This window comes from Thalia democratica, chromosome 5, assembly GCF_965202585.1.
Source record: "Thalia democratica chromosome 5, ktThaDemo2.hap1.1, whole genome shotgun sequence".
NCBI lineage: Eukaryota > Metazoa > Chordata > Thaliacea > Salpida > Salpidae > Thalia > Thalia democratica.
Window position 1 is genome coordinate 58,975,115 of NC_139169.1, and position 72,089 is coordinate 59,047,203.

The window sequence follows — 72,089 nt, forward strand, 5'->3', positions numbered from 1 at the left end:
AAGCTTTATTACGTAACCTATTTATATGATGTAACTTAAATTCAAACCGATAAAAAACCTATCTTACAAATTTCAGTCAATTTAATAAGATTTTGTTCAGTTACTGCAGAGCCTCAAATTAGGCTTGTATTAGAGAAGTTAGACTAGCTCAAGGCTTTTGTAATGAAACAGACGAAAATAATTGTATGTTTTTCTTAAAATAGTTAAAACAAACATTTTTGTAATATTTTTATTTTTACATTGGCATTTTTTTTACATAAAACTTGTTTCAAAACTACTGGCTGGCTTCATCAACAAATGAGATAAAGCTTTAAGCTACTGTACACTTCTCGGAACTATCTTTTAAAACATAATGAATTATAATAATAATTTTTGTTGATTAAGTAGTTTAATTCACTTTTAGCTTTGTAGCCTTACTTATCTCTATCTTTTTTATAGTTTAGTTTTCAGACTTATCTTTTAAAAGTGATTTTTTTTAAATAGTTATATTGCTAGTTTATTACTTATTCATATACATAGTTTTAAAATTATAACTTTCAAGTAATCTTACAAGTTATATGTAAAATCATTTATTTTGCTGCTTTTACGCAGTTAAAAATTATTTTCAAACTTAAAATATTGTTCTAAGGTTATTTTAATTATTAGACCTTTTAAAAAATCAAAACTTAAAAGTCGAGGGTAAAAATAGAGGAAACAGTAGAAAGAAACAAATTACAAGTCACACCAGTTTTAGTAACACCGTGTAATAGAGTGACACTTAGTTGGTGTTTCAAGCAATTAACTGATTATAGACCTTCCGAAAAAGAATTTTAATCGTTGTAAGCCAAGATGGTGATCGTTTAGAAATTTCAAAACAAATTGACAACTTTACAGATCAGGTAAACACAGGTTAAAATATACTAAGTCTTTTAAAATTACAAATAAAACGTTCAATCAATAGTTGACAAAACCAATAGTATTATGCAAAGTTGTTTTGTAGTTTGATAAATAAAAAGCTAGACTATTTCTGTATCACTTTTTTCTAAGTCATTTGTATTTTTTATTTTAAGTTGGCCAACACTCTCTTTTTGTTGTTTATTAAATAAAGCTGTTTGTAACAATTCAGCATTGCTTTTCTCAGTCGAAAGCGGTGTTCTTCTTTCTTTCTTTTCTCTCAAACTATTCAAACCACTTCAATTCAGTAACGTGCTTGTTTTGGGGAATTAGTGTTTAGCGTCTGAGTTGATAACACGTTTATTGCTTGCAAGTGTTGTGTTCGCATCGTACTTTTGTACGATGGCGACTGTTTTTTATATGAACTTTTGAATTAAAGTAGCTTATTTTGTCTTTTAGTCAGCAGTTGTTGTATTTTATCGCAGTTTTTATACATTGTAAATATACCTTTGTTTCTAAGACTCGATTTCTTTATATACAATTAGTTTAAGCATTTGAACAATCTAACTACTTAATTAGGCTAAGCTTAAATGATAGTCTAAATTAGCTCGCATTTCATAATCGACTTAGCTAAATAACTTAGCTAAGGCAATTTTAAACATTCAATTAACCGTCACCGATATTGTTATAACGCGTAAAGTCAGTTAATATCCAGGTTCGCATAAACGTAAGTAACAATCTACATCGATCGATCGGCAAATGTTGTTGTTTTTCCTTTTAGAAAATTAATAGCAGTTAGTGATTTTTCTATTAGTCTATTAGTGTAGCAAATATTTTTTAACGTATTGTAAAAATTACTTGTTTTAAGATTTTTAGACTTTTGGTTGAAAATAAAGCATTTATTAATGGTAAAATTATTTAGCTTGGTAATTTGACGTTAAAAAATAATGTATAACTAACAAATTTGCTAGTCTTTCCTAAATTTCCTAAAAATGTTAAAAGATGTTTTTGAAAATAAAAATTTAAAACTGAATTCTTAAAGTTCGATTACTCAAATATTACTCGAAAATAACGTAATTTTCCTTGAAACTTCAAGTAAAATGAAAGTGTTTTTAATCTTCAATTCTTAATTTTAAGATTTTATGGTTTAATCTATAATATATTCTGTTTTTTTGAAAAATTAAGTGAAAAAAAAAGTAAATAAAATTTATGATTTTAGTTTTTTATGTTAAAATTTATAGATAAAATATAATTACTTACGAAAATATTTAAATTCTCTTAAATTGTCTTAATGTTGTTAAAAACCATTGCCATAATGTTTTACTGTACTTAATGTTAGTTTCTATTTTGCTTTTTTGAAGTCTTGAAATATTTTTTTGGGCCAAAAGGAGTTGATATTTTAGCTATTACAATGACAACAACTAGTAATAAAAAGTTCTACAAGATAGACTTAAAAGTATCAATTCTTTTCTTCACGTGTTTCTTAAACAAGTTTTAACTTAAATATAGAAAAATATTATTTTTTAAAACTTCAATTTTCTCTATGTTTTACAATTTAGATGAAATAAAAACTTTGCGTAGTTAATAACTAAAACGTATTATTTCAATTGATATAACACAAATACCTATGGAATAATTTTTTAGATTTAATTACGTTTGTTTAACATTTTTTAAGTTTTAAATACCTTGAAAATGTTATTTACATTTACAAACAGCTGCTTCACATTCACCACCAACCAGTTGAAGTGACACCATCAAAAAATATAAATGATTTTTGTAGTACTACAAGCTGACAGGCCATTATTAATGGACTCTCCCTCAATCAAAGTTTAATTTTCTACCCTCAGTTACAAACGGCGATTATCGTAGAGACGATCTTAACATTTCACCAGACTCCTTTTAGTATTTTCAGTCGAAGAGGCATCTTTTGTTTAACGACACTGTTCTGCATTTCTGCTCGGAACGACAACGGGAAATCTTCTCAGATCGATGTAAATGCCGCTTCTCTTCTTACAGAACCGACTTTTTTCCTGGACTAGGCTAGATGCTAACAAGAAATTTTTGGCATGAGTTAGAAGATAAATGGCCAAAGTCTTTTTTAGAACGACCGACCAAGAGAAGCCGATCAACGAAAAGGCAGGTTTTGCACTCGACCTGAAGTTTCAAAGACGAAAACTTTTGGAAAGAATGGTGTTTCCGACAAGCAGTTTTACAAAAAAAAATAAAGTTTATTGAACTCAACAAGAGACCTGGAAACTTCAGCTGAACAAACTACTTGCTAAAACAAAACTAAGACGACAATTCCATAAAAGAAGTGAAAGTAGTTAATTTTTTCTGTAATCGACATTATAAATTTGAAGTCGAAAGAACCAATCAGAATCGAGTACACGACCGCGCAGCTCTTCTAGCTGCACGCTTCACTGCTCGGCACCATGCAAGATTTCGAAGCTGGGGCCTCGAAGACTGCGTGCTTGCATTAAAAACGGGGTCCGGGTCTACCTCGCCCCTGATAGAACTAAGCTGAGGTTATACGATAAGTCGTGGACTTTTTTTTTTGGCAGTAGTAACATTTATGAATTGCTTTTAAATGTCATTTAGTATTTTTTATTGAAACTTCTTAACTTGTATTAAGTTAATTATTGCTGTTTTTATATTAAAAAATTATTTGTTTCAAATATTTGTATTAGACAAATGAATTTAAGATGCAACTTTTGTTCATTCTAAACAATATAATTAAAATACAATCATTTTCAATACGCCTTAGCAATTTAAACAAGTTAATAAATAACGTTCTCTTAACTATTTTAGGAAATATAGAGGTGCTAAAGTTTACAATTAATTGTATACTTGTTTAGTTTTAATTCTATACTTAAGTTAACAATTCCCTAAAAGTTTTCATAACACCATATAATTTTTTAATTTTTTTTTTAATCATCACAGCATTAAATATCCATTGGTTATAACGATCAGACCAATCTTACATAGAAATTTTTTTATGATGCTCGTTGAAAAGTCATAAAAGTTATGCACATAATTTTATTTATATTTATACGTCTTTTTTATTATTTGTGTTAGTTGAGTAAAAAGTGTATAAATTTCAAAATTTTATGTTTTTGTTTGCTTGCTTATTTTTTTAGTGTTTTGCATACGCTTTTCAAATACTTATTAAATAACTGTCTTGACTTTTTCACTACAACTACTTCTTACAAACAATTATCAAAAAATACAAATTAAGCTAAATTATAGCAATAAATTATAGTTCTTTGAGGTACTTTTTAACGTTTATTTTGTTCTAAGTAGTTTAGAAACATTAAAAAATAGCTCTACTTTATCATTAAAGTTTTAAGTTTCATTTTCATTATTTTTCAGTGATGCCTTTTTTTAAATCAAAAATAGTATTGTTAGTTATAGTAGCCTGCTTGTTCGTTGTTTATTTTGTGGTGTCTGAGAAATTGAATCTAGCTGCGAATTTTAAATATCGATATGACTACGGTTAGTATTACAAATTAACGAGTTTATATTTAAAAGTACTGAAACATAACATAAAATCTTATTTTAAACAACATTTTAGCAATGTCTGTAATTTTTTTTTTAATATTTATAAGGTAGCGTACTAGGTTTTTAAAGTTTTTGTTAGATTAAATGTTGCAAAGCTTTGATTTTTATAAAAAATAAATTCGAATTGATCTTTTTTTCAAGAATCTTCTGCATCTAAAGAAAATTCTTTGCCAGTCGCCAAAGATCCCCAATTTAGGCTTCTTATAGAGAAAGTAGACAAACTTTCGGCTATTTTAGAGAAACTGGAGATTATGAACGTAAATTTGTTTTCAGAGTTTAAACATATACTTATAAATTTTAAAAATTTCATTTTTACAATGGCAATTTAAAAATACAAACTAAAAACAGCTAAATATTTTTGTAATGCTGTTTTTGATTACAGGCTTGGTTTATAAAACAAAAGACGAAACTAAATTGACTGTAAAACTTTCTTGACTATATTTTAGCATTTCAAACTCTTTTTTTTAACTTATTGTCTACTCTTAAACCTATTTTTTCGGATTTTTTAAACAAGCAATATAGTTATTAAATATATTTTGTTTTCTTTTTTTAGAGTTCCTGACTTAAAAAATTGTAAATGCGAAACTTGTTAAATTTCATGATTGTTTTATTTTTGCAACAAATAACGAACACTTTCAGGTCAACACTGAAAATATTAAAATTGACAGTTCTGTTGATAGCGAGTATGTAGAGCCTTTACAAACAGCTGGAACTCATGACTTTAACAGAAGAACTTCTACTGATCCGGATGTTTTAGAAAAGAGAAACACAATAAAAGAAGTAAAACTGTTTGTACAATGCTATATAAAATAAGTTGTGTAATTAGTGTTATATTTTTAGAATAAAGTTGAATTACAACTATTGATCAAGTTTTTTAAGTTAAACTTGTTTACATCAAAAAAAAATTTAACAAAATAAAATTTATACTTAATAATTAAAACATCACTAAAAAATAAACATAATCAAAAAAAATAAACAAAATCTTTAACAAAACTTTAGAAAAAAGCAGAACATAAAATTGTAGTTATTGATGTTAATTTATAAGAGCTCCAAAACTTGATACATTGCTTATAAGATTTCAGAAAAAAATTGTTATATATACTATAAAATTTATAATTATTTTTTTAATTTATATTTTTGTCTACTAAATATTTTTCACAATGTTTTTAAGTTTTTCTAGAAATTCGGTGTTTAAAAAAAATCTATGAAGTTTTTATCAGATGAAAATGATTATTATTATTATTATTGTAAGTTTATTATCATACGAAGGAGCCAGGCATCAAAACCTAGGCCACTTATACAGAAAGACATACAACAAAAAGACAAAAATAAACCAAAATTGTACATTAATAATTAAAAAAACTGAGTTTAACTAATTAAAGTTTAAAATTAACATAAAAACACAAAATTTATAATTCCGGTGCTTCCGAAAAGAGAACAACAATATCCTACTTCAACTTCACCCGAACAAATGGTTTCACTCCTAAACTGGTTTCACTTTCATTCGAAGAACTGGCTTCACATTATTTGAACAACTGGTTCAGCCTTCATTTGAGTAACTGGTTTAACTTTTATCCATACAACTTGTTTCACTTTTATTTGTATAACTAGAACCGCTTTTATCTGATGTGTTTCACTTTTGTTAGGAGAGCCTGCTTCATATTTACTTTCAAATCTTTAATACTCAGATAACTCAGCGTTTGTTGGACTTTCGTAGTAGCTGATAAATGTTGAGAACACTGACTATAAACAAAACTCAAAAACCCAAGGCCCCAAGCACTTTAACAGGCCAATTAACTATGTATTAAGGAACAGGTTTTGTTATACACAAAGGAAAGGCGCCGCTAATACAATAAAGCTATAGGTTAAACCAAATTAGACATATACAACCAGTGGTTAATGAAGAAATAACAAAAAAGAAATTACTTATGAATTTTGCTGACAAAATATTTATTTAAATCAAACTTTTTTAACCTTAACCGAAAATGCTCAACTTTTTTACAAGAAACTAATTCGTTTGGAAGCTTGTTCCATAATTCAACTGAACGATAAAAAAAGAATTATGCCAAACATTATAATTGAAATTATGTCTGCATGTAAATTTTCTGTTGTTACCTCTCAGTAAATAAGTACATTTATGAGGTTCTAAAATAGACTGTAAATTAATTGTAGTTTCACTATTAATTAGTTTGAAAAAAGTAATTAAGTCAAACTCAATCCTTCTATACTCGAAAGACTTAATACCAAGTTTTGAGAGTCTATCAAAATAAGATGTGTATGAAATGTTGCAACGGTTGAAGACTATTCTTTTATATTTTCTTTGAATGGATTCAAGATGGTTAATATCTTTCTTCAAGTATGGAGACCAAATTGGTGTGCTGTATTCTAACTTAGGACGAATGTAAACGAGATAAATTTTTTTTAGAATGTTTATATCTGTAGATTTAAAACTCTTTAAAACTTGAAAAGAAATAGTTGATGCAATTTGATAAACGTAATTGATATGGTGGTTCCATTTTAGGTTTTCAGCAATAAAAATTCCCAGATCTTTAAACACTTTAGTTGAAGGTAACCTTATGTTAATTATTCTAAATTCAGAAGTGATACTAGATGTATTTTTTTGAATGTTTAGCACCTGAAATTTACTAGGATTTAAAACTAGTTTTCTTTCTTTTAGCCAATGATAAATTTTATCCAAAGATTTTTGTAGAATTGTGTTAGAATGGCTAAAAATTTTTGTATCGTCTGCAAAGAGATTTATGTTGCTATCAACATCTACTTCTAAAGCTATATCATTGATATAAATTATAAATAAAAGTGGGCCAATATTCAGTAAATAAAAGGGTAGTTTTTTATCAGATGAAAATGATTATGATAAAGATTTTAATTTTTTAATCATAAAAATATGTTATTAAACTAAAAACTATAGTTGAAACAAAAATTTCTCTCAAGTTGTATTCATTTCATTACACTTGAGACTTTTTTTTAAATAATACTATTTATTATTTTATGTTGTTATGTTATTATGTTGTAACCAAATATTTTTAAATGTTATTTAGAAGTTAATGTTGAAAATATAAAGCTTAGTTTAATTGCAAACTTCTTGATTTTTTTATAGCTCTTTAAACTAGTATTATTCGTTTTCTATGTTTAAAGTTTTACCTTTTTGGATAAATTCCTAAGCACTTAATAAATTTAATTAGTTTCTTTTGTTTTCTATATGTTTTAGTAAGCCTCAAATAAAATATATGTATACAACTTGTTGTAATCTTTGATGCTTCTGTTTTGATATAATAAATAAAGAAAAAATAATAAAGTTATAAAGTAATAATAAACTTTAAGGTCGAAATTTTAAGTAATGAACTTGAAAATTCTATTGACATCGAGCCTGTAGAGCCTTCACAAACAGCTGGAACTTATGACTTTAACAGAGGAACTCCTACTGATCCGGATGTTTTAGAAAAGAGAAACACGATAAAAGAAGTAAAGTTTTATGCATTATATCATATAAATCACTTGTTTGACAACTATTTTGCTTTAGCTGAAGTTGATCATTTTTTAACTTGTTTTTTTTTTTATAAATAAATGAATTTTTAAGAGAAATATATTTATTAAATGAGAGTAAAAACGTTGTACAAAATAAGTAAAAAGTCTATATTTGTAAACTAAAACAGGAAGCGAGAACAAAAATAAACAAACTTACCATTACTTTTGCTAGTTTTAAAAGAATGTCTTATAAATTGTTTAAATTTACTTTATGAAGTAAAAAAAAAGTTCAGTTTTATTGAAAATCTTTTAAAGCTTGTATCGAGTGAAAGTGTTTTGTTAAAAGTTTTAACTATAAACGAAAAAATAATAACATACTATCCTTTGAAGACTAGTTAACTCAAACAGCTATAGAAAATTCAAAACGATTTGCTTTTATGCTTATTTTTTTTATACTTATTGTTTTGTTTTTCTTAATATTGAGTCCTTGGAAAGTTAAAGATACATTGCATTGTCTTTTAGTTTTACTAAACACATATACTGTTTGATTGAAAATTGAAAATTTGGTTTAACTATTTAATATTCATGTTTTTAAATATCAACTTATCTGTTGAAATTTAGTAACCACAATGTAAAATCCTTAGAAAATGGTTTTATTTTTTACCTAATATTATGATCTTTCACTTAACTTTTATAGTTCTAAATTTGAAATAAGTATATGTTATGCAAGTTACGTTTATTATAAACTGTATTAATTAAATTTTCATTATTTTCACTTTTTTCACTTGACTTATTTTTTTATAAAGATGATGCAATTTGCATGGGATGGTTACAAAAAATACGCTTGGGGAGCAAGTGAGGTCAGACCTGTTTCAAAACAGAGACGCAACCCTGGTTTCTTCGGAGAGTAAGCCTTTTTTTCATTTCTTTATTTTCTAAGTTGATAACATCAATCAATTTTTTTTTCAGTATAACAAAGTAAAATAAACAAATCTGTTTAGAACAGCAATACTTTATAAATTTTTAATACATACTTGTTATAAAAAAATGTAAAGTGAAGTTTGAATGGTTTCTGTTTACACAATAAATATGCAGGTCAGACATAGGTGCTACTATAATAGATTCGCTTGACACATTGTATTTGATGGGAATGATAAAAGAATTTGATGAAGGTAGAGCTTGGGCAAGGAGCCTACAATTTAATGATGTGAGTATTTTATTATACATTTTTTTATTCACAATTTTCAAAAATTATTTAAACTTTTCTAAAAATAATTAATGGAAATAAAGATCTGTATTAACAACTGCAAAAATTTTTATCTCAGTTTTTTTTAATATTAACTAAAACATAGTATTAGAATATAAAAAAGCTATTTACAAAAAAAGTAGCATAAGTTGTTTTAAAAATTTAAGTCCTGATTCAGCTAATTCTTAATGATCTGGATCCGGTTGATCACTCGTTATTGACTTACAATTATTGACCTACAAAGCAAAAAGAATCGTTTTGTACCGTTTTTATCAATGTAAAATAAAATTTTGATAAATTTTTAGTTTTAAGAAAGGCATCTACTTTTATAAAAAGAAACGAATAAAAAATTAGCTTGCCTTTGAAAAAAAAAACCTAACTTTATTTTTTAAGTAATAATATACCGAATCTGGACGAAAAATTTTTGTAAAATCCGGTTTAATCTCAATTTCTTAAAAACGATCCGGATCCAACTGTTTAGGTAGAGCTCGATAAAAGTATACTTTTTAAAATTCAAAGGGCTTAGTTAAAATTACTTAACAATAAATAAATAATGATAAAATGTGTGTTGCTATATATTTTTTTTTCTCGGAAAAACATAAGCTTTAAGCAAAACATCAAATGCTATCCATTTTAATTGCAATTTTTTTTTTATAAATTACCTTTTTAGCTTTGTTGTAAAAAATTCTTAACAGTTATAGACGTTTTATATTTGTTATAGACCTTACAAAAGCATTTGATGAAAATAATTCAATAAACATATCTTCAACCTTTACATTAAAAGCGATTTTTTTAATAAGTTTAATAAAAGCAAACTTCCCGGCGATTTCTTTTTATCTTGACACATTAAAACTTATTTGTGTCTTTATTTTGCAATGTTTTATATTCAAACATAACTTTTTACTCTTAAGATATTTAACCTTAATTAACTTGTTTTAAAGACAAAAATAGTAGTAGCAATCATCTAAAAACTATTATACCGAAGATGAGATAAAATGGGCAGTAATAAAGTACTATATTGATAATTACTAAATTTAGCACTTTATTATAAGTTTTACCACAAATTATTTTTTTAAGAAAACATGTTTGTATTGCAGCTGAAAAGTACATAGCGGGCCGTATATTTTTGCTATGGTAAACGTACTTAACCCGCGGGCCGCAGTTTGCCAGCTTCTGTTTAGACTTGCAACTTTTTAGTCTTCAGTCATTTTTCAGTAAAAAAAATTTTCCAGGATCATGACCTATCGGTATTTGAAACCAACATCAGATTTATTGGAGGGCTTTTGGCCGCTTACGCCCTCTCTAATGACGTCACATTGTTAAACAAGGCAAGAGAAATTGCTGATCTAATAATTCCGGTTTTTGACACACCGACTGGAATACCTTATCCAAGTTTTAATCCTTTCACGTTAGTTTTGTGAAATATAGTTATTTATAGAAACTCTAAATATATTAAAATTTTTTACTACTTTTTTTCCGAGAATTTTCTAAGATTCTAGACTAAAAAATACTGTTAATACTCTTTTTAGTAACTTAACTAAACCTTTTACAACGTATGTAAATATCTTGGATAAGTTCAAATAAGTTTTATATTCACTTTTAATTAAAATATAAAAAAGTTTTATTTTGAATTAAGGCACATCAGTGTTTATTAAATACTAATACTAAACTTGTATTAAAAATACATAAAAACATTAAATTCCTAACAAGCTCATCTTTTAAATAGTTTTTAATGTTTCTTTAAAAAAACAAAAATTCTGTTATAAAATTAAATTGTATCTTTATTAGATTAGTGTTTGTCAACAAAAGTACCGGCAATCGAGAAAACCTATTGACTATTTTTTTTTATAATAAGTGCTTATTATAAGTTACGAAATAATTCAGTATCTTAAACATTTAACAGTAAAAAAGCGTCAGGACCAACAAAAACAAATTTGGCTGAATTAGGAACTCTTCATTTAGAGTTTGCCACGTTAACTAAATTTACAGGTTATTTTAAGTTTTTGATAGTTATTGTTGGACACAAGTTTTTAGCTTATAAATAGCATAAAGTTTTTACAAATTAACTAACCTGTTGGTTACAACCAACGATTATGTGAAGCAAATAATCATACGTGAAATATTTTGTTTAGTTTTTATAAAAATAGTATATGTATCAAAACAACATAAAAAAGAAAGGTCTTCAAACAATAATGGTCATTAGACCTTGTGTAAAAAAAGACCTTTCGGTCATCGATCTACAATCAAAGGGAAATTTTTAATGTACAGAACTAATGTCATATGACTGAATTTATTCATTTTAGTCAATAACGAGTAGCTTAAATATAAAATAATTAAAAGCATTTCCCTAAAAAAATGACAATACCATTCCCAAAATAACCAAATGTAAGCAGTGATTATACTTTATTTGTTCAAAATCATTTTAATAAGATATCCCTCAGTTCCATTTTGAACCTATTTGAAATATATTCAAGATGGCTTTGGTGTTTTACGTCTTAAAGTTTTTTAGTCCCTTGTTACTGCCTTGATGAATTACAGATTAATTCACATGTCAACTTAAGAAAGAAGAAGCTTGTTCTAAACTCTAAAGGATATTCAAAAATAGTTACGAGTTTTATTAAAAATGTTATTCTTTAACAACATTTAAAATAATTAGTAAGAACTTAATTTAAAACTAATACGTAAAACTACCCTGCTTATTTTTAACAAATTTTCAAAGTTTAGTACACTTTTTGTTAATTTTAAGTTTCATAAACATATAATACATTTTTTATCATAAATACATTTAAACACCCTATCAATAAGTATATCATCTTCATCAGATTACCCAACAAATTTTATCTAACGATTTTAATAAATGTTAAATCAAAGACAAATTACAAAATTTTCTTATAGAAAAAAAAAAACATTGTCTTATTTAAAGCACCAGTTGGTTTTAGTAGGTTTTTTTTTTTTTTTGTTTTTTCATGTTTAGAAAATTAAGAATAGTCTTGATTATTACGCAATAATACTTAACATATATACTTATTTTTATTTATTCTACATTTCTTAATATCTAAAATAATTGATCGTACTGGTTGAAAAAAAAATGGTCTAACTCAAGGTTTCCTAAACTCATTTACTAAATCGCCCCCTTTTCAAAAATTTGAAAAAAAATCGCCCCCCATGATTTTAAAAAGTATTTTTTCTCTTGAGTACGCACTTTTGAGCCAAAAAAGTTGTATTCGAAATTTATTTAGTCTGGAACTTCTTATGCACGCACTTTTGGGCTGTTTTCAAAGTAATTTAGAGGGCTTAAAAAAATAATTTACAGTTATTTTTTTATAAGCCCAGTAAAGCGTATTAAAATACTTAATTATTAAAATGCCTTGTGTAATGTGTAATCAATTCTGTTCAAACATGAATTGTTTTGAAACTAATTAAACCTTTTGGTTAGTGTTAGACAACTTTTGTAATCAGCAAGTCATTTTTACTAAATAATCTATTCTAGTGTCGACTTGTTAAAAAAATGTACTTGCAGGCTGCATAATTAAAAAAAACTAACATATAAGAAATTTAAAAAACTCGAGCAAAATTGTAATAAATCTATTTAGTATTATTGTGATCCAGGAAGTACTATTGTGAACTGAAAACCAAATTGAAAACGTATTTCAAAATATTAAGTATCAAAAAACTAAATTTTATTTTTTTTTGCACAAGTAGTTTTCAAGTTACTTAGAGGGCCGAAATTTGACTGGATCTGGACCGTACGTTACCCATATAAAATCTTAACTGAAAGCTACATTATAATAATCTATTATATAACGAATTGCGGACATTTAGAGTTGAATGCTAAGTAACTTATTTAAGTCGCACAATATACTCAAATTGTTTTATAAATAGGAATATTCTAAAATTACTATACATAGATTAAAAAGCTACATAAGAATGAACAGCTTATTTTACACATAATGAAATAAAAGTTAAAACATCATTGCTGGTCTAGTTTAAGGAAGTTTGACCGACTAGCTGATTATCTCACTTGAAAAGTCGTTTGATCAATAGCTTCTGTTAATTCATTAAAACTTTTAATATCAATGCTAAAATATATTATAAGCAAATAAGCAAGTTATTTGTAAAATTAAAATTTTAGTTTTAAACTTTTTAAACTATACGTTTTGTAGTAGAATACCATGAAATAGTATTTGACTTGGAATAACCTTTAAAAAACTAAACCTTGATCCTAACAGTTTTTTTCTTTATTTAAATTAGATAAAATATATATAGGTTTTACAGTAAATTTTGTGAACAGAAAGAAATCAATTACAAAAACTTTTATTAGATTAAATATTTTATTGTAACTGTAGCAGTCTTTTTGATGGCTTATTTAATTCTGATCAAAAATGAATTTCTTTTCTAGCTATTAACCTATAATAGTTTAACAAAGGTAAATAGTGAAAAAATGAAACTAGGGTTGAACTATTAAAATAAACAACACATTTTAATTGTCAAAATATTTTGAATTAAGATAAAACAAAAAACAGTTGACTAATTGTTTAAAATTCTTAATATGTAGAATTTTTAACAATAATAAATCAAGTTAGAAAAAAAAACTGATTTTAAGAATCTTTTAAGTGAAATAGTTAAAGTCATTTCAAATAGAGACCTAAAATCTATACTCTTTTAAAGTCAAAAAATCGTTTTTAAAATAAAAACTTGAATGGTTATCAAGATTTTTTTTATTTATACCGATTAAACAAGTAATAACAAAATCTGTTAAATAAATATCTTTCAAACAAATATTTTATTCACTATGCAGTGAAAACTTTTAGTGTAATGTAAAACGACAAATATAAACTACAAAATAAACCAAGTGAAAACATAAACCACTCAATAAATACAGTAGACTTCGGCTTGAGTTCACACTTTAAACAAAATAAAAAAGTGCAAACTCAAAAATGCAGTATCATTTTTTTACAAAATGGCAAACTTTAATATGTTATATTATAATGCAATAATGTTATGAATAAACGTAAAATCCACTAAAATATAAAATAAACATTCATTAATAAAGATAGATCTATATAAGCTACTAAGTATAATAAAATTTTTGCTTTATTAATACTTAGTTAGTTATATACTTCATTTAAGTTAAATTTAAGAAAACATATACATGTACTTTTTTTTGGATAAAAAGTGCGAACTCAAGAGGAAGTCTACCGTAATTAATATTAATTAGGCATTAAGCAAACCTGTTGTAGAATAAATAACTTAATAAAACTGTTATTATAAAAAGAATACTTATATACATTACAAACCAGGTTAAATAAGAAATATTTTTAAAATAGAAAAAAAGAAACTTACATAAGATAATGTCTGCTACTGAAGTCTAATCTAATGTTAAGGATGAGCTTCATGACCGTGCGAGTTTTTCTATACTTGGTACTAAATCATTCAAATAAAGCCTCATGCCACCTCTTTTACAAATATCTAGATTAGATCTTTTGCTCAAGATGTTGATAACTGAACTGAAAGCTTTCTCAACAACATAGCTAAAATAAAAAGCTATAAACAACAATCTAACTTCCTCCCAAATGATAGGATACTTTTGCCTTAGTTTTTGTTAAGTCCAAAAGCTTTCATAACGTTCTTTTGTAAATTTTACTTTAAGTTCAAGGTCAGTTTTCAAGTTAGAAAAGTTTCCTGTAAGTCAACGTTTACTTCAAAAATATCCGCTACGAAGGGATCCATAATCTACTTCGGGAAGTTTAATTGAAAAACGTCAGTAAATTGTTTATCAATATCACAATTTAGCTGTTCTAAATGAGATGAAAACACTTCTACTTCACCTTCACTTATTCGAAGTTTTTAGTTTTTCAAATTTGTAAATTGAGAAAACTCATTATTTTTGAAATTTTTCCATACAACTCAAGTTTGCTTCTGAAACTGGTTATCTTACTTTTGACTTTCACAAGATTCAATTTTTACCTTGTAAAGTTTTGTTCAGATTATTGATCTTACCATATAAGTCTGAATGTAAGCAATGTCAATTTTTATTTTAACAAGATTGTCTAACAATACCTTATCCTTTTCAAAAAAAATAATCAATAACTTAAATAAAAACAGCCAAAAACTTTTTAAACAGTTTCCTTTTGATAACCATCTCACTTCTGCATGCATTATCAAATTTTCAAAAACATCATCATTGTCATTTCACAGCTGTTTAAACAAACGACTTTGTAAAGCATGCCTTTTTATTCTGTTGACACCTTTTATCACAAAGTTTAATGAGTCGTTTAAACGGACGCTCAAATTTTTTGCAACTAAATGTTGGCGATGTATAACGCAATGGTTAGTAAAAATATCAGGGTTTAACTCTTTGTAATATTTGATTAATCCACGATACTTTCCTATCATAGACAAAGCACCATCTGTTGCAATTCCTATAAGATGTTTTGAAGGTGTTTTATCTACTTCAAAATATTTTTTATTTTTCCAAACACAAGCCTTCATGTGCTATGTGTTTCCATTAGTTGGGAGAACGCTAGTTCTTCGTATGTTGTATCATCAACTATTAAGGCACGCAAACAACAAAAAGACATTTGTTCTCCGGTATCTCACTCGTCAACCTGCATTGAAAAATAATTATTGCACATCATTCGAACTAACTTTTTTTCAACACATTTTGAAATTTCATCTATAAGTCTTTTCACAGTGTTGTTGTTTAAATGATTAAAAGGTAAAACATTACTGGTGTTTTTATAATGAATGACTTTTTCCAGAACTGTTTTTAAGACAGGAATAAACATTTTTCCCCAATGGTGTGAGGCAGTCCTTGTTTAGTAACTATGAGAGACAGATAATAAGAAGCTTATTGTCCATCTTTAATACTTTTTGTAGATTTCTTGAACATGTTTGTGATTTTACACTATTTTGTTTTCTCATCTAGACGTTTTCTGAAAAACTCTACATTCTTATCTTCATGTTCTGAATGAAATATATATTTTACGTAAACAGAATGACTTTTTTTGTTTAAGTTTTACCTCAGGGTCTAATATTTAATGGCAAGCTAAAAGTAGTAAATTAGCAAGATAGAAAGTAAAAAATTTATGACTTCCTAAATTCTAAAATAGCCCCCCTTTCGCCCCTTTACTAAAATTCGCCCCCCGACTTACTAAAATCGCCCCCAGGGGGGCGATATCGCCCACTTTGGGAAACCCTCTAACTAATTCTATCAATCTTTAATTTAAGTTTGTTTTCTCTAAGCCAATCTAAAACTTGTAAATGTGATGTAGTTAATTTTTTTAATTTTGTTTATAATTATATGTCAACTGCGAATCTCAGAACCCTTAAAATAGAGCACTTCTGAAAATCAATGTTTCAAAATCAATAAAGGTCCTTAGACTGAAGTTTGCTATGCTTATACATAAAACTTTCACAGGTTGGTTCAAATTCCTTAGAACTTACACACTGTTAAATTTAAGCTAGTTATGTTTTTAACAATAAGAATGTTTTCTTATTACAATAATACCTTTTAAATTATTCTGATTTATTCATTAAAGTTCCTCTGTCTTTTCTGAAACTTTACTTAGGTCTAGTAACACTGTTCATACCACATCACTTTTATCAAATTCAGATAAACATTATCAACAACCTCAGACAAAGCCAAGTTGATAGAATAACAATCAATAAATCCAGTTTAAGAGATGTTAAAATATTTTTTAAGTAAAAAAAGCTAAACAAGCAGTTCTATATAACTTTTCGAAAAATATATTCAAAACAGATCTTAAATTGGCTTAAAGTTTCCTAAGTATGTTTTAAACTTTGTATTGAACATCGGTGCTACTTTTGCTAAGTTCAACAACTTTGGTACTTACGTATAATTGTTTTTTTTTCAAATCTACTCCCTCTCCATTTAACATAGATTTAAGGAAACCAGAATTGTAACCTGTTAGTCATTAAAAATAACTACCCTAACTTTTAATAAGTTTTGGTTTTTAATAAAACAAAGCATAAATAAATTTCTGACAAAAGGAAAATTTATACACAGTTTTTTTAAGAAATATGAATACTTTAACTTTAAAAGCATTTATTTTAAACTCTATACAAACCATCTCCTCATTTTTTATTAGAATAATGAAAAATAAAACAAGAAGGCTTTTTTAAACAGGAGATCCAAAGTACCTTGAAAAAGTCATGAAGACCAGAGACTACATTGAGAAAACAGACAAAACAAACGGACTCTACTCTAACATCATCAACCTCAACACTGGTTCCTGGGGATTTCCGCGTTAGTTCAGCGCATTGTTGATTAATTTTCAGTTTTTTGAGTTTAACGTTTTTCTGAAGCATATTAAAAAAATAGTTTTGTCTTTGAACTTTTTAACCGTTGAGCTATGAAATAGAAGTGATTTTGTCTTTAATTGAGTACTTTGTTACAAATGTAAATACATTGAAATAAATACGAAAACTACTTTTTTTATGTTGATTAGCTCGACCCTTTATGTCCACTGTAACGATTTATTTTTTGTTGAAAAACAAAAAGTCTTACTGTGTTTTTTTTCTATTCATAAATATTCATTTAGAAAAATTCAAAATATTTTTTTTTTCTGGGTCTTTTAAACATAAATCCGTTAACAACACTTTGTATATCTACAACCGTTTAGTTTAAACTTGGTCAAAATTTTTATAACAGCCGAATCGTCGCTAGGAGCTCAAGCCGACAGTTTTTACGAATATTTGCTGAAATCCTGGATATTATCTGGTAAAAAAGATACAACTGCCCGTCTTATGTATGATGAAGCTGTAAAAGTTTGTTTGATCACTTGAATACTACTAAAGTTTTTGAAACTTTGAAAATAAAAGTGATTATTTTTACGTCGTTGCTGTTAAAAAACTGTTATGAATTTGTTTATCAATAATATTTTTTATAATTTTTATCATTATACTAATTAACTCAAAGTATAAATTTTTTGTTTAGGCTTTTAGTTTTGTTTTTATTAGCTAAAAACTAGTTTAAGTATCAATTAACATCAGAAATAAAAATTATAATTGGAAAGTTGAACACATATTTAATAATCGTTTGCCACACTACGTTTTCATGAATAGTACATGACTATTATAAAACAAAAGTACACTAAACTCACTTAACTACTAACTTTTTGTTAGCTATATTTTTTTTTTTAAGATGGTAACTAAAATTTAAAATCCATTCTATAAATGTAAATTTTCGCTTAATAGAAGAAGTATTTGTTGATTAAAAAAAATCATACAAAAAGGTGCTAGAAGAGAACATAATAACCACTTCGCCTGGTGGACTGGTTTACGCGGGAGATATGAAATACGGCATTTTAATGCCAAGAATGCAGCATTTGGCCTGCTTCAGTGGAGGAATGTTCGCATTGGGATCCGAGGGTAGTTCAGATCCCGAACATTATATGGAGTTAGGAGCTGATATCACCAAAACATGCCACGAATCATATGATAGATCACGTCAGTTTGTATATATCATAATTAATTAAATTTATTTTAAGTAGAGTTTAGTTCTTATAGTGGCTTGTGTTGAATAAATTACTTTTCTATTAAGGTAATTTTTAAATACTACCCAATAAATGTTTAACTAAAATAAAAAAGTTTTTATTTATAAAAAATAGATAAGAGTTTCAATTTTATTTAAAAAGTTAAGTTTTAATTAAAATAATTTTAATTCTTATTTACAGCATCTAAGTTGGGACCGGAAGTTTTCGGATTTACAATGGGAGAGGAAGCATCTTATAAGTATCAACGAGCCGGACATTACATACTACGACCTGAAGTTATTGAGAGCTACTTCTACATGTGGAGACTGACTAAAGAACAAAAATATAGAGATTGGGGATGGGAAGCTACCCAAGTAAACATTTGCAGTAGTTGTTTTTTTATTGATAATATAATAATTAATTTATTTATGTTTTTTTATTTAATAATAAAATTTCAAATAATTTTACTTAGCACTAATTAACCACAAAAATTTTTGAAACTTATTTTCGTTAGCATAAAAACTTGTAAATAGACACGAATTATTATAGTTGCGGCCAGGCATTGAGCTTACCTACCTCTTTTTTTTTTTACTTCCTTTTAATTTCTCATTGAAAACAATTTTTCTTTCTTGAACAAATTATTTCAATAAACACAAGAAATTTTGTTTCATATACTTTACTAATTTTCAGATCTTTACACTTATATGCTAAACCAGTTTTTTTGAATATTTATTGGTTATTTTGATAATCAATTTATCTTTTTAAAGTTGATTTTCATAACAGGCACTAATAAAGCATTGTAAATCAGAAGCAGGATTTAGTGGGTTGAAAGATGTAGGCACTGGAGAAAAAGATGATAAACAAGAAAGCTTCTTCTTTGCTGAAACTTTAAAGTATTTTTTATATCTATTTTATAAATTAAAAAGCTAAGTTTTATATCAATTTTAATCAAATGTTTAAAAGGATTTTAAATTCATAAACACTTTTGTATCAGTTTTTTGTGAAATTTAATATACAGACACCTCTCGCGAATCTACGCACATTGTTTCCACATCAAAAGAGCGTAACTATACGAAAGAACAAAACTAGTAGAGAGGAAGCAAATATACCTACTATTTCGGCTGTTTTCTTATATTTTATTAACATACACTATTTTGTATAATTGACAATTGTTTTTGACTTTATTTTACTGTTTTGCTTGTTATTTGCAGTGTGAGGTCACGACTTGCTAAAGTTAAAAATATTTTAGTCAAAAGCGTATGTTTTTTAAATTAAAATACTTCTAAAACTTTTTGCTAAGCTTTTTTGCTTACTATAAGACAATTATGCAATGTAACAAATTATTTACCCACTCAAATTAAGATGAGAACTTTTATACAACTTTAACTAATAGATATTAGGCTGTTTTGCCCTTAAAAAAATAAAATTTGTATCTTGTAGTTTTAAGAATTTTAATCTGCACTAAATTAACAATATTTTTTAAAATTCAATTTTTTTATATCTTTCAAGAATTCTAAAATGCGTAACCAAACGAAAGCGTAGATTCGCGAGAGGTGACTGTATTTCTAAATACTTACTTTATTTTATTTATCATTTAAGTCTTTTTTTTTATAAACCATTTTTGCAAAGTCAGTAATCTTTATTTTTTATAACAAACTGTTTAAATCCGTGCTGATTTTTTACAGTTATTTTTACAGGTAGGTTTCAGATTTGCACGAGCGGACAAAATTGCACGAGGGGACTAAATTGCACGAAGACACTTTTGCTTGAGAGAAAATCTTTGCACCAAGGGTCATTTTTGCACGGGTTGAAATTTTTTTTTTTTTTAATATTATTTTTTGTTAGCTTAAATTTTATTTTACTATCGCTGTTACCAATAACCTTTACTCTCGGTCGGAAGTTTTTTTTTTCTAATAGTTATTTTTTATTAGTTTTATTTTTTATTTTACTATCACTGTTACCCCTAACCCTTACCTTCGGTCGGTAACTTTTTTTCTCTTTGTTTTTTTTTACTAGTTTATCTTTTAGTTTTTGTTTCTGTATTTTTTATAACTTTTTTTTCTCGTGCAAAAATGACTCTCCGTGCCAAACTATCACTCCTGCAAAATAGTCACTCGTACAAAATTGACCCTTCGTGCAAATTTTTCTTTGTACAATTTAGTCCCTTTCTGCAATTTTGTCTTCGTGCAAAAGTATCTTCGTGCAAATTTGACCCTTCGTGCAAATTTGTCTTCGTGCAGTTTAGCCCCCTCGTGCAATTTAGTCTTTGTGCAATTTTGACCCGTTCTCATTTTTACAATATCTTGAAAATTAAAAAACAATAGTACATGCAGTTTTTTATTCACTTGTTCAAAAGAAAATGTAGTTTTACTGAAATCTTATACTAAAAAATGAGTTAAACTTGAACTGATGTTTAAAAAAAATAATTAATTAATGCACAAAAGCAACTTTTATACACAAACTTATTTTTTTTCACTCAGTTATTGCTATACCTTACACCGCTTTTCAGTAAGATTGTTACTAAATATATAATCATTCTAGCATATAATTAGATTAAGTTATGTACAACTATGAATCCATTTTTAAAAACATATAAACTTACATATTCTTTTTTTTATCACAAAATTTAAAATTAAACCTCTATCAAAAGATACTTTTTTTGAAGGTACTTGTATTTACTATTCTCAGAAGATGACCTAGTGAATTTAAATGAATGGGTTTTCAATACAGAAGCACATCCATTACCAATAAGCACGTAGCATATTTAAAATAGTTATTCAGTACAGAAAATTAAGTTTATAAAGGTTTTTCCGTCAAATTTATTTAAGTGTTCTTAAGTAATAATGATAATTTTATAAGTTCACACTGTGAAGCTTACAAAGATGCTTCTATTTCAGTTCCGTGTTAATCTGTTATACTGTTTTTTTTTTATATGTATACAAACTTGAATTTTTCAAAAAAAATTATTTGTATACTACTTGAAGCCTGCACGAAGTTTATTGGACAAAAACAAAAAGCTCAAAAAATAATTTCTGTCCAGGGAACTGTTTATGTTATATAAATATTTACTTTAGATTGAATTTTTATTTAAGACAGTGTTTTTCAAACAGTTAGATATTTAACAAGACACTTTTCTAGACTTTTGTTTCGTACTTCAATAGTACAAAACAGCAGTTAATAGACTAAGATACTTTTTTATACAGTTAATACTAAAACAATATATTTATACAAACTTAACATAAATAATTTATTTACAAGCCATTTAACTCTATAAAGTGCCTTCAAGTTTTTTTTAGACTTTTTGCTTGTGAAACTTTTTTTGTTTCTAAAACATAAAAGCTGGCTAGTATTTAATTTCTGCTTTATTTTTAAATTCCTTTTCTCTCAATATTTTTTATAAAAATACCGTATTAGTAACGTTTTAATTAATACTCAATATATAATTATCAATTGTTTTGTATTGGTGATAACAATATTAATAATTAAAGTTAAATTACTTATTCAATTTTATTCAAATTCTTTATGTAAACTTATCTATTCAAAAGCTATTAACAAAAAATTTTATTTGATATTTGCTATCGACTTAAAGTTATTGTATCGTAATAAACTGAAAAAATAAGTATAAGTTTTATCTTTTTAGTGGTTAAGTAAAATTTTAATTTTTCAAATTATAAAAAAATGCACATGACTTTTTTTAAATAGTAAATATTACTCACATTAGAATTGTCACATTTTACTTAAAACTAAACTCATTGTATAATATTAAACCCATGAGCTTTAGAAAGGTTAAAAATTGTTATAAAAATATTTATAGTTAAGCAGAATTTAAACTTGAAAACTTTGAAAGTTTTTTATTTGTTACAGGTGTTTGATTTTTTAACAGTTTTCATTTTATACAAAATTAATCAACTTTATCGCAAACCAAAAACTGTTTCCAAAAAAAAATTTGAACTTTTATAACTTAAAAAGTATTCTTTTAATAAAAAATAAAAATTAATAACTAATAGACCAATACATTGCACACAAAAAATCGTAAATATTCTAAACTTCAAATAAATTTTCAATTAACCATAGAATGTATTTTAAGTGTAATTAGAAAGTAGTGTTTAGAAAGTGATTAACAAAGGCGAGTGTTTCCTAGATTTATTTAAATAGAATATTATGTATGTGGTGAAAAGAGAAATAAGAAATAAATAAATTCAAGTTGAAGACTGTTATATTGGAAAATGTTCATAATTATTTTAGACAATTACTAAGTTTCACCGCTGAAAAGATTATCTTTACATTTCTTTAATCTAAACAGATATTCTTTATATAAAAATAACGGTTTGATAATCCGTTTAGCGGTGAAACTTATTAACTTTCTGAATTTTTAATAAATCTTTTTCAAGTAAGAGTACCAAAAAAAAAGATCTCTTAGTAAATAGTTGGAGATAATATGAAATATTTCGTTTATTAACAATTTTTTTATTAAGAAGTCTAACAAAAATTTATTAATCCAACCACAAATATTGGGAGGCACGTGGCTGTAATGAACCTTCGGCGTAATTTTAGCTTGATGACAACAAATGCAAAACAAATCAAATTTAGCATTTTTACAAAAAAAATCTGTTTTCTTAAGTTTTTTCCTTACACAGTTATAAAATTTATGTTTTTAAGACTTATTGCAGTTTTTTTTTTGGTTTAACACGACTCTTCCTTTCATCTTTTTTGTGAAAACTTTTTTTTATCAATTCGAGATTGCAAAATACTTATCTGTTGAATCTGACCCGGTAACCAAAAAATTTTACCATCTCTCTAGTTTAGCATATAGTTAAATATTTTTTAAATGAACAAAGAAAAATAAGCAGGTTAGATTAAAATGATAAAAGTAAATAAAACAAACGCAATAAACCTGAACAAAGTTACTACTTATCAATATTCTGTAAATTATACAGGCAAGTTTTTATTTTGTATGAAGTCAAATGTTATCAACTAACAAAAATATAGTAATGTTTTGTAAGTAAAATACTTAAAAACTTTTTAAACTATTTTTTTTTAATTTAGTACTTACAATATACAATTAAAATTCAAATCAATAATTATGAGCTAAGTTGTATGTAAGTGACTGTGTTCTAAAAAAAAATTCGATTAAATGCTAGTATTAACAAAAAAAATACTGCTTAATTTTAATGTAAAGTAAAGAGCTTATTTAAATATAATAAAAGTGTGCAAATTAACTTTTTTATTTATTACCCGGTTTCAGTGAAAAAAAATCCGATATATTCAAATATAAACCAAATACATAGTTTAACTTTAATTGCACTAAGATACATTATAATATCTAAACAGAAAACACAAAATTTTCAAAAATGATTGCAAACAAAAAGATTCAAAAATACTTAAATTAAATGCATCATACATAAATTAAAAATCGAAATAAAAGTTTAATAATTTTTTATAAAACTATTTACAATTTATCAACATTGTTCGGAATAGCAATTTGCAAAGTAAAAAGTACCCTTGGTTATTACAATGGAATCTGTGTGTAACAACCAATTTTATAATCATGTTAGGTTGTATTTAGATACTATTTTAAACTAATTAGGATATATTTTTGTTATTAAGCAGCTTTACATATCACAAACGACTCAAAGCTAATAGTTGTTTACTTATATTTTTATTACGGTTATAAAACTTTTCACTTTATCTTAGTTAACGTTTTGAATACTTTATATTTACTAACAACATAAATTTGTAGTTTCAATGTTATTTAATTCAAGTCTAAAAACTGTTAAAAACTATTTTTTTATAGATTGATTACAACCAAATGGTCGGTCAGCTTCAAAACATAAATGATAATATTTTTGAAAGGAAGCAACAACTTTTTTAGAACGGTACTTTGAGGTGTAGTCCTAGGCCTGGAGTAAGAACTGCCTTTAATTGGGGGAAGTCCCCTTTTTTGTGCTAAAAGCGTTTAGCTTTTAAGGCTTTTACTGAATTTACCTCACTCATTAGGTTTAACTTAGTAATAATTGAATATGCAATAAACTTAATATATATAATTTCTTTTTGAATAGAGTTTATTGAAAAAGTTATATTAAAATGATAATCAGAAAATAGAAGTGATAAAGCAGCTAATATATTAGTAAAATAAAACTGCGAAAATAAACACAACAAATAAACACAAAGTTCTACAAATGAAAATGTTCTTAAAGTGTTTGAATGTCACAATCTTAAATACAAAAACAGGTCTTACTAGTAACTCAGAGTCTTAAATTTTTATGTGCTTCTTGCACGATCTTATGGCTGAACTAAGCACAATATAATACAATAATGCAAATAAACATCAAGATCTTATAAAATGAAATCACAAAAAAGTTCTTAAATTCAATTAGTGTCTTAAAGTTGGTGTGCCTTCCGCACAGTCTTATGGCTAAACTGAGCGCAATGACAAACATTGTTAAAGTTGTATTGTGTGATGATTTGATAAACAATCGTCTAACGCCCCCTGGCGGTTCAAACAAAACAACAAAATATACACTTTGTTACAGAGGTACAAAAAAAATATATAAATATAAACTATATTTTAAATTAAACAAAAATTAGTACATATTTATACTTAAATTTCCTAGTTAATCGTTTTTATAAAGATTCTAGCGAAGCAATTCCGCTGAAAAATACAATAAAAAAAGTTTGCGCAGTACTTTTCGTCATTAAACTTACATACGGTTTTGTATATTAAACAAGTTAGTAAGATTGAAAAAAAAATTCGTTAAAAAAACAAAAAACTTTTAAAACCAGTTACTTTTTAGATCTTGATAACTTGTTTAACACACAGAAACATGTCTGTTTAATAAGAAAAAGTACTGCAAAAATTTTGTTTATTTATTCTATGTTTTTATAGCATTTATGTGTTTTTATTTAACTGATTAACTTAACCTCTAACAACATTTTTTTAAATAAACGTTTAATAACTTTCTGTAACATTATAACTCATTTTAATTCGTAACAGACTTTCTCGCAAAGTAAAGGAGCTACAAAACTCAAAAAAAAATTTTAATGTGGAAAATAAACATTTAAAAGAGGAAATGATTTTTATAAAGGAAGAAAAAAAGGAGCTGGAAAACAACATTTCTATAACAAGGTAACAAAAAAATCTACCAAAGATGAATACTTATTTAATGCTAGATAGTAGAAAAATTTCACTTTGAGTTTGACTTACTTTTAACTCTCATTTGATTTTTTTTTTTTCTAAAATTGTAGAAAGGTTTTTAATTTTTCGAAGTAGTTAGCTAGACTTTGCTTTGACATATTTAATTGTTAATGAAGAAAAGTATGTATATTGCAAATCATACATATATAGTACATACCAGTGGTGTAGCGTGGTCTTTTTGTAAGGGGGTGCTGCAGATTGACATTGTCAAATTAAAAAATCCTCTAGTTTGAAATATTTAGATTAAAATCATAAAATTAATATGAAGGAATAAAAGATATTTCAGAAAAAAAAGTTGAACATATTTGTTTAATTAAATAATAAACAAAATATAAAAAATTTATCTCATACCTTTGTATATCATCACCCTTTTCTATCAACTATAGCTACTTTTATTTTTATTTGTGTCCATGTAAGTTTCTGTGTTTGCACAATTATCAATTTACTAACTTAATTTCATGACTTGTCTAACTAGTACTAAAAAAAATGTTGTAAAACATGCAAGGAACTTAAAAAAATCGAGGTTGTCCCTGCTCGAGTTGCTGCTGCTCGAGTTTTCCTTGCTCGAGTTGCTCCTGCTAGAGTTGTTCCTGCTCGAGTTGTTTCTGCTCGAGTTTTTCCTGCTCGATTTTTCCATGCTCGAGTTGGCCCTACTCGAGTTGCCCCTGTTCGAGTTTTCCCTGCTCGAGTTTTCCTGCTTGAGTTTTCCCTGCTCGAGTTGCTCCTGACGAGTTTTTCCTGCTCGAGTTGTTTCTGCTTGAATTGCTCCTGTTCGTGTTGCTTCTGCTCGAGTTTTCCCTGCTCGAATTCCCCAGCTCGAGTTGTCTCTGCTTAAGTATTCCCTCTTCGAGTTTCTTCTGCTCGAGTTCAACTTGTCTTATTGTTCTGGCGTTGTAGTAAATTTTAAACAATAATCATGACTTAATTCACATGGTGCTGAAAATTCTTGCAGCTCCAGAATTTAACTTACTTTTCAACATTTTTTGTATTGAAAACTTGTAAACATTTAAGATGCAGCTGACAAGATTGAGATTGTAGCTCCAATTTTACAAACATTTTGAACATCAAATATAAAAATTTGAAAAAGCCTAATTTAGCAGGAATATTACGACGTTCATGTACACATTTGGCTGTATTTTTTGTACAAGTTCATGAAAACATAACTTTCATTTTTTTTAAGCTAATATAAGAAAAATTATATCATTTTAAAACTCAATTCCTCAGCTATAAAATAAAATTACTTTGACGTAGTTTAGGTTGTACAGCTGAAGCAGGGGCCATTTAAAGCAGCGTGTTTAAAGGCTTAAACTCTAAAATCAAAAAAAAAGTTAGCATAGTTTTTCATTTTTTAGGTGGAGCTACAGCTCCAGCGTTCCACCCCACGCGACGCCCCTGCTTTATACAGTGAAGAAAAACAGGTTTAAAAAAAAACTGTAGACACAAACTAAAACTAAGTGATAATCTTATATAATATATTTATTTTTCAGTGCAACTTTTTTCAAAAGAAACAAAAGTTACATTTTTTTTTTTCCTAGTTTTTTTAGTTTTTTCTGCTCTAATGTTATAAAAGTACTTTTGCTTTGTGTCATTAATAAATAAAAAGATCTTCAATTAGGTTTTATGTATAACATACATTTATTTAAACTTTTTAGTTAAAATCTAAAAAGGTTTAATCTTCTAATAAACGCTTAATTAATTATAAAACTGAGTATAGTTAATCTATCAATTGGTTTTCAAAATTTATATCAGTTTTTTGTAGGATTCGCATGTTTTTATTGTAGCAAAGTTAAAAAAGTTATAAACGTGTCTTTTTAAAAATGGACCGTAACTTATTTATTTTTTTCTTTTATTTGCAGATGACATTCTGTGAAAAAATTTTGTTTGGGAAATAAAAAGACACACACTAAAGCTAATTTTTAAATTACACAAAACGCTTTTGAGCTTTTTTAAACTGAACTGACGTGAAATTTAATCGAGCCATTTAAAGCTGATTTGTTTTAAATAACAATTTTACAGTGTAGTTCGTTTATTTTAAACTAGTATAATAAACAGAGTTTTTACTAAAATTCCGATGTTTCTTCGAAAGAGTGTTTAATTTTTTAACTAAAAATTGTTGATTATAAACAATACAGTGGTTTAAAACATGAAATGGTTGAAAAAGGCATTATTTTGTTTAAAAAAAAATTATGTGTATATAACAAAAATGCAAAATTATAAAAATAACAAAATTTATTTTTAAGGCTTCTTCTAAGGCCGATTTAAACTTTTCATCAGTGATTTTTATTAGTAATTATCTTTTACTTTTTTTTCAGAGTTTTATTTTTGATTTTCAATTGATATTCTTTAAATCATATTACATTTGTGTTTATATTGTTATGTATTAAAAATATATTTTTTATTGTTTTCATTAGTATTATATCGATTATTTTATTTTCAAGTAAAAACTTTAAAAACAACTTGACTCGCGAAAAACTTTTTTCTTTTAATGAGGTCTGCAAAGAATTTATTTTGGAGATCTGGCCAATTTATTAAAAGACGCCCTCTATAACCATCTGGCTTATTATCATAATGATCTGACGTGGGGTCATTATGGCTAAAAGGTCTATAATGATTACGAGGGGTAAAGGACATGATAGGGGAGCGAAATATGGAAAGTTAACTGTTATAATTTTATTGATGCATTACTAAAAACCAAGTAGTTATATGAATGCAATTTTAATCGTAACTTGTGAATTGGCTTATAATACAATGTTATAACGTCCTCGTGGCAAAATCGATTTTAATTTAAACACGCTAAGAGTAAGTATTAAATAACTTTAAAAGTATTAGAAAACTCTCGACTAGATTAATAGCAACTTAAGAATACTTTAAGCTAGATATTAAACACGATTAAAGCTAATACTACTTTATATAACACACAACACGCAGTTGTTGACGTTGAAGACCAAAACAAAAGCCGTTGCGTCCGCGGAACTAGTGCCTATATGCCAATAATTTGAGAGAATCGGCTTTTTTCTCGGCAAATAATTTCTTTTCCGCGGAAACTTCGAAGAATTAAATAAACAACATATGAAAAAACTTTCCAAGGAGGAAATGTGTCATATATTTTAAAAAGTCGGTTAAAATGACAAATTCAAAGGGAAAATTATTATTATTTAGTGTAAGGAAATTCAAATAAAGGACTACGTCCTTACACCTCAACTTCTGGCTTAAAGTAATAAGATTACTTCGAAAAACTACTTGTAATGTTTTAGAGACCATTACTAGAAACTTTCTATCGCAGTAAATTCAAAAAATTAAGGCTGACAACAACTAAGTTTTTAAACAAGCTGGTTAGATCAAAAATGTGTTTTAACTAAGATTGTTTTTTTGTTGCTTGCTATTTAATATTCATTATCATTTTTATTTTACTTTGTTACATCAAAATAATTATTAGTTAAATAATTAGTTACAAGTTTATTGAGGCATTTTTTTTGTTCCTAACAATATTGATCATTAGCAATAGTTCTCTTTAGATATAATATAAAAAAAACTCTTACTTTTAAGAAGTTTAATTTTAAAATAACAGGCATTGCATATAAAAATATATTAATACTTTTTTCTTTAAATTAAAAATTAAGTATTTAAGAACTAGAGCCTTATTTTTAACTACGTAACCTGTAAAAACCTAGAATTGTTTTATTACTTTTACTATTATTGTAAATATATTTCACTCATCATAAAAAAGGTTTAAAAACTTTAATGCTCATAAAACTAAATTATTTAATAAACATTTTATTTTTATTTTAGAAAATAATAATGTGTATTATTTTTTAATTCTAAATTACTTTATACTATGTACATAAATGAAAACGAGTGTAAAAAAATCATACTTTCTGTTTTTATTTTCTTTAAAAATTCGTTTGTTACAAAAATAAACTGTTTATCAAATACTTAGAACAATTAGTTTTATGCATAGTATATCAGTTGAGTAATAAAATTGTTTTCTGCTGTTTTCAGTTTTTAACTTAAATAATTTTCTGAAGCATAATATGTTTAATTTTTTGTCTTTAAGAATTTATATCTGACCAATATTTATCATATCACACTTTCATAACTTATAAACATGGCTATAAGTTACTATAAGTATTTCAATGCAAAACATAAGTTAAAGATAATAAGTTTTATTGAGAATAACAACTTTATATGAAGTAATAATGTTTTAATATTTCAATACATGTAATAATGACGAATTTTTGTGTTTTTATGATTAATGTTATTTTAATGCCTAAGCTGCTAACGTGGTTTCAAAAGTTATTTCTCAAATTTAAAAGCTAATTAAAATTTATTTTGCTTAAAGTTTTAGGAACAAATCAACTTTTTTTTTTTCGGAACGTAAGTACTTTTTTTTTGAAGCTTACGGATTTGACGGCGGTCGAACAAAATTACGCAAAAGTTGCGAAGGCCAGGCAAGCGAGTGACGTCATCAAGCTGGTAATCCTACCACTAGAAGAGCTGTCTGCTGTTGTGGCTGCCAGTGTTGTGGCTACCGGTGTTGTGGCTGCGAGTGTTGTGGCTACCGGTGTTGTGGCTACCGGTGTTGTGGCTGCGAGTGTTGTGGCTACCGGTGTTGTTGTGATTGAAAGAACTTCGTCATTGCAAAGGTCTTTGTCATCGCAGCAACTGGCAAAATACGGAGTACTTCTGAAAACAAAACAACTTTTCAACATCGTGGAATGAGTGATTATAAATATTAAAATAAAGTAAAAGCTCAACTTACCCTAGCTCTCCTTTGCTAGGTCTCTATTGATTGTATCCGAATGTGATTGCAATTAATATTTCCAGCCGTCGATATTCTTTTCGATCAGCATTTAAACCTATTCCCTTGAAAAATTCGCAATCAGTAGGATGAGCGCACCTGCTTACTCCAACCACTTCGTCTAGAAACAACATAAAAAGTATTAATTGCTAGTCGTACTAAACCGATATTTAAAACTGTGCGTCACTGTGGCCATAAGTTAAAATTTCTTTATGTCTAGCGTTTGTTCCATGAGTAGTTAGAATATTTTTTTTTTAAGAAAACGCAATTTCTGAATGTGTGGAAAGAACTTTTTTGTTATGCCACATAGGAAAAAAATTGATTAAAAAAAGTTGTGTTATGTATTTTAGTCTATTATTTACAGATAAAATAAATTAAGTTACAACAAAATTAGTTTCAGTATTGTTTAAAAATTTAAAAAACAACTTTCTAAAAGCTAGTTCACTGTGTAAATTTTTTAAAACTAAAAAACCTTAGCGCTGTACAACTTAAATGTAAAAAATACACCCAATAGAAAAAATGAGCATCAAGAAGCCTAAGTTTATAATTTTTTTTGTTAAAAGAACTCAAGTTAGCTTTTCTCATGAACCAAATAGCAACAATACGTTTTATAGATCAAGGTATTTTGCATCAACGTTTTTAAGTTCAGAAAAGCATATTGAAAACTTACTTTCTAATGAAATGCTAGGCAAAAACCAACACAAGAACTCACAGTTAACATTATCACGGATATATGAACCCTTTACAAACATGCAGTTGTCATTGGTGCTTCCGTACAATTTTTCACAATCTTCCACCTTGAGTTCCTCGTTTATTGTCTCGGCGCCCACAATAAAAAGTTGACTATAGCACTGTATTGCGTTGCTTTTCGAGCGAAATGAAGCTAGTATAAATATAAATTTTAAAATCATTTTACAGCTGTAGCTGACTTTTGAAAACTATTTTTCCTGTTTAAGATTGTTTGCTTTAGTTTTCAGTTTAGTAAAGTTTTTTGATTTTATACTTTATATTCTTCAATTAAACGAAATTGTTAGTTATTAAAAAAATTTGGTACGCATTTGTGTTAATTTGCTTTTTTTATATTCAAGGTTAATAGATAAAAGTTACACTTTTATTAACTTTTAAACTGAAAAAAATGTGGTAAATTAAAAGCTCGCCTACAACAAATTATGTGCTTGTTTAATTAAGATTATCTAAGTAAACTGTACTAAAAATATAATTATTAGAAAACTAAAAATAAAGTTTGTTTAATTTTTATAATTTATAATAATTTTACAATACAAAATTATTAGCTTTACAATAAAAAAATTTCTAATAAAAGTTATAGACTTTTTTCTTTTCTTTTTTTATAAAGATAGGTATAATACGTTTCAAGTCACGTATGCTTAATGCAGTTAAAAACCTGTGAAAAATATTATCATTTTGATTAAATGATGTAAGTTAACTTTTTTGAAATTAATACTCAACTATTTTAGTAGTTAGAAACTGTAAACCTTATTGATCATCTTACTAAATAAATATGCCTATAAGAAAAAAGAAAAAAATTTATATACTAAACATGAGCTAAAAATCCTAAGTATATAAATTGACAGAACAAGCTTAAATTTATTCAAAGTTGTCGCTGCTCAATGCTCATGAATATTAAACTAAGTTACTAATGCAATAAGTATAACTTAAGCTCAATACTTAATATGAGTAACCTACACTAAGCAGATGAGTAACTAATGACAACAAGTTACAGTCTGTAAGTTTGTGACTAAGCGTTTGTTTTTGTTTAAAAAAATACATTGTGTTGTCTTAGCTACACGATCAGTTCCCACCCAATCAACTTTGCACGTCTTTTTTACAAAATATTAATTTTGCACACTGTCAGTTATACATAGGTGTCACTTCTCCACGAATAAACACTTTTTATGACTGCACTTTTGCGTAAAGCGTTGAGTTTGCATAGCGTCAGTTTTTTGGAAGTGACAATTTTTTGCACCAGTGTCAGTTTTGCACTGACTTTTTTTAAGTTAAATAAAACTAAGTTGACGAAATTTATCTAAATGCATTTATGAATTTATTCTTTCAAGACTTTATTTTACAAACTAAGTTTCGGTCAAAGACCTCGTCAGTGCTTATATAAATCTAAAAAGATATGTAACAGTCATGGAAATAGAATTTAAATAATTAAATAAAAACAATTTTTTACTCAAAATGTTTACTTAATAACAAAACAAATTAAATTTTAATATTGAGATTGAATTTATGGTAAAGCTTAAGTTTTAGTTAAGTTTCAAAATCAATATAACAACAAAAATAATTATAAAAGCTGTATGTAGCTTTCTTTTGTATTCTAGTTAATTTTCAAAGGAAACATTGCTTAAGCAAAAATGTAGTTAATAGCACTTAGTGAGCTTTAAGTTGAGATGCATTTTAATGCAATGAACTTAAGCAATGTTTACTTTGAAAATTAACTAGAATACAAAAGAAAGCTACATACAGCTTTTATAATTATTCTCGGTCGATAATTTTTTTTGTCTTGGTCTTTAATTTTTTTTTTCTTGTTTTTTTTTTATTGTGTAAAAATGACCCTTCGTGCAAAATTGTTACTCGTGAAAAAGTTTCTTCGTGCAATTTTGTGCCCTCGTGCAATTTTGTCTTCAGGCATAATTCACCCGTTCCCAAGGATGAAAGCTCAGGCAATTTAAACAAAAAAGCATGATAAAAACAATATCAATTGTTTTCAAAAAGTTAGAAACTTGAAAAGATAAAAATTATAGAAGTATTTACACTATAACCGATATAAATTAGGTATGTAACATAAATAAAATCTGCTTGCGAAAACTAGCAAAAATCTTTACGTCAAAACACGTTAAACACAAAATTTATGTCAATAACACTTTAGAAGGACTTACCGTATTAATGTGGAAGACATCCTATATAAAATGGGAACGGGTAAAAATTGCACGAAGACAAAATTGCACGAGGGCACAAAATTGCTAGAAGATACTTTTGAACGAGTAACAATTTCGCACGGAGGGTCATTTTTGCACGAGAGTAAAAAAAAAATACAGATAACATAATATATATTAAAAAAAACAGAAAAACTGAAAGATAAACTTTAAAAAAAAAAAGTTACTGACCAAGGGTAAGGGTTAGCGGTAACAAAAATAGTAAAAAAAATAATTATTAAAAATTATTATTAAAAAAATGAATAAACAAAAATTAATTAATTAAAAAAAAGCTACCGACCGAGGGTAAGGGTTAGGGTTAATAGTGATAGTAAATGAAAAAAAAAACAGAATAAAACATAAATTAATAAAAAAGTTATAAAATTAATATTAAATTAAAATTCAACCCGTGTTAAAATATCTCCGTGCAAAATTTTCTGCTCGTGCAAAAGTATCTTCGTGCAACTTTATAAAACTATAATAAATTAATTTTTAAGACTTTCAAATAAAATAAAGTAAATAGTTAAGGCGTTTAATCTCAGTTTTTTTGATAACCGCTCTTATTTATTCATCATATGTTTATTTTTTTATGTTTACTCATTGCAATGAACTGCTGCAACTATTTTTTTAAATGCAACTTAATCATGTAACATTAAAGCAGAGAATTTAATTTTTCATAACACTTTCTTATAATTTTCAACTTAAATTGTTTCTTTAGAAGATACAGCAAACTACTTAAAAAAAAAAAAAATTTAAGTCTAATATTGATTTTGCGTTGCTCTGTTATAAAATTTTATAATGTAAGTTTTATGGAACTTTATTTGTTTTAGATAAGTTAAATGATAGTTTTATAAATTACAGCTCAAATTCTTAGAATACTCAAAACGATTTTGTCTTTGAATATTCAATTTTTATAGCATTTAAAATAGTAAAAATCAAAAATTTAGATACTTCCCTAGTTTTTAATATTTTTGCGAATCATGTATAGAAATTTTTCTTCTCAAAAAGAATTTTAGCAAATACATTCTAAAGAAAGCGTTGAAACTGTTCTGTTTATTTGAATTTAAAAATTTTTAAATATATATATACAGTGAAAAAACAAAGGTAAAACAACAAAAAAACTGTAAAAAAAAAACTAAAACTATGTGATAATTTTTTATAATATATTTATATTACAGTTGAAAATTTTCAAATAAAATGAAGTATATATAAACCATAGAATTTTATTTATTTATAATAATTATTTAGAGTTTTAACATTATAAAAGTACTTCATCTTTGTGTCACTAATAAGTAATATTTTTTTAACTAGCGTTTATTTAAATTAATACTAAAATTATATTAAAAATACATAAAAACGTTAAATTCCAAACAAGTTTCTACTTTTTAAACAGTTTATAATGTTCAATATAAAAGTAGAAGTTATATTATAAAATGAAATTGTATCTTTTTTATATTAGTGTTTATCAACAAAAGTACTAATTATCTATAAAACCTATTGACTATTTTTTTTTATAATAAGTGCTTGTTATAAGTTACGAAAAAATCAGTATCTTAAACATTTAACAGTAAAGAAGCGTCAGGACCAACAAAAACAAATTTGGCTGAATTAGAAACTCTTTGTTTAGAGTTTGCCACGTGGAATATACGTTTGAATATTCAGGTTATTTTAAGTTTTTCATAGTTATTGTTGGACAAAAGTTTTTAGCTTATCGATACCATATTTTTTTACAAATTTACTAACTTGTTGGTTACAACCAACGATTGTGTGAAGCAAATAATCATACGTGTAATATTTTATTTAGTTTTTAGAAAAATAGTATATATATCAAAACGACATAAAAAAAGAAAGATCTTGAAACAATTGTGGTCATTAGACCAAGTGTAAAAAAAGACCTTTCGGTCATCAATCTACAACCAAAGGGAAACTTTTAATGTACAGAACTAATTTCATATGACTGAACTTATTTATTTTAGTCAATAACGATTAGCTTAAATATAAAATAACTATAAGCGTTTCCCTAAAGAACGACAATACCATTCACAAAATAACCAAAAGTAAGCAGTGCTTCTACTTTATTTTTTCAAAATGTTTTCAATAAGATATCCATCAATTTTGTTTTGAGCCTATTTGAAATATATTCAAGATAGCTTTGGTGTTTTACATCTATCAGTTTTTCAATCCCTAGCTTAGCTTAACATATGGTATTGTGATGTATTGTTTCTTATCATCTTTATTTTCAGTTAATTCTGTCTCAAAGGTGTCTTTCTTTTGTATTTGTTTTATTTTTGAACAAATACAAAAGAAAGACACCTTTGAGACAGAATTAACTGAAAATAAAGATGATAAGAAACAATACATCACAATACCATATGTTAAAAAGACGTCAGAGAAATTCGCCAAGAACATAAAAGCAGTATTTGAAAGCATCGGGGTAAAAGTACGCATTACTTATAGATCAGAAAAAGTAGGGAAATATTTCTCTCTAAAAGATTCAATAAGTAGCTTGTATCAAAGTTGTATTGTCTATAAATTTATGTGTCCAGGTGATCTGAACAACCAGTACATTGGTGAGACAGAAATACAACTTTTCGTCAGAATTAAAGAACATGTGACTCCAACCAACAGTGCGGTATTTAAACATATTGAAAATTGTGTATTTTGTACTAGTTGTAAAAACATTTATAATTGTTTCAAAGTTATTAAAACGTGCACTTCGTATAATGAATTATTATCTTCAGAAGCCCTACTAATTAAAAAATTCCAGCCAAATTTGAATAATCAGCTTGGTCCTGATAAAGGATCAAGAGTAGTTATTAATATATTTAAATAATCCATTTTGTCTTAATTGTTTATAAAAATCCATTTTTGTTAATTACTTGTCGTTTTAATTAGTTGTGTTTTTTACAAATGATATAATTTCACTCTATTTTATGTTTGTTTAACTAGGGAGTGTTTAGCATTTTGATAAGGGAATTTGGACATTCCGAAAGCGCTTAAGTTTTTAATAAAGTTTATAATGAAAAAATTTGTTTGTTTTGTCTGTTTGTGTCTATTAACAAAATTTATGTAAAATTATTCAACTTCATTTTATACAAACTTTAACTTAAACTCAAAATTTTTTGAAGTTATGCTTGCAGAGTTATAATTAAATCGAAGCTAATGGTTCTAATTTAACATTAAAGTTACGGCAGCTTCATATTAATTTTTTGCAAATTCTAAAGCATTTTTTAACCTCTCATTGGTAGTTTGGTTTAAAACTTCTTTTTTAGCACATAAGTTCAATTTCAACTTATATACTATACTTTAACAAATATTTATGTTGTACCAATGGTGTGGGAACTCTTAAAAATAATCTATTTAAAATGGGAATCATAAGTAATAAATGTTTTATGATTTTAGGGCGGGGTAATATTTTGTAAAAATAATGCATTTTGATAAGCTTTCCTACAATAAAATTATTTATTTGAGAGAACTAATGCGTTTTTTAATGCATATATAAGCAGTTTCGGCAGAGCATTCGGCGTTTATTGGTGTGCTTTAAGTTAAGATGCATTTCAACATGTTAAATTTAAGATTCTTTCTTGATTAAGTTATAAGATACTTATTACAATTGTATTATAATTTGTGTTTAAATGTAGTTCTAGTATAGATTGATGTAATTGTATCTATGTGTTGTTTAGTTTATGTAAATAAAATAAAAGTGTTGTTTTGATTGTTGTACTAATCTACTTTACTAATCCCTAACACCCTATAATAAAATCTGTGTAACGAGATAATGTCAGTATTATTAATTTTTAGTATTTTTAATATTCATTGTTATTTTGTTTTCATGACGCACCGTGTTTTTTACAACTTTTTTTTTGATTCCTAAATATAGTTTTTTTTAACTTTATTCAGTATAATACAGTAAGATGTTCGACTTTTCTAGTGTGCATAGAAGTAATATTAAAACATATAACTGAACAATTTTAATTAAGGATCTTTATTTTTTGTTTATAATATTAATACATGTTGTTTCATAGCACCAATACTTTTTTACGACATTGAAGTTCATAAGTAAGGTTATCTTTGTAAAATTTATCAAGTTTTGCTAGGTAAATATAAGTAACTTCTCAAGTGTGCAGGCCAGATGTGGCCCAACCACATATTATTTCAATTTTTATATTAGTACAAATATACTATTTAATTAAAAAACTAGTAGCGGGCAGGATCCTACCCCAAAGTATAAAGTTATCGTCCCTTTATATTGAAACTTTTTGGAACTGAAAACTTGTTAACTTTAAACATTAGTTCAATACTTTTAAAGAATAACCTTGAGTTCCACTTCGCTATCTTTTTCGAACTTACCATTTCAAATTACACATATCTAGTTTTAATACTTTTCTAGTTTGCTTCTTTTTTAATTACTTATAGCTCGCCAATTTTGGGTAGGTGTTAAAACTATCAACAAACTGAATACTGGTATTATTTTTGTCAGAACTTAATTTATCAGCTTTCCACATTAAGTTCTAAAACAATTTATTTACGTTTAAGTTTGTAAATTACTTATAATAAAAATTAATTTTGACATATTTAAGATTGTTTTTTAAATTTTAAATTCTAAATATTTTAGCTCAAAAAAGTTTTAACTAATCAGGTTTTTCGAATATTTTGAGTCTTTATTACATTGAAAAAACAGTATTCTATAAAACCTGCTTTTAAGGTTTTAAGTTTAGTATTTAATTTTACTCTCTTTGTTTCAAAAAATCACACTAGCTTTGTAAAAATTGAATATTTATATTGAGGTAAAAATAAAAATGTTCAATAAACTTTAGTTATAACAGTATTTTTGTATGTTATTTGTGTAAAAAACTAGTTTTGATTTTTTACTAATTTTATAATAAGATTTATTAGTGTTGGTATTAAGTTTGTAGACTAGGTTTTACATAACCTTACTAAGCAACATTTTTAAGTATGTTTACTTTTAAGTGTGCATTGTAAAAAGAGTTCAATTTAACAAAATTTATAAATAGTAAATCATGCAAATTTTAGCGAAATTTACTACTTAGTATATTTTTATTTCATGCATTAAAAAAACTTTGAAAAATTGCACTGTTTTACATAAGTTTTAACATATATACAGTATTCCAAAACACTATATAAAAACTAAATGAAAATACAAAAATTTCACACAACTTGAAGCATTTTCACTTTTTCTGCATGCAGTTAACTTTAATCTAAAAATAATACCTAGTAAATTTTATAATTATAAACTTAAATTAGTTATGTCTAGTATTAAGGTAAAACGCAACGGGTTGTCATTAAATGAACAGAAGCATTCCATACGCATTATCTAATCACTCGGGCCTCTTATTGAAAGGATCGGACCAAACTCTCATGTCTCCCGGTTGAATTTCGTGCTGATTCAGCTTCATGTCGTCTCTATTCTTCATTTGCACTTTTTCTGCATTTTGTATTAATATAAACAAAACCAATAAAAAAGTTTTAAATGCTTTTGTTTAGCTTTAAAAATAATAACTTACACTACAGTACAATTAAAATTGCATTTTAAAGCTAGCCTGCACTTTACACGGGAAAAAAATAAGCATTATAGTATGAAACAGGCCTAGAGTGTTAAAAGTTGAATAAAACTGTAAAAATTAACAACAACTCGATATAAATTTACTTTTTTATAATAAAATTTAAATTTTAACTTACTCAAATTGTCGCTGTTCAACATGGGGTAGAACACAGCAAAGCCAATAGCGACCGCGATGCCTCCAATGACTGCAATTCCCGGCAATAAGTTGTTGTTTCGATAGTTGAGAATGGGGTATTTCTTTCTCAATGTTTTCTTGTCCATGCTTTCGGGTCGCTTTAATTTTTCCATGAGCGCCGAGGTTAAGTTGACCATTGTTAGTTATTAAATAACAGCTTTAAAATAAATAGAATACTTTCTTAAATTACTGTTGTATAATTTTGTTGTATTGAACCATAACCTTAGATTGAAAAACACATTTTAATAGCTGTCCCTTCAACATAACCATAAATCGTATATTTGTCAACATTAGGCTAATATTTTTTTAACTTTGACGTTTTACTATAACTGCTTCATAAACTTTGATATGAAAAAGTTATAAATAGAACAATAATTTATGTCTGACTTTATTGAACTACAGTTTTTAATAGTTGTTTACAAAAAAAAGAGTACAAATAAAAATATTTTCTACAACTTTATAAATTAAAAAATTACTTTAACTAAAAGAACAATTCAACACAACTCGGAATATACAATAAACTGAAAAAAAATAAAATAAAAGTCTATTCGTCGTCCGAGTCAGAATCTTCCAGCATCTCCTTGGCTTTCTGTTCGGCTTCTTGCAGCAAACCTTGTTCCACTTTCGTGTGCCTTCCATCCGTGTTACTTCCCACCCACGACATCTGCAACTGGAACTGCTTGTCTTTCACCTCATCGTGCACACCGTGAATCACCTGCAATGTTTGTAAGTTTTATAGAATTTCAATAGTATTTTATTTTTGTCGTTCATACAAATCTAAAAAATCTGAATTTTTTTAAATTACGGCACACTTGCAGTATTTTATTAAATGTGTGAGAAGAAACATATAAAGCGGTGTTATATAGCTTTTATACGATTTTAATAAAATACTTCAAGTTTTTAAGCACCCCCTTATTTTACTGCTTAACGTAAAAATTGGTTTAAATTTCAAACAACACATTAGTTTGTGCTTGATCACACTCACCTCTTTGCAGCTTTAAGTTATTTTTTATAATTACTTTACAAATTTAACTACTCACCTTTGCAGCTTCGAGCAGGGCGTCCTTGCACGTCAATTCACTAAACTTCAGCTTTTCGATCTCAGTCTTGGCGTTCTGCCGCGCTTTGCCGATGGCCGTGCCGTTGTATCCCACCGAGATGCCCGACGGCTCGACGCAGTACAGCTGCGGCTGGTCTTCCAGGTGGCTGGCGAGGAGGACGGAGGCTCCGAATGGGCGAACCGCCCCGTACAGGGTGAAGACGTGCATGTAGGAGGAGACGCGCTCGACCAGATACTTGAGGGGGATCGGCATGTTGTACTCGGACCTGTGGGAAAAAACAATAATTAAATTTAGAGTGGAATGGTGTATAACCATTACAGGGTAAATATGATTGATATGTTTTTTTAGTATTAACTTCTTTTAGTTAGTGTAGTGATATTTTTTCTCGGACACGCTCAGTTCCAACCTGCGCAATTCCCAACCGATCAAATCTGAGAAAACCGTTAACTGACTAAGGGTAAGGGGTTAGGGGTAACAGAGATAGTAAAAAAAGAATAATAATAATAATAAACAAATAAATTGGAAGGAAAGTATTTGCGGTTGGGAATTGTGAGTATACCTTTTATTCTATACCAGTAATATAATGTAAAAAAAAAATTACACACTTTGAAATAGTTTAACATATAATAGTTGCGAAAGTTTATTTTACATTATATTTCTGGTGTAGAAAACGGTATACTCACAATTCCCACCCGCGAATACTTTCCTTCCAATTTATTTATTTATTATTATTATTCTTTATTCTTATTATCTCTGTAGTTCAAATAAATTAGATAATGTCCTTGAAGCCTGCTATTAAAAAAATACTATAAAGTAATTTTGTATGGTTACGTTATATTAAATTTAAAGATTTTAAATTATCTGTGACCTGTGTGTAAGTTCAATACTTGAGTAAATAATGCTGCTTTTTAATATTAAGCTTTAATTATGAACTATTAGTATTTTTTTTTAAACTTTTATATACACTATTATAAAATAGTCAAAATTATTAAAAAACATTTTTTTAAGTTTAGAAGTTATGGGCTAGCTAGTATTTCGGGAAAGATTTAAGTTTTACTTGTGTGACCATTGTAAATCGGGCAAAACCTATTAATGTTTAAATTCAATGATTTTAATATAAATATCATACCCAAATATATTTATCAACTTTATTTTTTCTTTTAAAATGTTATAATACAAGGAATTATGACTACTCCGTCTAAATAAAAAGTAGCTGTGAATGGTTTTATGTGCGCAGACTTCAACTGTTTATTAAACAACATGAGTGCCATTGTTGCAATATGCATGTCGCCAAAAATCACTTAAGCATGACACTCTAAGTGATAACAAACGTTTGTTAAGTATTCAGAATTCATTATTTAAGGCATTATGGCAACAATGCTTTTCACCATATAAGTCAGTGATCAATTAGCTATATACACTACTAATTGACTAATATGGCCCACTAAAAAACTTCTGCTGAAATTTTTCTCAAGTAGCAGATTATGGCTTTTTTCGAATTTTAGTTAAACCAAGTCATTTGGTTTATTATCATTCACACAGATACAAGGTAGAGTGAAGAAGACATCAAACAAGTTAGTTTACTAATTATTTTTAAAGTTTAATACAGGGTAGCCATTTATTTTAATTTCATCCACGTTTTTTAAAATACAATTTTTCTTGTCCATTTTCAGTATTAGTATATAACTTATCTTTAAGTAAAAAAATATAATTAATATTTATAAAAATATATAATTAAAAAAACTGTAATGCTTATTTAAATCTGTTATATTATTAATTTAATTTTGAACAAGCAACAATTTTTATTGCATTTAAAAGTTATTTCTTGTCTATTTTAAACTTTATTATGATACATAAAAAAACTGTTTAAAAACTCAGGCTTTTTAAAAAGTTAAAAACTCAAGGTGCTTCCAGAATTCTTTTGGCTAAATTGTAAAATTCCAGGTTTCCAGGTAAAATGGCAATCCTGTAAATAACAATATATAATAATTAGTATATAACTATGCAACAACATTATATTTAGTTGACCACAGCCTCATTTGTATTCCCATACTAAATTGTTTATTATATTTTTTATTGCCACTGTAACATTAGTACTTACTACTAAAAAACATTTTCTAAACAATAAAATGTAAAAAACTTTACTAATTAGTTTTTACTTCTAAGTTTGAAACCTAGGAGCAATAAGTAAAACTTACAACTTAGTTAAATATGTTTAGTAACACTTAAATAAGTAGTAATTATTTTTTTTGCTTAAAATAATAAAGTACTTTATAAAACTGGGCAATGTTTTACAGAGAAATATAAATTTAATGTCTGTTTTAATTTGATTTAGAGTGTATTGTATTTTATGATGTTGATCTGTAGTAAATATCTTACTAGCTTAGGCAGCTTATAATTATAATCTTGTAATTATAACCAATTGAATAATTATAACTAATTAATTTTAAGTGAAGATGATACTTTTGCGCTTGATTTTGACTGAAGTAGGTTTATTGTACAACTGTTAACATATAATGTACACAAATAAAAAATTAGAATGCTAAATATTTAAGATTGAGCTAAAAAATTGTAAGCCTCTCTCAAAACTTTAGCATAATAAATAGAATTTTAACAATTTTACTCTGTCACTTTTGTCATGACTTAGCTTCTAGCTCAAACTTTTTATTTCTTGTTTATATTAAAATAGAAAAGTTTTTATACACAAAAAAATAGTTTTTTTTTTACCTAACTTTATTTCCACCACAACTAACATTTTTTATTCAGCATAATTATAGTAAACAATAATTTAAGAAACTTTGAAAATCTAAAAAAGTGTTTTATAATTCTATGATATCAAAAAGAAATAATCAACAATACTAAACTGTGTTATATTTTACAGATAAAATGGAAAGATTAAGTAAAATCGTAGTACAAAAAGGTGACATCACAAAGTTGCAAGTTGACGCCATTGTCAATGCTGCTAAGTGCTCATTGCTAGGAGGAGCTGGCGTAGACGGTTGCATCCACAGAGCAGCAGGTGGAGATTTGCTTAAAGAATGCAAAACATTAGGAGGGTGCGAGACTGGTCAATCAAAAATCACCAAGGGATACAACCTACCTGCCAAACACGTCATTCACACCGTCGGACCAATAGGCGAGCATCCAGAGGAACTTTCCAGCTGCTATAAAACCAGCTTGGACCTAGTGAAGGAGAATAATCTCAAATCAATCGCCTTCTGCTGCGTTTCAACCGGAATCTACGGATACCCGAACGACAAGGCAGCTAAAGTTGCCTTCGAAACTGTGCTTGACTGGTTGCAAGGTAACCCAGATGTTGTGGACCAGGTTATTTTCTGCTGCTTTTTGGGGATCGACTTGCAACTGTACACTGATTTGATGGCTGAGTACAAAGAGAAGTTTGAAGGTGAGAAAGCTAAAGAAGCTCAAACAATTAAAGAAGCTTCTGCTGCTGAAAAAGAAGAGACTGTCTCAACCCAGGAAGCAGATAAAAAAGAGGACTAGAAGCAATTATTAATTAATTATATTTCAACTTTTTTAATGTTTAGTTTTTCTTTTTTGGGATTGGTGTTATAAAACATATCAAAACTACTAGAGTATAGAGAAATAAAATATAAGTTCAATAAAAGTCGTTCGTTTATTTGTACCAGTAGTGTTTTGTATATAACTATTGCAATTTAGATTTAAAAATACTTTAAAATTTGTAAGCAATTAAGTTTCCAAATAGTAGTTTTTTTCACAACTTGATCTTAATTGGTAGAGCTTTAATATATTAAAATTTAAATTAATACTGCGATACGAGCATACAACTCGGTTACTTGAATAGGTTTCTTATGGACTCAAAAAAACAACTTACTTGAAATCTATCTTCTTCAGTTTTTAACCAATATTTTTAATCATCACAACAAGTTTGCAACTAATATTTAAGTAACTCCACAAAAAGAATTTTATTTACACAAAAATTAATTTATGTACAATATTTTAATAACTCAAATATGTTGAATAATTTGAATTATTAAAGGGAACGTTTTAAGAAAACTACATATATATAGGTAAACTTTGATAATTAGGATAAAAAAAATAAAAGACAATTAAATGCTGCTTTAAATGTGCTTTATAAGTAATAAAGAATATTTTATATATATTTTTCGTAGTTCATTTAAGTTTATATATTTTTCACTTTTACAAAATTACTAGCTGTATAACAATTTTCAAAACTCCAGGTTTTACCAGATATTTTCAAAAAAATTTCAAACTCCAGGTTTTTCTATGTTTTTTGTGCCTAAATTGTCAAATAGCAGGCTAATCCAGGGTTTCAAGTTTTTTGGCAATCCTGTTTTTAGATAATTAATTCTGTTTTTTATAATTTATACAAAAACTTTCTAACTGAAATTTCACCTGCTCTTTAATAGTATAAGTTTAAAATCAAGGGAGCAAAAGTGGGTACTTGAAACCAACTAAAACTTTTATTGATGTAATATTAAAGTACTAAGTAGGGAATTCAATATTTTATGTAGTAAATATGGCTTCTTCAAAACAACATCATTACTTTTACAAGTATTTTACTAAATTTATTACCTGAATTTAAAGATGATAAGATATTTTTTACTAAGAGTTAAGTCTAAGATTCAACACACATTGGATTAGATAAACTTTGATAAACAAATTATAAAAAAAAAGAATCAACAAAGTTTAATTTAATAATAACGCCAAAAAATTATGAACACAATTAAAAACATAGTAATTTTTTACTGATTAAAATTTAAAATCTGTCATAGCTTGACTTATAATTTGTTTTTTTTTATATCATAACTGGAATTTACGGATATCCGAATGAAATTGAAGTTCTACGAAATGCTGTATACTTATCTTTTACAATGTTTAATTAAACATGGCACTTCAATTTAAATTTACTTATTTATTAATTCAGTAACTAATGTTTGTTGTTTTACTCATTTTCATTTACAATAGATTACTTATTATGTATTTAAAGTAATTGTAAAAAAAATTCAAGTTCTTGACTGCTTTTTTCCAAACATAAAGAATAAGTTATCTATCTTGCAATGCAAGGTAAATGACTTTTTTTAACGCTAATGTATTAGAACATAAAATCGTGACGTAATTATTAATTATTTTTTCGAATTTTTAAGACAGTTTAGTGTTATAAATCAGTTTTTCTACAACTTTCATATGAGTGTTTTATATTTTTATTTGTTATTTTATTTTGTGTTTTATTTTACTTTATCACAATTTAGACATAATAATTACAAATATTATATAGTTTTATAACAGTCGGATTTAACGTTATATATTTTATCGATTAAAAACCTTTAATCTACAATAATCTATAGTATTTAATCTTATTTTTAATAAAGACATACAAACCTAATTATCTACTATTCTTTCCTCACAGTATTTATTTTTTTACGGAGCGACGTTGAAGTGTGTAAACTTGATAACACACAGATGCATGTGTTAGTTTAATAAAGAAAGAGTACTATTTAAATTTGTTATTATTATATGTTCCAGTGACCTTGTTTCACTAGGATCTTTATTGACAAACTATTAAATTTAAATGTTGGATAGTTCAGACATTTAAATCAGTTATGAATACAATCTTAGACACCAGTACAATCACAAGTGCAAACACATTATTTTGGAAAACAAAACACTTTTCGTACATATTCATTTTAATTCAATACATATCCAAATGTTTAAAACATTGCTTAAATAATACAATATAAGTATAAATGTCGAGTAGTGATAAATTTTGAATAGCATATCTGCATCAAATACAAATAGATTTAAAAACTAATTTTAAACAGTCACTTGAGAACATCCAAGTTGACTTCTAAATAGTTTTTTTTTTTTGCAATTTAATCATTCATATTTACTAACTTGTAGTTTGCAGCTTCGTTTCTTGCAAACTCAACAAGTTCCCTCGCGTCGGTGAGAAGCCCGGCAATCGCCATGCCGATGTGCAAGTCAATGTTGAAGATGCGCTGGTTGCTGCTGCTCTCATACAGCTTCGACTGCACCAGCTTCTCAACGGCGAGCACCACTCCGTCGGTGCATTTGATGCCGATGGCCGTCGAGCTGTTTTCCACTGCTTTCATTGCATACTCAACCTAGTCAATGTTTAAAGTATTATTTTTCTTTCAAAGTTTATAGACAACAAAATGTTCAATTTATGAAATTCAAATGCTTATATCTTATGAAAATATTACTTTTTTTCATTATTGAATATTTCTCTTTTAGTTTTAATATATTTGTTTTTAAACTTTGAAAAAATCAAAATTAAAAAAATATAAACCTGAAATACTCTACCATCAGGTGAAAATTGAGATGCAGATAAATCATATCCAGTTCCAATACTAGTCATTGTTGTTAGTTTATCTAGTTTTAAACTATACTAAAAGACAACATTTTAAATGTTAAGAAGATAAATATATAATCAAAGGTGCTTTAATCATATGAAACATATTATAAATGCAATATGAGCTTTTAGGTTAAAAAATACTCAACTTAATTAAAAAAGACAATACTTTAAGTATTATGGTAAAATCGTTGCTAATATTTTATTTTATTGATTATATGACAAATAAGGGTAGATAGTAATAGTAAAATTTTAAGTTTTTTTGTTTTTAATAAATTTAATTTAATAATGACTGATTTCAGTAATACAAACAACTTAAGAAAAACTTAAGCTGTATTAATCTTCAAATCAAACATTGAATTGTAAAAGAACAACTTTTCTATTTGAAGTTTTCAAAAACTTGGTGATCAGTCTTCACAAAACTTATTTTATAACTGTACATTAAGTAGATTTTCCTAAATTTCAACAATAATTTTATGCAACCAATACTTATTATTAATTATTTGTTTTTATTGTATAAATAAGCTTGGTTGTGCTCATTCTGATAACCTATTGTATTTCTTCTTACGACAAATCAATGCTTAAGATCAGTTTTATTTTTTTATAAAAAATATTTAAAATGTATGTACTGGGGTTAAGCTCCTATAGTTTTTGTTTCCATATTAAGTATTTGTTTCCAGAATTAGATATATTAAGTCTTGGCTCTAGATCTGGATCAAAAAGATTAATAACATCACTGAAATATGTAGAATAGTTATAATTCATCGTTGACAGATAAATTTCAAAAAAGACTTTTCAAAGTCTTTTATATTGCAAACAAATAGTATGTTCAGGGTTGCCACTCGTTTTTTTAAAAATTTTTCCAGGTTTTCCAAATTTCTTCCAGGTTTTTAAAAGTACACATTTTTGGGTCTATTTTTAGTTTCAAGTTAATTTCTATATAAGAAACTGTCTTAAACAGTATAAAATCATTGAAAAGATACTGAAAAGCCACTTTAAATGTGTTTTTTATAAAAAAATTTTTGATGATGACAAAAAAAATCTTATAAATATGATAGAATTTTTGTGTCAAATTGAAATTTCACTGCTGAAAATGTTAAGATTTATAAAAATTCCAGGTTTTTCTAGGTTTCCAGGTAAAGTGGCAACCCTGAATGTTACATTGGACTTCAACAATCTTGTTTAAGTCAAATAAAAAGTTTAAACATCAATCAAAGTTTTAACCAAAGAATATTTAATTATGTATGTACTAACACTTATTGAAAATAATCAAACGCTAAAAATTAATTTTTGACGCCCTTAATTAATTACGAAGTCCAGTTCTCAGAATAGTTAAAACTATAAAACCTGTTACATATACAAATATAATAAAAAACAATGATCAGCTTTCAACACGCTAAAGGTAAAATAACAAACAGAAATAAAACTAAAATCTATATAATCCCTCACCTCACCACAAGCTTTCGCTTGGGACAAGTCTAAGAAATCAAACTTAAAATATATATGGTTTATGAAAAGATAAAGACATAATTTTACTTTTTTCTAAAAACCAAAACAAGATTATTTAAAGTTCATAAGTAATTTCATACTAATTCAGAAGCTGTTAGTCTCATGTTTCAGACTGTTTGTATTAGTTTTTAATATGTTACTATTCTTAACAACACGTAATAAAAACTAAATTTGATTAATCACAGTATACATTTTCCATAATAAAAAACATAAATAAATCTCCAACCTCTAATTGAAATTAAAACAGTCATGCTGTGAAATTTAAAGGTTAAGCAAGTTAAATCAATAAGATGCAGTTTCTAAAATTTTTAATTAAGATGTTGAAAATTATCAGCAAAAAATACTGCCAGTTGCTTGTTTCAATCAAAATACATATTTATTATAAAAACTGTAGAGAAAACATTTGAGTTGATGGAAAAAAAAAATTTACATAAAAGCAACTGTCTTTAAATTCAATAATTTTAGGTAATTTATAATTCACTAAAATCAACAAGCACGGTCCTTATTACTTATTATTAAATCACAACAATACAAGTTAAAATATTTACTCAAAATTAAATAAATATATATATATATAGTCAAAGCATAATTTTTTACCCAAACCTTTTTTTTTGGAAAATATTAAACTTCAACAAAGAGAATTTTAACATGATAAAAGTATTTGATGTACACTAACTATAAAAAAAATAATTTACTTTAACTATACTTGAAACTGAAACTTAAGAATAAACTTACTTGATATATAAAAAATAATTATAGTTGATATTTAAAGTGTTGTGTTAGCAAATACTTTTTAAGCCTTTCTCAAATAAGTAGGGTTTAATTAAATATTCTTTTGATTTAGCTTTTGAAAATTTACTTCTAATTGTTTAGAATATTTGTTTAGTTTTTCAACTTTGTCTTCTAAAATACCCAAACTTTTCTCAATTAGGTCCAATTTGTGCAAGTAAGGTTGCAAAGAGTTGAGATTGTTGTTAATTTTATGAAGTTTATCTGAAGCCTGCTTACAACTATTAGCAAGCTTTTTAAACTTTTCACTCTCAGCCTTGTTCATACTGTCAATTATGCTAAATTCATCTATACAAGAGTCCATTTGGGCTTCATAATAAACCACAAGTTTATCAATCATGTCTTTGTACTTAGCTTTATATTCTTCTGAAACTTCACTTATTGACATCATTTATAGATAAGCTTAAACAACTGCAAATAATAAGGGAGATAAAGTAATAGTTACTTAGTTTTTTTTCATATTTTCAAACTCATTTACAATAGTACTAAAACATTTTTTAGTAACATCAATAATTAAAAATGATTGTAAATTATTAAATACTTCTATACAGTTAAAGCAGAATGCTATTAAATCCATAGTAAAAATTAAGTTTTTAGTTATTCTATAAAGTTAAGTTAATAGCAACATTCTAGCTCTCTTGAACAAAAATGAGATGCTTTTATAACTAATCAATAAGAACTAGACGTTATTACAAAAACATTAATAACATTATCAAAATAACCGGTTTTGTCCTTATTAGGACTCATCAAGCAGACATAAATACATAGTTTTTACATTAACAATTGAAAAAGTATCTTTGCAGTGAAGCACTCATTTGTGAAGTTTAAACTTACTTTTTATCATGTTTGTTTGACCCTACACTAAAGCAAAGATAGCAAATTATGTAACATAATATGAAGGCTAGATGTTCAAATTATAAAAATTTGTCAGTTTTTAATGCTTTTATGTTACTTACCTAGAACCTATAACACCTGAAATACACCACATTTTATTTCAGTAAAGCAGGGTTTCTTGACTGAATAATATTGCCACTTTTTGAACCATTAAGTCGAGAAATAACTAGTAAGGGGGTAAAATAAAGGGGGTTATTTAGAAATTTTAGCATGCCATTTAACTAATTTAAGCTTGCTATATATTTGACCCAGGTTAAAATTTAATAAAAGAAATCCTTTTTACTAAGTATAAAAATATAGAAACAAAATCTGAGTGCTTAAGACAGGGTTTCCTAAAGTGTTTAATATGGTCCCCTTGGGGCAATATCAAACAAAGTGTCAAAAAATTAAATAGGTAGTAGCTAGTATAGGGGTAATACAGGGAGGCAACTGATTTCTGAGAAATTTCTTTCAGGTTTTTGAATGTACACATTTTTGGGTCTATATTTAGCTTAAAATTAAATTTAAAGTACAAAAACTGTGTTAAATGGTATAACAACATTGAAAAGATACTGTTAAGCCACATTAAATTTGTTTTCAAAATAATAAAAATTTTTGATAAAAAAAAATCTTTATCCATATGAGTGATTTTTTTGTGTCAAATCAAGATTTTACTACATAACATTCAAAAATAGTTTAAAATTCCAGGATTTTTCAAATGTTCTCTAATTCCAGGTTTTTCCATCCTTACATGTCAAATTCCAGTTTTTCAAGGATTTTTGTCCACCTTGGTAATATCTAATTATAGAGTTTATAATTTTATAAATTTTGCCAAGGTGATGATTATGAAAATGAGTATGTGAAGAAACCCTGGAGTAAAGTCTTAAATAATATTTTTTTTAGTTTCCAAGAAAAATTTCATGCTTCATGTATTATACTTATACATAAACTTCTCAATATTTTTTTACTTACAATTATAGCCATTTATAGATAAACAAGTTTGTAGTTAATTTTGAACATATTAAAACAAAGCTTATTGTGTTAATTTTTTTAATGGCTATCTTTATTAGTAATATACTACAAACAGAATTTACGGGCATAGGGAGGTTTTTTCACAATTTGATTATACTTTACATAGTTTTTACTAAGCTACAAGATGCTTTTTACAGATTTGAAAAATTTAAAATAACTTTTGAGATATAGCCGGTTAAAGTTGAAGTCAACAATAGGCTCATTATGGGAGGTGCAAACTAAAACGGCAAAAATAGACTATTTCACTAAAAATCTATCTTCTCCTACATTTTTTGAGATAACTACTTCAAAATTTCAGGAAGTATTCCTTGATATATTTAGAAAACTCTGTCAAAAAGAATTTTTTTTAATTTTTTTGCCATAATTTTCTAAATATTGTAAGGAACATTTCCTGAAAATTTGAGGTAGTTATCTCAAAAAATGTAGAAAATAGATTTTTAGTGATTTCTAGTTATTTGACGTTTAGTTATGAGGAACCTATTGTAGCTTCCAAAATTTTTCCGTCTTGTAGGCTTGCAAAAACTTGAAAAATATACCTAAAATACTTATTTATAATTTTTTTTTAACTATCTTACAGTGTTTAAAGGTTAGTTTTTTTTTTTTGAAAAAAGCTACTTTTTAAATAAAAACATCAATAAGCTTTAAACATTGCTTGTAAAAACCTTAGAAAAAGTATGCTTAGGAACAGAATTTTCTGAAAATGTACACTAGCTTGAAAAAATAAGGTGTTGATTACAGGTGACATTTTGATCTATTTTTAAATAAACTTGATTCTGACCTTAATCAAAGCGATACTAAGGTTACAAAAACTAATAAACTTTATATTAAAAGAACATCAAAAGCTTTAAATTTTCAACAATTTATCTCATTTTCCAGGATTTCTATACCATTTCCAAGAAAAGGTAAAAAGTACTTCTAGTAGGGAAAATTTAGATAAGTTCATTTCAACCATATTTTATCAGCCATGACATTTCATTAGTAACATGTTAAGGGCATGGAGAGTAAAACATTTTTAAGCTCTATTCTTTACATATGTAACTAATTTAATATTTTTTTTTATTCAAAGTAATTTTTGAGATATAAAATAAGCAATCAAATTTAGAGATTTCAATAAGTTCTTTATGAGAGACGCAATTTTAAAAGGAAAGACAGACTATAAATTTTTTGAGATTAATACCTCAAGTTTTTAGGTCATGTTTCTTGCAACACTTGAAAAATAAAACTTAAGGATTTTTTAAATGTTAGCTAAAATTATTTTATTAAGAATAAACAAAAAAGAAAAAAATGCTTTTTTTTTTGGTCATGAGTTTTTGATTTTCTCAACTTTATTTACTACATAGTTGAATTGTTTTTTAATAGCTTTTTTTATAGATATTGCAAGGAATATTTCCTAAAAAGTTCAAGTATTTATTTCAAAAACCATAGGGAGGATTTAGATATTCTAAGTGTTTTTTAATTATCCATTCTAGTTTTCTCCTCCCATAAGGAACATATTGTACTCTCTGAATTGAACCATAAATATCTCAAAAGGTAGTTTGAATATTAAAAGGCTGTAAAAGGCAACTTAAAGCTTAGTAATGACTCCAAAAATTAATAACAACTTGTAAAAAAGTTATTAACACCCCTATGCCCATAACTTCCAATTTAAAAATATCATTTTTTAAAAAATTAACTTGTTTCATTTTAAGATTAAAATTTTGAAGATAGAGTTTAAATATTTATTAATGAAATGACATTTGTTTATGTTATCTGAGATTTAAAATTAAAAGTTGAAAAATAGTGTAGATATGTCAGGATTAATTAAACATTATTAGTTGAAATGACACCATCAGTTTCTAAGCAAAAAAAACATTGAAAAATCATTTACTAAAATGAAAATTGCAAATATGCAGGAATCTTTAATTAAAGCCAGTATTTATTTTAGCTAGCAGGTTTTCAACTTGTTAAGTATTACATTTTTCAAAATGAGATTACAACCCTCTTTACCACCAAGAATATTTACATTAACTTGTTAAAATATAATATATAGAAGAAGCTTGTAAAAATATATTCTAAAATATATTTCTTCAGGTAATATATGGAATATTTTTCATATTTTGGCTAGTTGCCAATAACATTAAAGTGATCTACTATTGTATCAAATATCTTCAATAGATAAGACTTTTTTTTGTTTTAGTTATTTTTAAAACTTTTTTTTTGTCAGCTATGGGTTTTGAGCTTGAAACATTCTACTTAAAAATTTTCAAGCCAACCTTACCATCATGCCACAATTTTATTATTTTCATTTATAGAGCACAATTTACTACTTGTACACATCAGGATAATTGTTCTCTTGAGGTAATAGGTATAAATAAAGAAAATTTAGTGGTTGCAAAAAATACAATTTTTTACTATATAGCTTTTACCAAAAGCTTAAATGACAGTATTGCTGTTTCAGAGTTTATTTTTATATTTTCTGCACAGTTTGAAATTTTCAAGTCATTGTAGTCTTTACTTGAAATTTACACCAGTTTTGTAGAAGTGATTTGTAACTTTTAAAACAAGTTGTCCAAAAAGAAAAACGAGATCAAGTAAAAATTCACCAAAAAATCGAACATGTAAAAAAAACTTCATAAACCAGTCAATAAAATAAAATCACAAATATGTTTTTACAAAAAAAAGTTTGAATAAATTAAAATATATAAAGAACTATTCATCTTTATATTTTTATTTAAAACAAACTTTGAAGTAGCTCTAAAATAAAATTACTAAGAAACTTGAAATAATAATATACAATATTAGTACTTATTTAGTTTAAAATAAAATGTTTACAAAATATTTGCGTGTCAATTATTTTCGAGTATTTTGTTTTTTTTAGTCCTGGACAAGACAATAAACTGTATCAACGATATACGACTCGATAATTAATTTTGTTTTTGTCTACAAGATCCTTAAAACAAACTTTTGCGCTTTTTTGTCGTCGTTCTCTAAATTTAAAAAAGTATAATTTTGTTTATTTTTTCAAGTTGGCTTTTATTTTTTAGATTTAACTTTTATTTAACCAACAATAAGCTTTTTTTACTTTTAATGATTATCATTTTTTTTATTTGTACATTTTTATAGTTTCTTAATATGTTAAAGTTAAAAATTTTCATTTTTAGTTTTGTTTATCCGTTGTCTTTGCTTTTATTGGCCATTAAATTCCACCCGCAGTCTGTTTTTAGTTTTAGCCATTTTTTTACTGGGTGTTAAATATTTTTTTAAATGCAAGCTTGAGAAAGGTGGTCTGAGAGCTCAAAAGTCAAATAACTAAAGATATTCAAAAATTTAACTACACACAAGAGAGTTTCAACACTTGTAATTAGTTTTTACTAATTTTTTGTTATGGTGATATTTAATGTGAATATGACTTTTATATTAATATAAGTGTTATACTGTGTAAGTATTAAAAATATTTTCTTAGTTTCAAAGTAAGAACAAGTTTGGTTATTTCCAATGATGAAAGTCTTTAAGTTATACATTGTAAGAAAATATCTCAATAATTTAAATTTACTACTCTAAAACTAATTTTTTCTTATAAAAATGGTATTCAAACCAAAAGCTTCATTTTTTAGATAAGCATGAGTTGAAATTAAATTATATAATAAAGCTTACATCATACTATGTTTTATGATTTTATTTTTCAAAATTTTGTATATGCAATTTTTATTTTACATGCTTAATGAAAATATTTTTTTAAATACTTTAAATAATGGAAATAAGTTTTATGTGTACACTTTGTTATTTTTTTTAAAGTATATTTTTTACTATATTCTTAAACCATTAAAAACAGTAGCATAGTATTTAAAACTATTTCAAGATTAAATACTGAAAAAAATTCTTTTTGTAGTTTTATGCTTAAATTAATAAAACACCCAAAGAAAAATAATTATATAGAGCATTTTAAATTTAATTTAAATACATAAGTGTTTACTGAACGAATTAAAAGCGCTTAAAAGTTTGCTTTAAGAATCTGGTGTACGAAAAAACCTTTCTGTTATCTAATTGTACGCTACGGATACAGTCCACCAACTTCTTGTCTAGGACATAACATTCTTGGATAACAATAAAAAGTTTTAGATTTATAATCTAACAAATAATAAAGCTTTGTATTGCAATAAAAATAACAAAAAAAATATTTCAAACCAAATTTTTGGTGTTTGCTAAGGTAAAAGTAATCATAATTTGTAATTCACAGAGTATTTTCTTGGCAAAATTATTGTCATAAGTTCTAGTTTTGAAGTTACCAAATAACTTTTTTTATTAATACAAAACTTAAAATGGCCAAAACATAATAAACAAACTAAATATAAGTCTAATGCGTTTATTTAGTTGCATAATTATAAGGTTTATTTTCGTCTATATTTTATTTATCTTTGCTATAAGTTTTAAGTGTTGACTTTTTCTTTCAATATATATTTTTATTGTTTTGGTAAGGTTGGTTAAAGGTTAAAGGAATAGATTAAAAATTTTGGTCAAAATGGTTAAGGATAGGGGTTAAATTAAGATGTTATCAACAAATTGCTCTAACTTTTATCTTATGTGCATAAAACAGTGACCTGCCGCCTAGGTACGCACTTTGAACACAGCTCAAAAATGCGTAGCTAAAAAACTTTGGTCTTTAAATACGAATATTAAGCCTATAAAAAACATAACTTAAGTCACTAAAATTCATAAATTACTATGTAAGCAGAATCCCATAAAAAAAACTTTCATCATAAAACCAAATCATATTTGTTGAAATAGTATAAGAAGTTTTGAGTATTTATTTAATATATGTATTTATATGTAACAAAAGGGTTGATCATACCAATTCGATCATCAGACCACAAACCTTCGGTAGACAGAGACCGGTTTCGTCCTGCTTAGGACTCATCAGTCAGCCTCAACCGAATAACTTGCAGTCGTCAATCTACGAACTGTTTATATATTTGCTTGATTGTTGCTTCATCCTTGCATGTATAAACCGTGTGTAGATTGACGACTGCAAGTTATTCGGTTGAGGCTGACTGATGAGTCCTAAACAGGACGAAAAGGTCCAGGCTTCTGCTCTGCAGACTTTCGCCAATGTTTTTTTGATGTTTATATGTAAACTTTAGTTAATGAATGTATATTTATATTAAACCATAAGGTTTTTTAATCTATCTGGTACTACTTCTTTGTACCTTTAAAGTTTATATTGTTCATATAATTAATTACTAATTATAAATAGACATGGATCTATGAAATCATTGATCATCCTTTATTTAGATTGTGTTCAAATAAATAGTTTAGGATTATTAAACTTTACTCCTGCCTACTTACTACATAGCAATTTTTGAATAGCTTTTTTCCTGTGCATAGTTTATTTAAAAAATCTTACAGAATACATTTAATTTTCTTTAAATTTATTTTACTACTTTCGTAGTAAAATCTTTATTTCTGATGTGCCTTACTACGAAAGTACTAAAATAAATATAAAGAAAATGAAATGAACTCTGTTATATTTTCTAAATAGAAATTTTTATTTGTTAACTAATTGTTTTGGTAGAAAACACATTATAGTTAAGGATAAAGTTATAAAACCAGCTATAAAGAATCTCAAAATATTTTGAAAAGAACTAGCGATTAACAAAAGTTGTCTTCTAAACCCAACCGACAATCTAAACTAACAGACATGCACATGCTTTCAAAGCATTTGGTCCTAAAAAATCTCAATTGCAATGTTGTTTGCTTTCATAAACATACGCTGTTCATTATTTATTTATTTCAAATTTTAATGCTCTAGAATTTTGATACATTTATTTTAAAACCATAGGGCATGTAAATGTTAATTGTTTTGTTCATTATTATCGTTTATCAACTTTTACTTTGTATAACTTATAAGTATATTTTATTTCTATGTTTTAATATTGTGGTATGTAAATTTAAATTGAACTGTTCGTTATTTTTGCTAAATGAATAAACTGTATTTTTTGTCATAAGTGTTAGATTTTGTGTACAATTTGTAGTTTCATAACTTTTTTCTGGTTCATATAGTCTTAATTTATTTTAATTGAATACAGTATAACTTATTTTAAAATTTATTTTGATTACAGCGTTTTTGGCTAAATAGTCCATACCATGCCGGCAGTACGTACCTATGAAGTGCGTACCTAGGTTGCAGGTTGTTGTATTAAGAATTAAAAGAGTTTCTAAAATCTTACTATTGCAGGTAAGTTTCTAAAATCTTACTACAGTTCTTCCTCGCTAATCCGGCCAAGTTGGGCAAGATTTTTTTGAAAATACGGCCGGATTTGCCTTTGGCCGGGTATAAACAATATATCGCTTTTTTTACAAATTATCTACCTTAGTTATATTATGAATGCATATAACAAAACTTACTATAAGATTTCTGTTAATTTAATTTGTTTTACTTTATTCAAAGAAAAAAGAATTAAAACAGACAAAACTAAACGAAACAAAATTTTATAAGTTCAAAATTAATGGAAAAAAACTACACTGTTAACACTTTAACTAAATTAAGTTTTTTTTTTGAAAAAAGAAAGAATGGAAGATTGTTTTACAGTGCTTTCTCGTTTCTTAGCAGAAAACTCACGAAATTGGATGAGTTTTGACACATCTTCAGGTGTTGCTTCTGGTTGGCAACGATAGTAAGCTAAGTAATCGTCCATTTTCTGCATGGCTTCAGCATGAGAAAATGGACACTTAGAAGGCTGGGAAACACCAATTTTATCTTCAACAACTTCAACAGCCTCTTTTTCGTTATCCCCAGTAACCAGTTCAACAATTCCTTGCTCGTCTATATGCTCATATCCAGGACCATCGCAACTCATCCATCATTGAATATCATCTTCTGTAAATGTGATATTTAATCTCGTAATATGCTGTACAAACTCGTTGTCTTGAGTTTTTTCTAAAGGGTCTATGTTTTGCATGGAAGAGCTTTGCTGTAATGGCAGTAATTTCTTCCATGAGTTTCTAATGGAAGAAGGCTTTACCATACCCCAAGCAGATGAAACGGTGTCGACAACTTTTGTCATGTCGATTCTTTTTAAAAAATCTTCAATTGTGAAAGTTGATTGCGATATAAGATCTCTAAGAATCGACTTTCTATAAACCCTTTTTATGGACTCGAGTACACCTTGATCCATTGGTTGTACGAGTGAAGTAACGTTTGGAGGCAGAAACTTTGCAGTGATTTTTCCATCAGCTGATACAAGTTCGTCCTCACTAGGATGAGCAGAACAATTGTCAAGGAACAAAATTGCCTTCTTTTCTTGCCCAAGTTCACTTAGTCTTTGTTTTGTTTCGGGAACAAAACAGTTAAAAAACCAATCGCGAAAAATGTAACGATCGACCCAAGCATTTTTTTGACTACGATAGACAACTGGCAGCGCTTCCTTGTTGAGGTTACGGAAACAACGCGGGTTTTTAGCCTTTCCAATTAACAATAAAGGTAGCTTTATTGTGCCACTTGCATTAGCACATGCGTTTATTCTTACCCTGTCCTTTGCTTTCTTCGTTCCATCTGGCCGGTCGTTAACTGAAGCTAATGTATGACCAGGCAACATTCTAAAGTATAACCCAGTTTCATCGCAGTTAAAAATTTGGTGTTTAGAATAGCCCTCAGTTATGACAGAAAACTCATTTATGAATTCATTAGTAGCTGAACTATCTGCACTTAATTTTTCGCCACATATTTTAAGATTACGCAAGCCAAATCTCCTGCAAAACCTCCATTGAAACCCCGTACTTGCTGAAAAGGGCCTTAAGTGTTCACCGTAGATTAAACGATGGAACTCGGAGGCTTTTTCTAATAGTATTGGGCCAGTTATTGGACAATCCTTTTCACGTTCCTGACGAAACCAAATGTAAAGGGCGCTGTCTAGCTTGTCAAAGACGTCTCCCTCTACTTTTTTGCCGTTTTAGCAGCTCCAATTAGTCCCAGCTCCTAATTTTCGGCTTTAAACTTTTTGACCTTTTCTTCGCCTCTCAAAATTTCATTTTAAGTTGACTTACCAATATTAAACTGACTCATTATAACAGCTTTAGGCACATTATTGTTTGCCATTTCGCAAACTTTTAACTTGCTTTCAATTGTTAGTTGAACGCGTTTTCGTTTCTTTGCTGTCTTATCCATTTTTTAACAAGATATGTTGATTGTAGTATATTAAAGTGTAACTTGCTTAGCAAAGACAGAAAAATTGCAAATGAATAATAAACAAGTTTGTTACAACTGAGCGGGAAAAGTATGAAAAAAAACTTAAGATTATACAAATGAAACTTCATTATGACGTAACAATATATTGCTTGCATACTTATAAAACGTAAATTGAATACTTTTTCGAAGTAAAATGAAATTAAACGCTAAAAACGCTAAAGTAAATAAGTTGACTTCTCGACTCAAACCGGCCGGATTAGCGAGGAACCGGATTAGCGAGGAAGCACTGTACTACAGGTAACCCTACTTTTCTAAATGATTTACTATAAAATGGCTTTTTCATCAAGAGTAGTTTCAAATTGCTTCATTCTGATGACACCATATATTGTCAAGGCTCAAGTAATGCTTCTTAATCAGTTAAATGAGAAGTAGTTGATTGGAAGTTACAAATAAGTTTAAACTTTTTAAGTAAAAAACTACCTTAATCAGGCTTAGAAACCCATATATACCAAAATAATAACAAAAGACTTAAGAAACACAACCTGTAAGTAAAACTAGCCAGAGATTTAGGAAAATATTTGAACTAGCGTGTTTTCTACAAAGAAAGTTCAAACAAGCCTATGATTTTGAAAAGTTTTCAAATTAGATTGAAAAAATTCACATTTTAATATATTGTGGTCCAAAAGTTTACATAAATTTTTTTTACAAAACTGGCAATATTTTTATTTTTTTAATTTTTTAATTTTGTATGGTAAAAAAACATCAGTCTCAAACTCTACCCCTTGCTACAATAAACGTTTTCTGGGGAAAAGTGAGTGTGTTACATCATATTTAATTTTACCTGCCCCATTAATATTTAACTTTAACTATTTATAAATAAAATAAACAAAAACTATCTTTAAAAAATAAACCCTTGGTGATACGCCATTTAGAGAACACTCACAAGGCTAAATTCTCAACAAAACCACAAAGTGTGGGAAAATTATGAAGCTCAAATCCCCAAGTAAGTGTTCACTTGCGCTACAACAAAAAAATCACACCAACAATCCAATCATGTGATCACCATCACCATAGTGAACTCACAATCAGTTGTTGAGCAAGTGCATAAAACTACCTAGTATTATAATGAATATATTAGCATTAAATAACTATATTAAAGCTTGATATATAACTAATTTACTGAAATGTTACTCAGAAAAAATTAAATATTAAGCTAAATTAGAAAAAAAACTATTAAGAAAAATGTAGTTTCTAAAACTTGTATTGGTAGAATTAATTTTAGTATAATAAAAGTAAGAAGAAAAAAACTTATGTTTATGCAATAGTAATTAATATATACAGATAACAAATAAAATATAACAGAAATATAATAAAAACTGGATAGCAGCAAATAAACAATCATGCACAACCATACAATATATTTCCCCATCAACAGACCAAAACTAGCCAATCATGATCAGAGTAAAATCAAACAAAATTGACCATACATATATTAAGAGAAACAGATAAAAATAACAGCCAAAAACAATTAGGCAAAATCTGCATGCAACACAAATTACTCAACCACAGCACTCTAAACCTAATCAGTATACTGGCTCAACAAGAATTTATTGTAAAAGTTACAATATCTCTTCAGTTATAATTTTATAATTTCAAAAAAAAACCTTCTATAATGCATTGTTATCTTTTTGACAAAATCCTATGTCTATTTTTGGAAAAAATTCTTTTACCAAGTAATACTTAATTCAATATTTTTACTCAAACAGGCAACCCTGTAAAGTTTACACAATAAATAATCGAATAAGTTTGGGTGTTCTGTAGGCTGTAACAAAGTGCCTGCTAATTTGAAACATTTCCTACCCCTAGTTTAGCAGCCTTAGTTTAGTATTTCTTAGTCCATAGTGGGGTTAATTACTTTTTCTACATCTTAATTTTATTTTGTAAAGTTATAGATAAGATAAAGGTTGCTTTTTGCAGCTTCTATATATTCAAAATTTTTGAGAACTTAGAGAGTACACTAGACATATTATGGGAGGATAAGACTGAAATGGTGAATATATAAAAAATACTAATATCTATCTATTAGTATTTTCAAGATAAATACATCTAAATTTCAGAAAGGCTCCATACAATATTTGGAAAAGTATGTTTTATGGGGTTTTTGAATTTGTAACTACATAAGTTAAAATTTAATAACAAACTAAAGAGCTTACATAAGTTGATTGAACAAATTGTTACTAAGCTAACAATGTTTCAATTATAAGGTTCATCAGAGCTTAACATTTTAATGTTAAATTATCCTTTCAATCACAAAGAATAAAATAAACAATTAACAACGCGTTCAAGTTTGCAGACATCTTGTTTGCAGTTATCAAAATAAGTCCCCAGGATATTGATATAATTAAGTTTGTTGAACAAAAAAAAGAAATAAGCTCAAAATATTTGGTCCAGAACCATGTGCACAAATAACCTTTTGGTTATTAAGTCATACACCACAAATACCTTTAGACGTCTTGTCCAAGACAACTTTGCGATCATTTGGCTTATACTTTGATGATGGTCTAGCAGTTTTAAATAAATTCAAATGTGAAAACAAAAATAAAACAATAAAAAATATGAATGTCTTTTTAAACCACAGATTTTTTGGTACTACCATGAGTTTGAGTAAAAACACACTGCACTATTAAAAAAGGGCAATTCAAATATAAAACACATTAACAATTGGTCAAACCATTTTAAAACAATAAGAAAATGCATAAAAACTCCATGATCAATGACTGAGTAAACTTTCAAACAATAAAGTAATAATAATATTATAATGAGGCACTAACTGCAGGCAGACACAATAATTTTCAACACTAGGGGTAAAACACTTTTTTTACAAAAATAAACTTTGGCTTTTATATGAAAGCTTTAAATACAAACTACGAGCCAGTTTTTATAGAATTTAAAAATATAATTTAACTTTTGAGATATTTTATTTTTGTAAAAAGTTTCCGATACAAACGTATGGACCACAAATTTTTTGGGGTCAATTATATCAGAAATTTAAAAAATATATATAAATCTATTTCCTCCTAAATTTTTTCTCATCTAAAAGTTTGTTCTTTAGCTTGTATTAAGATTTCAATTAGTAAATTATTAGCATTATCTAATAATTTATTAATTGAAATTTAAAAAATAAATTATCAATTAAAGTATTGTAATATTTATTCTTGTGAAAACCAGCAAAAAACTGTATGTAAATAGGGGACACGTTCAAAATCCACTCAGTCAAATTCAAGAACCTCTTACCGATCGAGGGTTAGGGGTAACAGTGATAGTGAAAAAAAAAAAGTATTTTAAAAATATATGAAATAAGTTAATAAAAAAAAAAAAATTGGGTGGATTTTGATAGTATACTGTAAATAGGTTGATTAACCTTTTATTAATTATTTTATAAGAATATAAGCAGATTAATTTGTTATTAATAAGCTGTTAATCCTTTTAAATTGTTGTTTATGTATTAAATTTATCAGTATCCATAATAATGAATAAAAAAAAAAATTAAATATAATTTATCATCATTTCCTAAAACTTTTCTTATACATTAAACAAAAAAGGAAAAAAATCATTTTACAATGTTGACTTGTTCTGTTATAATTCTTTATTAATTATATAAATAGAATAGTTAATTTGAATGTTATATACTGGCATAGGATATTTATTAACAATATGCTAAATCAGGCTTAAATATTTTACTCAGAAGACTAGCTTACTAAAAATATAGTTATTTATTTGTCTTATGTGTAAGTTACTAGTTATTTTTTGCAAATTAAACACTTGTTGTTATTTAAAAAATTGACAAATGCTATCCAGAAAATTTTCAAAGCAAGTCTGATAAAATGCCTACTCTGGGTTACTGGGACATTCGCGGTCTTGCCGAACCAATCCGCCTGATGCTTGAGCACGCAGGACAGAGCTACGATCAAGAAAAGTACCTGGCAGGACCTGCCCCAACTTATGATAGGAGTCAGTGGTTGGACAAAAAGGAGAAAATGGGCCTGGACTTTCCCAACCTCCCATACTACATGGATGGTGACATAAAAATTACTGAAAGCTGGGCCATCATGAAGCAGGTTGCCAGGAAGAACAACTTGCTGCCAGATGATGACAGCGCTCATTTGTGCGATCAGGCTCAAGGAGTGATCAGCGACTTCAGGATGAGCTTTGTCATGATGTGCTACAGGGATAACTTTGCTGAGAACAAGAAGAACTTCTTTGTTGCTCTTCCTGCCAAATTGACCCGTTTCGATAATTACCTGGGTAAAAACAAATGGATGTCGGGCGAAAAGCTCACCTTTGTTGATTTTGCTTTCTGCGAAATTCTGGACCAGTTGCAGCTGATGGAGAAAGGTGTGTATGACAAGTACGCAAACGTTAATGAGTACTTGAAGAACTTCATGGCCCAGCCGAACATTGCCAAGTACCGAAGCTCTGACAGGTTTAGAAAGTTTCCTTGCAACGGAGCCATGGCTAAATGGGGAGGCGGCCAAAGTGAAGAGTAATTTTTCTACTGCTAAAATGAATATTCTGATTATTGTTATTTTCTGAAAGCTAATTTAGTATATAAGTCATTTTCAAATTATATAGCTTTTTTGTTAAAAGCATTTTTCTCTAACTCTGTACATTTATAGTAATCATGTAAAAATAGATAATTTTCATTAACTAACAATCCATATAATTTAAAATTTGAGTGCTAAAAATTTTGCTCACTAACTAATAAAATCATTAACATTTGCCACAGGGTTCATTCTATTGTTTATTACTTGCTTGTTATAATAAAAAAAAGCATTATTTTATTTAGTTGTTGTTGTATCTTATTGTGTTTTCAAACATTTGACTACTTGTATCAATTGAAAGGTCTTTTTAAAGAAAGATATCGAATCTTTACTGTTAAATAAGTGACAATTCAAGTTATTAATCTGTAAGACTAAAGGTGAGGTGAAGTTAATTAATTTTTTAAAGATTAGTCTTGACTTATACATAAAGATCTAAACACTAGTTATTTTTAACGTTTTAAAATTTCAAAATAAATTGAGACATAAGCGATAAAAGTTCAATAGGTTCTTTGTGAGAGGCGGAAACTACAAAAAACTAAGATAGACTCTTTCACTAAAATTTATCTCCTTCAGTTTTTTAGAAATTGATTTATAGCTCTCTGAAACTAATCTTTGATTAATTTGTAGGAATTTTTTTTTTTAATTTAATTTCATAAGAAATAAACAAAATTATAAATTTTCAAATTTTGTTCATGTATTGGTTTGTTGTAATCCGCTTCCTGCAAGTTGTTTAAAGATTGAAAAGAAATTTACATTTTATGAAATTTTGAAGTAAATTACTTAAAAAAGAAAGAGACAAATATGTATTGATTTCTTCAAAATTCTATGAAAATCGACGATAGTTTTTATTATTCTATACAGTTGTATCATTTTTTTTTACCAACAAAGTTATATTTCAAAATTTGATTTTACTCTATGAAAAGAATCTTACAGTATTTACTCTTAAGCTTTTAAATGATAGCCAATGTAAATTTTTGTAAGAAAAAAAATCTAACCTTATCTAACTTTTTCATTTAAATATTTTCCTTTATACTTTTAATATTTTTCAATTAAATGCATATTAATTGCAAATTTAATGAAGTTTAGATTTTAACATATAGCTTGAATTATAATTTATAAAAACTAATAGAAACTACAGTCGGTTTAAAAACGAAATGAGTTTATAACCATTAAGTTAAAAAAAAAAGCTAAAATTGTTGCGAGTTATAAATAAAAAAGTCTGAAGTGATCGACCCAAAAGTAATATGGTCCAGAACTTTGATCAATAGTAAATCATGGTTTAGATATATACTTCTGTTTACAAAAAAAGTTTTACGTGCACATTATTAAGGTTATGCATAAACTAATATTCAAAAAATATACTGAAGTCAAAATAAACATTGATTTTTAAATTTACTCTTTTAAGCATTTAATGTATTTTGATCAACTTAAGAAAAAATTTTGTTATAAAGAAAAAACAACTTGTATTTACTTTTATGAATTCACCAACCTTAGAAATAGATAACTTGCACTTAAATTATAAAACCTGTTGAGTTAGAGTGTTGCTTTTCCAGCTTCTAAAATTGTATTTATTAGTTGTGAAGTGGACCAGATGCTCCACCTACAAAAAAACTTAAAATTTCAACAAAAATTATTGGTGTTTTTGGATAAAACGGCCGTACTTTTTTTTTTCCAAAAATCAAATACCCTTGAGCTAATAACTACTTGCTTTAAGTGTTAATGTTTTACCTAATTTGTGTAACTTAGCTTATTTTTACCAGTTGTAATGTAGTTCTACTTGTTTTTTTTTTTTAAAAGTTAAGTTAGCATGTTTTGTAAAGCTTTATATTTTTGTAAAAGTATATTTACTTTAATCTTAAGGTAAGCAGTATTTTTTGACCAAGAAAGTATAAAAAAAAGTTGTATAAATATATACTTCAACTTTTTTTGTTCACGGTTTGTTTTTGGATTTCTAAAAAGAAGTTTAGTTTATACTTTTTTCTATCGAATAAGTTTACATCTGAAATATTGTACACGCTTATATTTTATACTTCGTAACCCTTACTCCTAATAAATTTTTAGTTGTTGTTTTACTTATAGCTACTTAAAGTATTACAAATATATTGGTAAAATTTTTATAGACAATTGTAAGTTTTTTTAGAATAATTACAAGTTACTAAATACTTTAACAAGTTGTACGTTAAAAAAATTTAATGAACTGTTGTTTTTTAGTCAATACTTAAAAAGTTATATTAGAAACCATGTGTATCATGATCAACAATTCAGATTTAAACTGTTATCGTTTTTTTTTTAAAGTTTTACGAAAAAGTTTGGGGTAGTATCATATTTATCTTGTATAAAAAGTTTTACTTAAACGGAACTTTTTTTTTTGTAATATGATCTAACTACAAATGCATAATAATATTCTCATATAAAATTTAATAAACATTTTTAGCTTTCGTTATTAGACATGCTAATTAAAAAATGGTCTATAGGTAATAAAAAACTTATTGGCTAAATGAAGATTTAGTGGCAATAAAGATTAAAAATCCTTTAAAAATACTGTTTTGTATGTAGAGGATTTAAAAACATGTGCTTTAAAAGTTTTGTATTAAGTTATAATGACTTGTTATATATGAATTTTTAAACTAAAAGTATACTCAATCTTTGTAGTTTTATTAAAAAAAAGGTTGTAAACTAATCCTAAAAAAATTCTCTAATATACTTAGTCGCACTTAACATATCACAATTAGTACGGTTGCAATTGAAAAATATTATAGATGATATATTTTTTTTAATTACTGAGAATTTTTGAGCATTAGTGTTCTATGAGTATCCTTTAAATAAATAGCTAAAATTAAGCTGGTATTTCGTAGCTTTCTTATTATTTAAGTTTTACAATGGTAGTTTTCGAAACTGACTTTCAAAATTTTATTTCTATAACCATATTCAGTAAGTGTTTCCTAGAAAAGTGTTATATTTTCTCTATTTTTTACACATTTCAGGTTAACCTTTAATATTTAAATAATCACTGTAGAAAATTTTGTACATATAAAAACATGTTTTGTAATATTTTTAAGACACTTTTAAGTAATCTTTAAGTTGGAGCAGTTTGTAGTCTAAACTATTGTATTATTTTTAAATAGTATAATTTTTTATAGTGCTTTAAAACAAACATCGTCAATTTTTCTTTTATCATAAGACCTACTTGATATTATTGTAGGTATAAATTAAATAGTTGTCAAATTTTTTGTACAGTTTCCACAGATTGAAACTTTTTTATTTATTACGAACAAATATAGATTTAAAGTATAGCTTTTGATTTAACTTAATGGATAAATAATGTACATCACTGGTTTAATATTGTTTTTTTTACAAGTTTTTAACCAATTCACGTAAAAAAAAGTCAAATAGCTGTTACAGTTAAGTTAAAAGTTTAAGTATAAAGTTAAACTTTCCTTGTTATAAACAAATACTAACAGTACGTTTTTTTTATAGGTTTATAAAGTTTCATAAACTAGTTACAGTCTGTTACATATGTTCAATTTAGGTTTATTTAGCTTGCGCGTCCTATTGTACACTTGGAAATAAATAAAAATAACATTATAAAACTATCTATAAACACGAGAAATATAAACTATTTTTTTAATAAGACTTAAGGTTATCACTCCATAATAAATATAAACAAAAGGAGAGTTTAATTTAGTTTAATAAGAAATGTTCTAAAACTGTTTTTATTTCTAGAAGAAGTTTAGAAGTTATATTAAAAGCAAATTGTTTTATTTTTTGCATACTGATTTAAAAAAATTAGTTTAAAAAAATAGACAAAAAAAAGCTTAAAAAAAGATCTAAAACTTTTTTAAGATGAATGTTTTCTAAATTTTAAAGGTTCGCAAAATTTTTGCTAATCAAACGAGCAAAATGATTGTTTCGTATTATTTTGCATGCATACTTAATATACAAAAAACATGTTACAAATAAAACATTAAAACTCCAATTAAGTGATAATATTTCGATTGAAACGGTAGTAAAATATTCTGAGTAAACAGAGGGAAGCGAAACAATAAAAAAATTGTAAAAAATTTTTTTCAAGCTGCATGCACTATGTTAGTAGTAAAAAATACTGGTAAAGTACTAAAAACTAAAAATAACTGTCAATTGAAATTTTAAATCTAAACTGAAATTAGGTAATGTCTCTAGTACTTTATATTAAAAAAATAAGTACTTAAACTTTAAATCAAAAAAATTAGGAACAATATATTTAATAACTTGCATTGTATGCATAAAGATTAATCATTAATAAAACCCTATATTACAGGCTGTTTATAAATCTGTTTTGAAAAAAAAATATTTTAGAAAGATGAACACTTTAAGCTCAGCATTACAGTTTGCAAAAAATGAAAAGGAAGTTATTGAAGCTTATAAAAAAATATTAAAGTAAGTTTTAATTTAATAAGACATACTTAACATAAAACGAAATACTTTAAAAATTTATAAAACTTTAAAAAAGCTTTTTATTTTAGTTTAAGTAAGTTTCTAGTTTTACCTTAAAGTTTTTTTGTTTATTAAAAAAAAAATAATTTTTAAAGCTTAGTAAAACTTATGATATCATTTTTATTTTGATTAACCAACATACAAATACTTAAAAATATCAAATAGATTATTTAAAATAACAGTGTTGTAGAAGATAATCAAACAAGAATTGAAAATGACAAGTAAGTATTTTTTTCAATGTTAAGAAAACATAAGTAAAATCAATTTATACAAAAAAGAAACTAGCATATAAATCTCAGCTTTGAAGTTATTGCTAGCGGAACAATAAAAAACATGATTTATTACAAAGAAAACATCGAAGTAGTTCAAGTCGTGTTTGAAACAATTAAAGCTGTCACTAACAGATGCAAAACTTTAAGGAATAAATTAGTGGAAAAAGGTAAACAAAATAAGACTTTTTGTAAAAAAAATTTCCGTTTTTTTTAAATAGAGAAAAGCTAACTTCTCACCTAATAGGAATACTAACGGTCATAAAAACACCTTTAAATGCACTTGTTCAAATTTCCGAAAGAGAAAATTTAAACGAAGATCAAAGTAGAACATTTGTTACTCTTAACAAGATTTTAATGCTTTTAAGTAATGATGTAATAAGCGTAACTCGGTTTGGACCAAAAAGTTTAATAAAAGTTTTGCACTGCACATTTAAAGTAAGTTTAATTACTACTTATAGCATAAAAAAAGTTTTACTAATCACAAAACAAAACTTAAAAAAAACACAACTCTTAAATTTAATTTTACTGACTACAAAGTAAAGTTCCAATTAAAAACGTGTAATAAAGTAGATATAATTTATTTAAACTTAATTATGAAATTGTGAAGAGTTTGTTGCGTTTTCAATAAATGGCGTTAAAGAATTAGAAAAAGAAGCATAAATAGATAAAAACAGTTTATAATTATTTTTTATACTCTAGCTATACCAGCCAGAATATGAACTAATGGAGCTTACGCTATCTTTTTTGTCATCTTTATTTTCTGGTGAGCTTAAAACAGGTAAAAAATAATTTATTATCAGTAACGTATATAAGGAAAGCATACATAAAAAAACACCTTCTTAAACATAAGTAACATTTTTTGTTTGAACGATGATGTAAATCTTATAACTTAGACTAGTGGGTAGTGCATAAAAAGAAATTTTCAGGTAAAATATCTTCAAACAAAATGATTGAGCTTAAGATCTTTAGAAGTACGATTGTAGCAAGCTTCAAAAATGAATTTTCACAACTCGGTGAAATTATAATAGGTGTAATGGATGCGTTTGTCGAAGAAAAACTCCTGTTGCTTAATGGGACAAAAATATTAAACTTTTTGATTGTTATAGGTAAGAAAACTTAAAAGTTGATTGAATTTAGAGGCCTACTGACAAAACTATACAATGTGCATGATAAACTTTTTTTTTACATTATTTGATTATGATAAAATCAATTTCTTTGGTAATTATTTTTAACTGCTTTTTATGTTACCATAAATAAACAATATTTTACTTTCTAATAACTGAAACTAACATTTATAAAACTAAATGTTTCCTGTTTTCGCAATTACTTCTATTAAATTTTTATTTCTATCAATTATACTTTTTGATTGCAATGTTGGACTGTGCATTAAAACCCTGGATACTTGAGCAAATGAGCAACGAAAAAGGAAACACGAATTTAAAAAACTTTAATCTATAAAAAAAAAACTAAATTGTGCAATTAAGATGCAAAAGTAAATAAACTTAAGCGTAGTTAATATGTAGCTTTAGTATAACACACATTTTATTCGTAGATAAATATTTGTATAGCACATTTTTTTCAATTAAATTACTTCTAAGTAAATAAGTCTAGAAACTGTAGCAATATTTACAAGCTTATTATTTATTGGTATTTATCAAAAACATATATTATGTTTTTTTATGTTTTTGATAAATACCAATAAATAATAAGCTTGTAATATTGCTTTCAATAAAACTTTTAACTTATTAAGATTATTTCTAAATTATTTCTATTATAGCTTATATTATGTTTTTTTAAGCTATAAAGAAATAATCTTAATAAGTTAAAATTTTGAATTATAAGCATTCACATAAACGCTTTTCAAAATGTTTCTCAAAATTTTTAAATACAGCACTCCTGTTGTAATGTACTAGTCAGTCCATTACTAGTTAACGCCGTAACCATAATAAATTTAATAAAAAACCTGTACTTTTTTGTAGATCTAACTTTTTTACGACTTTTGTATTAAAGAAGTTGTACAAATAAGTTTAAATAAATATATAAGCATGTTCTATTCTAATTTTTACAGTTAAAACAGCATATTGAGAAAATTAAAACATTTTATGAGTCAATGACAGAAAAAACTACCTTGCTTTCAACAGATTCAGATGCTTTTATATCAAACATTGATAAATCATGTGGAATTGATTTAATTTTACGCGTTATTGAAATATATCCAGATGAATTGGATATTCTTTATGAAGCTTTAAGACTGCTTTACATGTGCTTTAGCTTTAACAAAAAGTAAGTTTATTAATATATATATATATATATATATATATATACATATGAGTAAAAACCCTTATACTCCTTTTACTTTATTTCAGTATTGTATTACACCTAAGCGATGTTCAAAGAAAAGTTTCACTAAAATTATTTTAAAAACTTTATTTAGTTCAAATGAATATAAAACATACTTTTCAAAATTTTTTTTTAGAAAAAAATAGAATAATATATTTTTTAGGTATTTAAATATGTTCGAAAAGTACTATAGTCGAACTTTTGTCACATGCATCCATATCTTTAACAACAAACTAGAAGTTTTAGGTGATGATCTCTACCTTATATTTCTCGAATTATTACAGGTTATATAAAATGCTTAATCGCAGTTTTTTTCCCTTCATGATCACTCCAGCAAGTATTTTACAGATCACTGCTGAAACAAAAGAAATACACATTTTTGCAACACCTTTATTTTCTGTGTATAAAAAATTGTTTTACTTTGTTTTCGAAAACAATGCTGACGATATATCTTATATGAAAAGAAAAAAAATTAATAAAACTTTAAAATTTCTAATAGAACTTTCTCGTGTTAACGACATCAGGTAAGTAACCAAAAAAAGGAAACAATGCATGTTTTTTATAACAATTTATGAATACTGCTAAAAGCAATTTTTATCTAATAAAATCAAGTTGTTTAATAATTTATTTTAATTTTATTCAAATTAAATGTCCTTTTAAACTATTTTAATAAAAATAGCTCTGAATGAAATTTATGGTCTACAGAAAAATGATCTTCAGAAAAAGCTGTAAAAACAATCATGTTAGTCTGGTGATTTATTTGTTGTGCGTAAGAGCAAGCTTGAAATTGTTAACTCATGAAACTAGCATAATATTAGCTACAACAACACAAACAAAAAACTTGAACTTGGTTAGTCTTTTAAACATTTTGATTAAATTATCTTTTTATTAAATGAATAAAAGCTATCGTTTTAAGATTACTGCCGTTTTCTTAACAATTTTTCTATACTCAATTCAAGAAATGTCTCTAAATCACTATGTGAAAACAGTGAGAGATACACTGAAAACTGTAGAAAAAAATACTGAATGCTTTATTTTAATAATAAGGTAAGTTTTATTTGCTATTTAAAATTAGTTTTAATTTGAAAAAAATAGTCAATAACCCATAAATAACCCATAGAGGTTTTAAAAAAAAGTTCTATATTTGCACCATATTTCAAAAATTAAAAAAATGTTATATAAATATGAAGTTATACAAAAGTTTAGTTAATTTTATTTTTTCACAAAAAGTTGATAAAGTTAAAATAAAACTTT

The 72,089-nt window shown here is 26.5% G+C and overlaps 4 protein-coding genes and 1 pseudogene across 4 annotated transcripts; 3 read left to right on the forward strand and 2 right to left on the reverse strand.

Moving 5' to 3' along the window:
- The first annotated feature begins 7,834 nt into the window (after window positions 1-7,834).
- LOC145835574 (mannosyl-oligosaccharide 1,2-alpha-mannosidase IB-like) lies at window positions 7,835-21,556 on the forward strand. The gene is made up of 11 exons (XM_082943234.1): window positions 7,835-7,914; window positions 8,724-8,824; window positions 9,013-9,124; window positions 10,396-10,571; window positions 11,067-11,152; window positions 17,313-17,432; window positions 17,838-17,953; window positions 18,421-18,634; window positions 18,862-19,034; window positions 19,444-19,553; window positions 21,326-21,556. Exons 2-11 carry the CDS (start codon window positions 8,724-8,726, stop codon window positions 21,417-21,419), a joined length of 1,302 nt encoding a protein of 433 aa, XP_082799360.1. The 5' UTR covers window positions 7,835-7,914; the 3' UTR covers window positions 21,420-21,556.
- A 16,827-nt stretch (window positions 21,557-38,383) lies between these two features.
- On the reverse strand, window positions 38,384-39,511 carry LOC145837197 (uncharacterized). Its single transcript, XM_082944969.1, has 2 exons — window positions 39,290-39,511; window positions 38,384-39,035 (listed from the first exon to the last, which is right to left on the reverse strand). Exons 1-2 carry the CDS (start codon window positions 39,483-39,485, stop codon window positions 38,929-38,931), a joined length of 303 nt encoding a protein of 100 aa, XP_082801095.1. The 5' UTR covers window positions 39,486-39,511; the 3' UTR covers window positions 38,384-38,928.
- A 65-nt stretch (window positions 39,512-39,576) lies between these two features.
- LOC145837196 (proteasome subunit alpha type-3-like) lies at window positions 39,577-46,817 on the reverse strand. The gene is made up of 4 exons (XM_082944968.1): window positions 46,723-46,817; window positions 46,308-46,537; window positions 40,389-40,674; window positions 39,577-40,063 (listed from the first exon to the last, which is right to left on the reverse strand). The coding sequence occupies exons 1-4, from the start codon at window positions 46,789-46,791 to the stop codon at window positions 39,893-39,895; spliced, it is 756 nt and encodes a 251-aa protein (XP_082801094.1). The 5' UTR covers window positions 46,792-46,817; the 3' UTR covers window positions 39,577-39,892.
- On the forward strand, window positions 41,870-43,913 carry LOC145835525 (macro domain-containing protein PG1779 pseudogene; annotated as a pseudogene).
- A 16,186-nt stretch (window positions 46,818-63,003) lies between the features above and the next one.
- Window positions 63,004-63,990, forward strand: LOC145835653 (glutathione S-transferase Mu 5-like). Its single transcript, XM_082943335.1, has one exon. It carries the CDS (start codon window positions 63,034-63,036, stop codon window positions 63,694-63,696), a length of 663 nt encoding a protein of 220 aa, XP_082799461.1. The 5' UTR covers window positions 63,004-63,033; the 3' UTR covers window positions 63,697-63,990.
- Window positions 63,991-72,089: the final 8,099 nt, after the last annotated feature.

Coding starts and splice junctions, on each gene's coding strand:
- LOC145835574 (XM_082943234.1), top strand. CDS start 8,724: ATGATGCAATTTGCATGGGATGGTTACAAAAAATACGCTTGGGGAGCA. Junction 9,125..10,395: donor GGAGCCTACAATTTAATGAT/GTGAGTATTTTA, acceptor AAAATTTTCCAG/GATCATGACCTATCGGTATT. Junction 11,153..17,312: donor CACGTTAACTAAATTTACAG/GTTATTTTAAGT, acceptor TTTTTTAAACAG/GAGATCCAAAGTACCTTGAA.
- LOC145837197 (XM_082944969.1), bottom strand. CDS start 39,485: ATGGTCAACTTAACCTCGGCGCTCATGGAAAAATTAAAGCGACCCGAA. Junction 39,036..39,289: donor GTTGAACAGCGACAATTTGA/GTAAGTTAAAAT, acceptor TACAAAATGCAG/AAAAAGTGCAAATGAAGAAT.
- LOC145837196 (XM_082944968.1), bottom strand. CDS start 46,791: ATGACTAGTATTGGAACTGGATATGATTTATCTGCATCTCAATTTTCA. Junction 46,538..46,722: donor CTGATGGTAGAGTATTTCAG/GTTTATATTTTT, acceptor AACATTGACTAG/GTTGAGTATGCAATGAAAGC. Junction 40,675..46,307: donor AACGAAGCTGCAAACTACAA/GTTAGTAAATAT, acceptor TTTTTCCCACAG/GTCCGAGTACAACATGCCGA.
- LOC145835653 (XM_082943335.1), top strand. CDS start 63,034: ATGCCTACTCTGGGTTACTGGGACATTCGCGGTCTTGCCGAACCAATC.